General features: G+C 35.4%; 7 protein-coding genes across 12 annotated transcripts; 2 read left to right on the top strand and 5 right to left on the bottom strand.

Annotated features, from left to right (window-relative positions):
• Positions 1-337: 337 nt before the first annotated feature.
• On the bottom strand, positions 338-1,507 carry LOC136418106 (pyridoxal phosphate phosphatase PHOSPHO2-like). Its single transcript, XM_066404057.1, has 2 exons — positions 1,372-1,507; positions 338-1,308 (listed from the first exon to the last, which is right to left on the bottom strand). The coding sequence occupies exons 1-2, from the start codon at positions 1,429-1,431 to the stop codon at positions 550-552; spliced, it is 819 nt and encodes a 272-aa protein (XP_066260154.1). The 5' UTR covers positions 1,432-1,507; the 3' UTR covers positions 338-549.
• Positions 1,508-1,715: 208 nt separating this feature from the next.
• Ist1 (IST1-like protein) lies at positions 1,716-4,521 on the top strand. 4 transcript variants are annotated; one of them, XM_066404048.1, is made up of 7 exons: positions 1,716-2,010; positions 2,064-2,446; positions 2,502-2,650; positions 2,704-2,805; positions 2,937-2,981; positions 3,175-3,231; positions 4,285-4,521. In XM_066404048.1, the coding sequence occupies exons 1-7, from the start codon at positions 1,829-1,831 to the stop codon at positions 4,465-4,467; spliced, it is 1,101 nt and encodes a 366-aa protein (XP_066260145.1). In that variant the 5' UTR covers positions 1,716-1,828; the 3' UTR covers positions 4,468-4,521. The 4 variants fall into 4 exon arrangements, with proteins under 4 accessions (XP_066260145.1, XP_066260147.1, XP_066260148.1 ...); XM_066404050.1 differs by lacking the exon at positions 2,937-2,981; XM_066404051.1 differs by lacking the exon at positions 3,175-3,231.
• Positions 4,522-4,812: 291 nt separating this feature from the next.
• Positions 4,813-6,818, bottom strand: LOC136418102 (uncharacterized). The gene is made up of 5 exons (XM_066404053.1): positions 6,425-6,818; positions 5,669-5,964; positions 5,464-5,614; positions 5,252-5,390; positions 4,813-5,141 (listed from the first exon to the last, which is right to left on the bottom strand). Exons 1-5 carry the CDS (start codon positions 6,617-6,619, stop codon positions 4,843-4,845), a joined length of 1,080 nt encoding a protein of 359 aa, XP_066260150.1. The 5' UTR covers positions 6,620-6,818; the 3' UTR covers positions 4,813-4,842.
• Positions 6,819-9,264: 2,446 nt separating this feature from the next.
• LOC136418089 (uncharacterized) lies at positions 9,265-22,244 on the bottom strand. The gene is made up of 26 exons (XM_066404018.1): positions 22,095-22,244; positions 20,450-20,542; positions 19,376-19,590; positions 19,022-19,315; positions 18,777-18,966; positions 18,439-18,720; positions 18,074-18,379; positions 17,703-18,014; positions 16,232-16,561; positions 15,838-16,179; positions 15,443-15,784; positions 15,048-15,389; positions 14,656-14,994; positions 14,275-14,601; positions 13,600-14,217; positions 13,202-13,528; positions 12,848-13,150; positions 12,490-12,789; positions 12,109-12,435; positions 11,860-12,003; positions 11,616-11,804; positions 10,332-10,520; positions 10,150-10,276; positions 9,998-10,093; positions 9,773-9,952; positions 9,265-9,715 (listed from the first exon to the last, which is right to left on the bottom strand). Exons 1-26 carry the CDS (start codon positions 22,189-22,191, stop codon positions 9,373-9,375), a joined length of 6,954 nt encoding a protein of 2,317 aa, XP_066260115.1. The 5' UTR covers positions 22,192-22,244; the 3' UTR covers positions 9,265-9,372.
• Positions 22,245-32,583: 10,339 nt separating this feature from the next.
• Positions 32,584-34,639, bottom strand: LOC136418096 (carboxypeptidase N subunit 2-like). The gene is made up of 6 exons (XM_066404043.1): positions 34,385-34,639; positions 34,185-34,335; positions 33,530-34,133; positions 33,217-33,476; positions 33,032-33,157; positions 32,584-32,976 (listed from the first exon to the last, which is right to left on the bottom strand). Exons 1-6 carry the CDS (start codon positions 34,584-34,586, stop codon positions 32,787-32,789), a joined length of 1,533 nt encoding a protein of 510 aa, XP_066260140.1. The 5' UTR covers positions 34,587-34,639; the 3' UTR covers positions 32,584-32,786.
• Positions 34,640-41,468: 6,829 nt separating this feature from the next.
• LOC136418099 (plasminogen) lies at positions 41,469-53,593 on the top strand. 2 transcript variants are annotated; one of them, XM_066404045.1, is made up of 8 exons: positions 41,470-41,902; positions 50,484-50,762; positions 50,813-51,039; positions 51,795-51,963; positions 52,166-52,326; positions 52,371-52,551; positions 52,617-52,774; positions 52,827-53,593. In XM_066404045.1, the coding sequence occupies exons 1-8, from the start codon at positions 41,831-41,833 to the stop codon at positions 52,942-52,944; spliced, it is 1,365 nt and encodes a 454-aa protein (XP_066260142.1). In that variant the 5' UTR covers positions 41,470-41,830; the 3' UTR covers positions 52,945-53,593. The 2 variants fall into 2 exon arrangements, with proteins under 2 accessions (XP_066260143.1, XP_066260142.1); XM_066404046.1 differs by lacking the exon at positions 52,827-53,593 and having other exon boundaries at positions 41,469-41,902; positions 52,612-52,768.
• On the bottom strand, positions 53,547-66,656 carry mahj (LisH and WD40 domain-containing protein mahjong). Of its 2 annotated transcripts, none has more exons than XM_066404019.1 (14): positions 66,307-66,656; positions 63,368-63,518; positions 63,177-63,314; positions 62,824-63,124; positions 62,715-62,773; positions 62,585-62,656; positions 61,845-62,531; positions 61,572-61,787; positions 58,715-60,453; positions 58,318-58,402; positions 57,472-57,895; positions 57,259-57,419; positions 57,134-57,203; positions 53,547-57,018 (listed from the first exon to the last, which is right to left on the bottom strand). In XM_066404019.1, the coding sequence occupies exons 1-14, from the start codon at positions 66,414-66,416 to the stop codon at positions 56,876-56,878; spliced, it is 4,356 nt and encodes a 1,451-aa protein (XP_066260116.1). In that variant the 5' UTR covers positions 66,417-66,656; the 3' UTR covers positions 53,547-56,875. The 2 variants fall into 2 exon arrangements, with proteins under 2 accessions (XP_066260116.1, XP_066260117.1); XM_066404020.1 differs by lacking the exon at positions 66,307-66,656 and adding an exon at positions 65,768-65,927.
• Between the last annotated feature and the right edge of the window lie 2,882 nt (positions 66,657-69,538).

Below are 69,538 nucleotides of genomic sequence, written 5' to 3'. Positions count from 1 at the left end.
ACTGATTCAGACAAAAAATGATTCTGTTACTAACACAACTGATTTTGGGATAACAGAGTATACCTTGTTACTTGCAAGGCGCCGGGTAGCTTAATTGTTGTAGGTGTTGAAACACCTTTTCAGGATTAGAACTCTAATTACGTAACCATTTTATCAAGCAAGCTTACTTTCTTCAAGTACCTTAATACAGCTGTGTTGATTTATACCAATTTCAATATATTTTTATTGGCTTATACTGAAACAATCAAATTTACGTTTGCAAACATAAATACTTTTAATATATTATAACAATTTTTTTCAGCTCAACAGGGGATCCGATTATAAGGTCCTACAAAACTCTGCTTTTGAACCTCTACTTGTTCTATCTTACTATACTTAATTGTGTTAATAAAATCATGATGTTTGTGTTAGGGCATTGAGAATGTTTAAATGCAACAAATTTTATTGACTTGATTGAGTAAAAAATGAAAAGTTCATCTAAAAACAAACTTCAGTACATTATTTCATATAAATTATTCTATTATTTGAACCCTTTAACACACACAAGGATTAATTGCACAACCTTCCCACATACTCCAAAATATCATCACCACTTTCCCAAGCACACAGTTCAGCATTGATGAAATATATCGTCTGATCTTTATCATCAATACAGTTCCCATTTTTGACTCTCCTGACCATATCTACACATTTATATTTCTCTCTACAGCAAGCCAGTCCCTTGGAATTGAGCCTCAAAATTGGGCACAAGTCATTGTACCCATCTCCAACATATGCCACACTATTATAAACAATTCCCTTTCTGCTCTGTTCTTTGATAAAATCCTCCATAATCATTCCCTTGCACATATTTTTAGTACTCAGCTTGCAAGATTCTTGCAAGTGATACATCTCAATCTTTAAAAGACCGCTCTCATCAAACTCTGCAGGGTTTGAAAACACTTTAAGCACTTTTGAAGACAAATTATTGGCTCGCAGCCATAGATCTATGAAATATGTATTTGAATCACTAATAATTATCACATCATAACTAAGATCCTCATAAAGTTTGCTTATCAAACTTTTCATGCCCCTGACCTCAGGGATTTTCCTTACTAGTTCAGAAATTTCCACTTTAGTAATGCCATTCTCATGGAGGACTTGAAACACTCCTTGCATAAAAGCTGTCCAGCCTTCAGCTTTGCGTAGCTTTTGCAATTCAGGAGAGAATTTGCTTTTATCTATGAGTGTCATTACTGCAGTATCGGAATTATCGTCAATGACCGTGTGGTCAAAATCGAAAACTGCCAAATTTTTCATTATTTGAGACTGAAAGGGGTAGTTCTTACAGAAAAGGGGTAAATGCAATTGGTTTAAGGATTACTTCCTTACCTTTTTGGGGTGGAACATACTAAGAATTTTCTGAAAGAAGGGTTTAAAGGCGTTGTTCATTTAATTTTGTTGAGTGTTGTTTGTAATTTTTGGCGTAGTTTCGAAGGTATTTGTTAATTTATTGTGAATTTTCTTGCATATTTACATATTTTGGACCTGTTTTAAATACCTAACCTTAAATAAATAATAGTAGTCAGGAACATTAACGCCCACGATAATAGATGTCTCTGTTTACTAATTGTATTCATCTTTGTCTATGTGCATGCAACAGAAAGGATAGACCTGGTTTAGAGTCATAGCTAAAATTAGACTCAATCAACTACCTTGAAACCGATCAGCTGATTTTGACAATAATATAATTTTTATTAAACATGACTCATTTCTTGATAAACAAGTATTACTAATTTGCCCAATTATTCGTTATTTAGTGTTCAACAACGTCTGAAGCGCAAATAAAATGTTTTCCAGCGGGCCCAATTATACAAAACTGAAGACTAACCTTCGATTGGCCATTACCCGCCTTAAATTACTGGAAAAAAAGAAGTCGGAACTCACTGAGAAGTCTCGAAGAGAAATTGCGGAATATATCAGTGCTGGTAAAATTGAAAGAGGGAAAATTCGAGTCGAATTCATTATCAGGTAAGATTGTTATACCCTAGAGAATCTAAATTTTTAAAGTGTTAAATAATTAGGGAAGATTACTTTGTGGAGGCCCTGGAGATTGTTGAGATGTACTGCGATCTCCTATTGGCTCGTTTTGGCCTTATACAAAACATGAAAGAACTCGATGAAGGAATTGCAGAGGCAGTTTCTAGTATTATATGGGTGGCTCCTAGATTACAATCAGATATACAAGAAATCAAGGTTATAGCCGATTTCCTGACAGCCAAATATGGGCAGCCCTATGCAGAAGCTTGTCGCATTGAATCTGTTGACACTATAAGCCCCAAGTTAAAACATAAGCTTTCCATTCAAAGCCCACCTAAAATTTTGGTTGAAAAATATGTGATAGAAATTGCCAAGGTGTTTAATATCCCTTATGAGCCTGACCCACAGATTATGGCTATGGAAAAAGGTCTGATCAGATTTCTCTTCTGAAATTTTTTTATTTATGATAAAATATTTATTAGGAAGTGATGCCTTGTTGATAGATTTGTTTTCTGACAGAAACAATTTAGGTGGAGGGGGTGCTAATGGGGGATTGCCACAGCCTCCAGGTTTTGTTGGGTTCCCCCAACCCCCATATCCCCCAAATGTAGATTCCTCTGCATTTTACCCTGTAAGTTTAGTTGATTCATTTCAAAAGTAGTTGCTGGAAAGGGTTTTTCTTAGAATCTCGTTCCTGAAAAATCTGGAGGCCCATCTGCACCTCCACCATCATTCAACTACAACATCCCACCAGATGAGCATAAAGAATCCAATACGGACTATTTAGTAAGTGTAAAATTGAATTTCAAAGGTGTTTGGCTTCAAATGTGAATTTGGAATGCTACAGTGTTAATTAGCTATTTCAAAAGCACTTGTTTGTAGTGTTTAGTTTATTTAGTCTTTATTATTATTTCTAGGATAATTTGCCTACTTATAGCATGGTGTTTCCAGATGTTAACAAGGTAATTGCTTATTTTGCAGGATTTTTGTTTTTCTTAATTTGAGCATGTGTATGTTATGGATTTATTTCAATTCACTGGAGCATTCACATTTTTACTAAAATCGTGAATCGCAATAAAAAAATAGGAAATCTTTGTATTAATGACTTTTTATATTCATTATGATGCAATTTAACAACTTTTCTCTTGATCATAGGGTAACGGATCTAATTCTAGTTCTGGGGAAAGTGCAGTTGATGATAATATTGAGAAGGTACGAATGTACAATTTAGTGCTTTTAGGTCTGTTGTGTTGCAGGTTTACAGCAATAAATACGTCAATTTCCTTTGTTTACAATGTTTAAAGGTATTGCTGTGTATTGCTAAATATCATTATTTAACCATAAAATTGCTTTTATCATATTGAGATTTGTCTTTCGGAGACTTTATAGGATTGCTTTATTGTTTGTATTGTAAATAATACTTAAAAAATAACGATAATCTACTAATGGCACTGTCTAGAAAAAGTCTCATAGGCTACGCCACTGTGAGGAAAGTCGTAGTGGATAAGAAGGTTAATTGGTCTTTAAAAGCCTTACCTTTCTTCAAATCGCCGGGCAGAGATGGATTATACCCAATATAATCCCTCCTCATATTATACCGTCTCAGTTCTGCTTCAGCATGGCCGCAATATACCCGCACCCTACCTTTTAAGGATCTTGAATTTTGGCTGGCATAGAGCTACGTATATTTATTATGACAGGATGTAAAAGTAGTCTTTCTCCCAAATTGATTTATTCATATGCGTTCGGTGCTTGCTCTAAAATGTTCTTTTCCCATTCCTTTCCCTCTAATTCGACTGATACTCCCTACTGAGAGTTTAATTCTGATTTCATGTTTATGATGTTGCTAATAATGTATTTAGGTATATATCGCATTTAATGTTTCATTTCAGTATGTTTGCATTATATCTAGAAACTGAAGTATCTTTAAATCAATCAAAATTCACACACATCATTATCAGTAAGAGAAACATTGGATTTCTGATTGGTTCTAAGTAATTTTCTGGATTTATCCCATGACATTATAAAGTTATCTATTAAAATTTTAATTGTATTTCAAATTCTCATGTTCCATGCTTTCATTTATTCGTATTTTCGTGTATTAATCTGATTAACGGCCTCATACAACTTGGCTTTTAGCCTCTTGCTCTCTAACATCTTTTTTCTGGTATTCATTGAAATTAGCCTCCTACATGTATATTCAAATAATCTGCAGCATTTAGCGAACAGTCAATTAAACAGAATTCCTTATCTGGAACTTTCCAGAACACAGACCATAAGCCGAAACCCCAACCCAGAACAAAGTTAAACAACGATTTTAATTTACCGGATCTACCGTCTGTGCCTGATCTACCTCCTGCTGGATCCGCCAATGGAAATAAAGATGATGATGAGATCGATTTCGATGATCTTACGAAGAGATTCAACCAACTCAAAAAGAGGCATTAAGAAATTTGTTTCCATAAAAATGATATGATAATAAAGGTTGTAAACATTTTTTTTTGTTCATAAAGAATGTGGAAAATAATGATTAATTAAATTTCGATCCTTTTTTTGGCTTTGTTTTAAGTTCATAAAACGTTGAACATTGTTTCTCTATGAAGTGGAGATTATTGTTATCATAAGATGTTATAAGCTATATATTATTATGTATATAATAGATGTCCTTCATCTATGTGTATTTTAATCTTTGAATAATATTTCTATCTATAAACTAATAAAATATAATTTTTTAAAAATAAGCAATTTTATTACATATCTATAAACAGAGTTATTCTGAAATATCACTGTGAATGGCATCTTAACGAAGAATTCACTGAAAAATCACTCGAAATTTACCATTTTCGTCACTGGCACCCCGGGATGTGCCACAATTTCTTTCCAAAACGGCTCGTTCTTATCTATTTCGATTATCCCCAATAAAGTCTTTTTTCCTAATATGTTCTTAGCCATTAGTCGCACCACTATTTTAACATGATTCAACATGAAACTGTTTATTGTGGCCCTCAAAGTGGCCGAATTCGCTTCTAATTTGAGACTTATCGTGGGATCGAAACGATCGCTTTTTTTCTTTTGGATCACGTCGCTGCTCTCGAAAGCTTGGATTTTTATATAAAGTTGACCTAAAAAGCGAATATTGCTGGTACTGCGATGTATCGGTCAATAAGAAGCTCTCGTATTAGTAAATAAGAGAGTTGCAAGGATTTATTTAAAAAATATAAAATCTTTTTACCTCCAACTCTTTCGTGTTCTTGCATAGTCTGCAAACTACATCGAAACTTGGTTACAGTGACCTCGACTACGTCATTAGTGCCATCCTCGCTGAGGGCATACTGCAAGGTCAGTTCCACACTGCCCTTTTTGCCCTCTCTCTACATTAAGGAAAAAGTTCATAAAGCGTTATTTATTGGCTATTTATGCATGTAAATTGGATAATAGACTTACAGGCTGAGTCTGAATACCACTAGTAATTTCCTTGATACTCCTCCACACATCTGGGGTACTTATTACGCTATTGCTAATTTGTTGAACGAAATTTTTAGGATCCACATTATAGGTGACTGCGCCTATGGTTCTTGTGTCTTTCATCGAGTTTCTACATAAAATAATAATTTTTAACAGTGGATTTGTTTGGCTGTAAAGTACCGACCTAAGGCTTCTTCTACTAAAAGTCCTATGCGTATTCTTTCTTAAAAAATCACTATTCTCGTCGAAGGAGAAGAATCTTTTTATGACACTTTTTCTTGCAGTCTTGGAGCTCTTCTCCTCTTCTGATTGTTCATCTAAAGTGGCGTAAATTGTGAAGGAGACAAACAACCCCTTTAAGTGGGCTTCAGAGCTTTTGTCTGTCCCATTTAGGTTGAAAGCAAACTCCTCGTTAAATGTAGGCCAGCTATCTTTTACAATTTTAGTCTCGAATTTTTTTTTAATGGGAAATACCGTCACCTAAAACATATACGTAAAATAGCCATTTTTAGAACTCGGTCATTAATCTTTATGAGTATTCCATTTAACATAAACACTTAATGAGCAGGAATGTAAATTCAGAAATCGTAAAACCATATTGTGCATAAACATCGTGTTATTGGATGTTTGGCATACCCTGTACAAAGGTTGCTAGCACAGCAACTTGAGATTGCTCCACTTTATTCGTTGGTGCCTACTTTAGAAATTAAATAAACGCTTAATAATTGTTTGTAAACCAAAAGCTCATGATGTTGGTTAATTGAAGCACAATCGGCTTATTTAATCCCTTTTGTGCTATATGGAGACTATACTTGATCTCGTGACGTTTTCCTTTATCGTTATCTTCATCAGATAACACTTCCATGAAATTAATTAGGATGGTAAGGAATTTTTTCTAATCATCTGACTGAGAGGAAGCGTACCTGAAGTGGGATCTCACCTTAACAAGATATCCGCGAACTTTGGATAAACCGTAGTCGGCTGGCAAGTGCTTAGCTCCAATAACTTTAACATTTAAAATTCCCAATTTCTCACTAAAACTCAATTTAAACCCGATTTGAGGTTCGTTATTTCGCAACGAACTTCCGTTGGTCCTGTTGAGAAAATTCAGGAGTTGGCCGACTTTCTGCGCCATGGTTGATTCACAACTGCCGAAACTGGAAAAACGATGTTCTTAAACACATCGCGCACTAGTATAATTGAACAATTTAAATAAATTGAAAATGAAAAAGCCTCGAAGCAAAATTAGGTCGGTAATTGATCGGATGAACATCATCAGTAATTATTAATGGTTAAGAGTGGAATATCTTATCGTCTATCTGGTGCGATGGTTACTTGTGAACTGCGTAACGATACGTATTGGCAGCGTTGATTCAGCAATATGCATTAAACAGTTGCTTGTTTGGCAAATTTGTATTATTTAAGGATTTTGTTGCTTGAATCCTTACATCAGAGGCAATTCGATTTTTGGTGTTTGGAGTTTCATGTTAAGGGACAAGTGTTCAGCATACGTGCAGAAATGATGCAACTTTTAGTTTTAAAGTGTTATATTTGTTGTTTCAGTTCAGACAGGTTACGCAATTCAATTTACTAATGAAATTTAAGTTCCTAATTGTTTTAAAACGCGATCTGTCCATTACCTTCTTGTCACAAAGAAAATACCGGTAGAATAGACATGAAACGAAGTATGAAATATAATAATTTTAATTGTAACCGTCCTTAGTTGACGATAATTTATTACTTTCAACATCAACAATTTATATACTGAATTTGCCAATAGTCACAGCCACTTTTTATTACAATAGTTTGCTAACTAAATTACTAGTTAAGCACGCGTTCCTCTAGATGGTGGTCGAGTAGAAATTTGAAGAGTAATTGTATTGAAACCCCATAGGTGGCACTCTTGAAAAAGTAAAGTTTATTACCTTATTTCGGTTCTTTCGCCATTATCAAGAAAGAGTCTCGTTCTCAATAAATTACGCGTGTTAAGTATTCAATATACAACAGGATGTTAGAGAAATAACTTTCGAAAATGTGATTAAAAACATCATTTTGAACAAAAAAAGTTTCTTACAAGGGGGGTAAATACTTATATGCTTCCCCGGAAAATCAAAACATCTTGTGGAATTGGTAACGTGACGTCGTACTTATCTTATTTCCATACCCACCTAAGTAGCCCTATAAAGTGGGTTGCTTTGGGATGCTTTTTTATACGGTTTTTAGGTTCTGGTAGGTTTTGCAGTACAAATTAACAATGAACAAAATGCACTAAATTCATGAAATTTAAAAATTATGTCATTCTCATTTTATTATTTGGAAGAGTCATTTACCTTTAAATTATTGTTATTATATTTAATTAGCATATCATGTTACGTCACACATTTTATATTAGTCACATCAACAAACAAAAACAAAAATTTATGATTTTTTTGCTACATTATTGTTTGAAATGTTCACCATTTGAGTCCACGCATGCTGCACTTCGGGAGCTCCTTATTGAACTCTCTTGAACAAGGTTTCGAATTCGTTCTTTGGCTTCAGGACTGAGTTCTCACTGTCCACCTCGTCCTTGATATGGAGGAATAACGCTACCTGCATCCAGAAATTCTTGTCGAGCTGGAAGTTTTCTTTCTGGATAGCGATTACCGTAAATGCGCCCAGCTTCTTCAGGACTTTGTCTCCATAAACCAAAAACTCATGTACTGGTGAGGTACTAGGTTTACTTGTTTACTGCACATTCCAACGTCTTATCGCTTCACCTGCAAAGTGGGCGAGCAACACTGATAAGAACCATAAAAAACAATCAAAACAAAAACAAACTCCTCTTCCTCAGTCACGCTCAGTGCGGCGTTGCCGCTTACGTTCATTTTTCCCCTTAACTTATTAATTAAGTTTTCAATTGATTTTAGCAATATTATTGTCGAATAATTTAAAATTTTTTTGTCAAACAATCAACATTTGTCAAGTACGTTTTTCCACATTTTATTCAAATTTTAAAGCCTCTCATAGCTTTTCGGTTACCAACTTTAACATTTTTTTTTTTTTAAACAATTATTTTTTCGACCCCTGTTGTGAGGAATTTTTTTGTTCAAAATTATGTTCTGGTCATTGGTTACATTTACGAAAATTATTTTCCTAACACCCTGTATATTGTTTATCAGATTCTTACTTCTTATTAGAAAGCATACTCCCGATAGGCGCCACCTCATTGAAAATTAAGCTTAAAGCTAAACTACAAAACTCAACTTAAACTGTTCATTTGCCATTGGCAAGAGCGACACTCGAATTTTTCAGAAAATAATGGACAATTACAGTCAAATTAAGACGAAAAACTAAATTTTGCATCTCTGTATTTCAGTTTCCATAATGAACTCCTGTTTGATATTAATTGTTAAATTTGATTATATGATTGAAGAGTCATTAGTTGAGTATTTAATCTGCATGCAATGTGTGTTTTTACTACGTCGATGTGCAGTATTTGAAGGTTTTCACTAGAGATCATCTCGTATTCTTGTCTGCATTATTAACAGTTTGATTCAGGTTTCTCTTGCATTTCTATATCATAAAAGTGTATTCTATGCTCTTCTCATTTCTTAATTCATTTTTCATCTTGAATATGCTGCTTTTTTTTCATGTATATTGTGAGGATTTATCGTTATCGCAATTCCGGAGCATTGCCTCATATCCCGATGCTGTGCACATCTAATGCCTCATTTTTATCTCTTGTTATAATAAAATTGCTATAATGACGTAACTTTCCTCAGAATAAAACCTCAATAATTATTAATTTACATTTATTAATTTACAACCCAACAGGTGACATCAGACCTAAAATATGTATATACAAAATTTATTATGTACAACGTCCTATAGCACTAACAACTAATATCAGAATATCTCTTTAAATATTTGACTGGGCAGCTTCTCCTCATCTGTAACGTGCTGCTCAGCTTCGCTACTATGCTGCGTAGGTTCCTGGTCCTCCTCCCCTTCTTCCTCATCGTCGCTATCATCCTCTTCAACAGGGTCAATATCCATTCTTTCAATGTTCTCGTCAAAAGCGACGCTTTTCTTTTCGGGTAGATCTAGCGGTATTTTTTGTTCTTCTGGAATGTCGACGTTGTAGTCCGAAGATTCCCTTCTATCATCTGAAGTGTTGTTGAAAAGATCGGATTCTAGAGGGTAGCCAAAAACGAATTTTGTTGGGCGGCGATTCGCCACACTTTGAAATCTGCAGTAAAAGAAAGTGCTGCTGACTTATCCCGTGTTAAATCTAAAGGAATTTTACCCTTGAGCTTCGTCGTCAATATCGATTTTTTCAACGTTATCATCGAATGCCACTTTACGCTCTACTTCTAGAGAATCTTCTGGAGTTTCGTCTACCCCATCAGTTGAGGTGTCCTCAGATATTGAGTCTACTACCCCTATTCCTAGGCCTGTGGGTCTTCTTAATGATGCGCTGGAAAGGCTGCAAAAAGGTGTAACTTAATAATATGCGATATCATTGATTTACCTTCCATGAGACTTTTTTGTTTCGTTCTTCGTAAACAATGAGGTTTTGCTTGCTGGCTTAGGTTCTTCAACGATCGTTGCTGATTTATTAGCCTTCCTACATTATACCGAACATAAAATGGCATTCCTTTGTTGATATTGAAGTTACTTTACCTGATTTTGTAAAACCAGTAGATAAACGCAGCTACGAGCAACAAAACCAACAATCCAGCTAAAATTGATACTGCCACTATAAGTCCCAGATTAGGGTGGGTGTCAGTGGTGACACCTCCAGAATTTGCTGCAAATAAATCCGCTGAAGGCTTTCTTGAATTAAGCATGAAGAAAACATTTACAATTGGTAATTTTCACGTTCAGTACCGCGAAGATTGTGTCCTGCGTGCTTCTGTCGGTGATGGCCAATTTCAATGGAATTACCGAGATATCGGAGACTAAATCATCGGAGAGAGGGTCTATTTGGATGGTCAATAATTTCTTTGACGATGAATAGGAGGAGTGGAAATATTTGTTGTTAATACCGACATCTAGAATTGAATGTGTAGGTATTTTACCGAACGAATACATTACATTATAAATGAGCGAAACAAGGCATTATGAAGGTGAGGGTGCGAGTAACTTTCACTCGCAAGTGATCTCGGAATGTACCCCATTTGTATTTGACAAATTTTACGTAGCAAAATGTAATGTAAAAAAAGTGGATATGTATTATACCCGTGTATAGTCATATACAGGGTGTTTCTTCTTTTCAAATCTTTATTTTTAAATTTCTGAGAAGGAGCTTTAGATATTCCTTTTAATTTTGGTGCGAGTTAATAGAACATAACACCCCGTATTTTAAAAAGAAAAGTCATTCTATTGCTCGACCAGTGGCGTGCCTGCATATATGCCTTTCGATGTTATTTTCAAAACAAGTGGTACACTATTGACATTTTTTCACGGGAATCTCTTTTTTAATTACGTCGGCCAATTCTACATGAAGAAGATCTCTCACGCTTTTCTCGTTAGATGAGCTGTTGTCGATTAAAACAATAAAAAGCGCTTTAATTAATTTGTTTATTTTAAGAGTTTATTATAAGTTATTATTTTATATTAAACATTATATATTTTTAATTTATTATTAGAGACATTTTCATGTAGAATCGGCCAGCCTAATAAAAAAAAGTATTACCGCGAAAAAACGTCAGTGGCGTACCGCTTGCTTCGTAAATAATATCGGAAGACACGCGTATAGGCACGCCAGTGGTTGAGCAATAGAATACCTACCCCAATACCAAACAAATAGAATACCCTTTACTAAAATACAGGATTTCATTACCTGCCAACGTGTATCAAAACTGGAAGCAACGTCTAAAGTACTTTCTGAGAAATTTAAAAATAACGATTTTGAAAAGAAAAATTTCAACGCCCTGTAATTAAAAATTTGGGTCGCTGCGAGCACATGAACTTCTCTTCATAAAGTGACCTGAGGAATCACACCGTGAAATATTAGCACGACATTAAGAAACACCCTGTATATCCCTGCGTACTCGTTTACCGCACTAGTGAATTTATCATGCCTCATCTTTCATCCAGGCAACCGAAAATGAACGTATAAGCATGTAAGGACAAAATACTTATACCGTTTGTTATGGCCACTGCAACGTCACTATCTTTAGTGCTATTTGCAAACTCCAAGCTGATTTTAGGTGACGAAAAGTCCCCATCATCATACGTGCCGCTGAACAAAATCTCCTGATCCTCCACTTGGACTGAAGAATTTCTCACGCTCTTTGGGAGAACTATGACTAAGGCAGCATAATCCTGCGAGTCTAAGATAGCATTAACATTGTTTTACATAGCACTGAGAATCCTCTTTAAGCTTACTTTGAGTGGAGTTTGCCACCAACGTGAGAACCACAGTTGTTAATGTGTTCAAAGTCTTTTGAGCCAGAGGCTCTACGACCTCAACGATGTAGGTGTTATGGTCTTTCTTCTTGACCTCGAAGTTTGAGGCATAGTAGCCAGAAGCTGAAACATTATGTGATGTGGTTATATTTGTTTTCAGAGCACGAATCGAATGATTTAATGAGGTTGAACTGAGGATGATTCAAGTAAAACTCAAACGATATTTACAATTGTCGATTTTAACGGACTCGACGACCGCCTTGTTATCATAGGCCAACTCGATGGACTGCTCCAGCTCAACAGTTGGTGTATCAGAGTTTATGTATTCTCCATAGTAGGAAAAACTGGAGAATTTTGGAACGTCCGTAGATTCCGCATCTGGTAATGCAATTACGAGGGTGGAAGTGGCCAATGTTCTGCTATCTGATTTACGACTGGCTACCAAATTGGACACCAAAGTACCATATTTATGGGTTATTTCTGAAGGCAGGGGCTTAGCCAGGGATACCGTGCAAACACCCGATTTTAGGGTGATTTTAAAGTAGTCAGAATAATCTGAAATGTAATCGTATTTTGCTCTTCTAAATGCCGATTAAGACTGGATCTTACCTAACAAAGAAACTTCGACATAGTCCTCATCAACATCAACAATTTTAATTGACTCCACTTCAATATTCGCTACATCTTCATCGTCAACAACGTAACTGGCTGAATATATCTCTTTGGAAAAACTCAGTTCAGGCAGCCTTATTGTCAAAACAGCTCTCCCGTAAGATACCCCAACCTTCCTAATGCTCATGTCGGTGGTAAGTTCTGAGTATTGGCTCAGAATTGTACTATTTATCTTGGATTTGAGTTGGATTATCCAGCTGGTTTTCTTCTGTATCACTTCGAAAATCTCGGAGAAGGCTAAAGGAGAAATATATAACGATTTTGTCAATAATAATTGATAAAATTCGAGACCTACATTGCAAAGCTATCTGACTATTCTCAGGATCTGAGACGACGATATTGTCCTCCATAGTAACATTCGGAGAGTCTCCACTGATGTAGTCTCCGAAATATTGCAACTTATTGAAAGCTACCGATGTCTCATTTGGAAAATTAACGATAAAGGCTGCCTTCGCAAATGAAGTTGACTCAGAATTTGAGGCCGTGAGTGAGGTGATCAGTTGAGATTGTCCAGACAAAACTTTAGCCTCGATGTTCTTTTGAAGCTGCAATTCCCAGCCTGTTGCAGCGAGCTCAAATTTGAAGTATTCGAAATACTCTAGGAAAACTCACGGTCTAGAAAACTGATGTAGAAAATCTGGAGACTCACTATCACACACTATAGAGATGTCAGTAGCATAGGCTCCTTTTAAAGAAATGGCATCTACCAGCGATATGGTCCCTAACTCATCCTCTGAGCTTTGAATGTTATAATTGGCTTGGTAGAGTTGTTCCTCAAACTCAAAGCTAGAGTTCTTAACTGGGAGCTTCAGCAGAAGAATGGATCTCCCTGTGCTAAATTGATCTATTGTGGAGGCCACCAGAGTTAAGAAAAGCTCGTTTGCACTTAAAGAACTAGAGTTGAGGTTGCTTTTGAGACTAAGAGAGCACTCTAAAGTGGTAGAGTTGCAGGATGTCGAGAAGTTCTCCTCATATCCTACAGATGAAAGAAATTGAATTAAAATTTGAATTTATTTTCTAGTTGTTAACGAGATGTGTCAAACTTACCAAGAACACTCAACTGAGTAAAATCAGGGTTTACGATCTTAATCTTCTGATTCACGTTTACTTTATCTAAGTCAGAGGACTCATCTTTCAAATACTCAGCATCATAATGATCGACTTCGAAAACGTAGTTCAAGTACAAAGGCAGCTTAATGACCAAAACTGTTGAGGCCTCAAGTTTAGACTTACTATCAGTGGCTACGAGAACTACGTAAATCTCTGTAGCTTTCTCCAAGACGGATTGACTCAGTTGATCTTTCATCTTTACATTATATTGACCTTCTTTAGATAAGGGTTCAACCTCAAAGTTATCATCGTAGTCTTCAAACGAAAATTGCAAATTTGAGAAATCTTCGCTCTTTAGGACGATTGTGTCTGCGAGTTTTAGGGAGTTAGGGATATAATAAGCAGAGTAATAGCTTTCCTTGAAGGATATAGTGTTTTCCGTGATTGGGAGATCTAGTATGATAACTGTGTGAGCGGTTAATTGACCACTATTAGCGGTCGCTGTAATGGTCAAAATTAGCTGGGTCGAATTGATATCGGACAATTCCTTCATAACTTCTATATAATATGAAGAGGAATCTTTATCCAACTTCAGCTCAAAATTTTTGTTGTAATCTACAAAAATGATTCAAGAAGTCTTTTGTTGAAAATATATATAAGGACAGTTATTACCTTCAAGCTCTATGTCAACTTTTAAGTTATCTGTATTGTTGAGTTTTATATCTCCTTCAGTTAATTTCACAACATATTTGCCTGACTCCAAAACATACTGCGCAGCATAATGCGTCTTTTCAAACTCAATCTGCGCATCATCTGCGTCAGAAGCTGGCAAGTCCAAAATCAGCACCGTACGACTTGTTATTTGGCCTGCTGAAGCTGCAGCTGTTACTGTGATAATTAACTGACTAAAACTTGCCAGAGTGGCATTTTCTAGCTCCTTTGTAACGATTACATTACAAGTAGATTCGATGCAAGATAAATTGAAATTGTCACTGAAATCTGCAAAAACAACGAGTTTATGATGAAAATTATTGAACGATTGATGCCCAGCACCTTCAAATTCGTAATAAACATCTAGGTCTCCGACTACATTAAGCTTGATTGGATTTTCTGTTAAATTTACACTTGCTTTGTCAGTTTCCGGATCCACGATATACTGCGCAGCATAATGCATATTTTCGAACGTAAGCTGCGCATCAGGGTCATCAGTGGTAGGGAGATCCAGAATAAGGACAGTTTGGCTGGTCAGTGCGTTTGCCGAAGTTGAAGCTGTTATCGTTATTGTCAGTTGACTTTTTATGGCCAAAACTGAGCTTTCTAAATTTTTTATAACAGAAGGCGCACATTCTGAAGTTTCACTATTGCACGAAAGTTTAAAGTTGTCTTTGAAGTCTGGAATTGTTGATTTTTTTATTAATATTGCATTGAACTAATCAAATCATTACCTCCTTCAAAGTCGAAACTTACTGGTAAATCACCATTGTTTTCAAATTTAATCGGTCCGTCATTTAAAGCAACACTGTCTTTGCCCGTTTTTGAATCAACATTGTACTGCGCAGAATAATGAACGTTTTTGAACTCTATTTGCGCATCACTTCCATTTGTAACTGGCAAATCCAGAACCAGAACCGTTTGACTGGTCAATTTCTCTTGCGAAGCGGAAGCAGTTATTGTGATGATCAATGGACCAGATTTTGCTAATGTGAAATTATTCAGGTTCTTCGTAACAGAAATTTCGCACGAAGAAGTCTCAACATCACATATTAGATCGAAGTTGTCTTTGTAATCTAAAACCGGAGATTTCTTATTAAAGATCTCTTAAAATGGCACAAGAAATTACCTGCTTCAAAATCGAAAGTTACGGATAAATTATCGGCGTTGACAAATTCAACCGGTCCGTCATTTAAATCAACACTGTCTTTGCCCGTTTTGGAATCAACAATGTACTGCGCAGAATAATGGACATGTTTGAATTCAATTTGCGCATCAGTGTGTTCATCTGAAGGCAAATCCAAAACCAAAACCGTTTGACTGGTCAATTTTTCTTGCGAAGCGGAAGCAGTTATCGTGATGATCAATGGACCAGATTTTGCTAATGTGGAATTATCGAGTTTCTTTGTAACAGAAATTTCACATGAAGAAGTCTCAACACTGCATGTTAGATCAAAGTTGTCTTTGTAATCTAAAACCGGAGATTTCTTATTAAAAATCTCTTAAAATGGCATCAGCAATTACCTGCTCCAAAATCGAAAATTACGGATAAATTATCAACATTGTCAAATTCAATCGGTCCGTCATTTAAATCGACACTGTCTTTGCCCGTTTTGGAATCAACGACGTACTGCGCAGAATAATGGACGTTTTTGAACTCAATTTGCGCATCAGTGTGTTCATCCGAAGGCAAATCCAGAACCAGAACCGTTTGACTGGTCAATTTCTCTTGCGAAGTGGAAGCAGTTACCGTGATGATCAAGGGACCAGATTTTGCTAACGTGGAATTATCGAGTTTCTTTATAACAGAAATTTCGCACGACGAAGTCTTAACATTACATGTTAGATCAAAATTGTCTTTGTAGTCTAAAACCGGAGATACGTATTAAACATCCTTTAAAATGGCATGAGAAATTACCTGCTTCAAATTCGAAGGTTACGGATAACTTATCAGTGTTGACAAATTCAATCGGTCCGTCATTTAAGTCAACACTGTCTTTGCCCGTTTTAGAATCAACAATGTACTGCGCAGAATAGTGGACGTTTTTGAATTCAATTTGCGCATCACTTCCGTTCGTAACTGGCAAATCCAGAATTAAAACCGTCTGGCTCTTTAAGTCTTCATAAGTGGCTGTTATGGGTATAGTCAAGTGACTTGCATTGGTCAAAATGGAGTCATCGATCTTTTTTATTACGTCTATTTGGCAAGTGTCCGAGCTGCAGGACAAATTCAAATACTTCTCATAGCCTAGAAAGGAGATATATGAAGTTATACGAGTATTAGATCTTTTGGACTGATTTTTCAATAGGTTTTACCGCAACGGTTGAAAAACGAGTCTTTAACTGTGTGTAGTGATGAATTGTATTGTGTTCGACATGTAAAGCTGCCATGTTGTGATGTTTTTGTTTGCCAATGATCATGAGTGTACACAGTGATTTTATCATGTCAAGTGAGTTTTCTGTGAAGTATTTCATTTCAGGTTGTGTATTTTCTCTTTCTAGAGGTGTTGCAAAAAACTGCTACTTTGGTCTAGAAACGAGAGATTTCTTTAAATAGTATCGTAACTTATTTTTGAAGAAGCCTCGTATAGTTTTACACCCTAACTTAAATTTAAGATTTGACGTATGGTTCATGTCACCTGTCAAAATCTCCAGTTAAACCGCACATGAAATTTAACCTGAAGTGTTGCAATTGGGCATAAGTATGTCAGCTCGGAAAATCCAGGTTTGGCTGCATAATTTACGCGTTTCTAAGTTTTTCAATTTGACGTTTTCCATGGAAAGTCGAAAGAGTTAACAGATTTTTTAGGAAAATTTAACAATTTTCGAAAAGAAAATTCACAATGAAAGCAGAGGCGTAGATGCTATCATGTGCTCATCAGTACGGTGCTTTTCCACCATTTAATACGGTGCTTTTCGGAAATTTATAACAATAGTTAGAATAAAACTTCGCCACTGATATTTCACGGGGTTCATGGGTTGTTTTTTTATAAAGAAGGTTCTCTTACATTCCCTCAAATTGCCATATTGGTTGAAGATTAGGAGCGTGCTGTGATTGAGTTTTTGTAAAGGAGTATAAACCATGTAAGCGACTCCTTAACAGTGTTAGAATACAATATTATCATTTTGTTGTTTATTTTAATCCAATTTTTGAATTTCAAAGTATTTTTAAATTCACCTCGTTCAGAATCTAGATTGATTTGATTTCAAGTCAAATAAACTCACATTGAAAATAGAGTCGGACCGTGGCCCCCCGGACGTTGACCCAAAGTATTATTTTTCTTCCATTAAAAACCACTTGACACATCCTTGTGAACAACTTTTTGAAATAATGATGATGTGTTGGTGTTTAAATGTAATAGTGTCTCAGTTTGAAAATGATCACTTACCCTCTACAATGAAAACGACATCTTCTCCATCAGCCCCAGTGATCTCAATTGCTGTATCTAAATGCACAGAATCCTTTTTATCGTCTTGCAGATAGGTTCCAGTGTAGTACAACTCAGAAAATTGAATCAGCACCTTTTCAGGCAAATCCAGCAATAAAACTGTCTTTGCTGACCCATCCAATCCACTCTTGGTAGCAGTAATCGGAACCAATAACTGAGTGTTATCGTTCAAGACATCCTTACTTAACTCCCCAACAACTTTTACTGTCCACTTATTATCCTTCAACTCGATACTGAAGTTGTCGTTATAAGCTTAATTGGGGATATTGCTAATTAGCAGTAAATCATAGTTGATTAGGTATTAAACTTACGTGCGTCTACAGAGATTTTAATACCAGTAAAGTTAGTCAAATCCTTGAATTTAAATTGTGAATTTAAAGTCACTTTTGAGTTTGCATCATATGAAGCTTCGTAGTAGGAATCTTCGAATTGCAGCTGAGCTTCGGCGGTGCTTTGCAGGGAAATAACCACCACAGCTTCAGCTTCGTTGTCGGTGGAAGAAAGGGCTGTTAGGGTGAAAATTATGTTCCCATTGTCGTCAAAGTTGTCTGCAGTCAATTTGCTTGAAGGGGTGATCGTGTAGTCGGTTTGGTCGATTGTGAAGAGGGTTTTTACACCTGGAAAAAAAAACTTCTTTTTCTATAATTAATTCAACATTCGGACTATAATTGCATACTCTCATCTATGGTGAGGCTAACAGCTTCAGAAACATTTGGGTTGGCATCCCATTCTATGGTATTTGAGTCTGGGTTGTAAGTTCCTTCGTAGTAGCCGCTGGAGAACGTTGGTACCACTTCTGCAATGTTAATCAGCAGCACAGTACTGGTTGATGCGTCTGTGGTATACTTTAAGTCGAGCACAATTCGGCCTTTCAAAGTTGAAGGTAAGGAGTTCGCCAAATTCAGAGTAAATTCCCCAGTACTACCGTTGAAAGTCAAGTTGAAGTTTTCTTTGTTGCCTATCAAAATAATCTCACACTAAGCTCAATTGGAGGAAGCATCACAATCATATTACCTCCTTCGACGTCATAGTTTGATTCATTCAATTTGATAGAATTGACTTTAATCACTCCGTCTTTGGGCTTTAAAGCTCCGTCTGAGTACTCAAACGAGTAATGAGCTTTTTGGAAGAGAGGACTGTCTAAACCAGAATCTTCATCCGCATAAATGGTTAAAGTAACTGAAGAAGAGTTTCCTGCGGAGTTCTGCAATAATCGACGATTAGAGCTAATGGATCTGATGGAGTGCGGGTATTCTTACGGTTGCTGTTAAGGTGTAAGCTTGACTGTCAGTGAACTGCAGTACCTTATTGGCGCTGAAGGATGCCTTAAAAACTTTATCCTTTACTTCGGCAGAGTCGATTGTAAAATCATCTGGATCAATTGAAAATGTCATGTCTTTGTTTGAAAAATTGTCCTCGGAAACTTCGATTTTAGTCCCGTAGTAGGTGATATCAAGGGAGGGCATAATGGGCATTGCCACCGTATAGTTATAAGAACTTTGGTCAAATTCCGGTAGATGCGAAAGGGAGTCGGCTATTATAATCGACATGAACTAAATATGGAATAAAAAAAGCATTATTCATACATAAAAAACATTAAATCCAAAGCTGACCTCATCATTAGAGTGTCCATTACAACTTAAAACAATCGTAAGTGATATTACAGCTACATCTTCATTAGCGTAGGCCAATTTTGCAAAATTTTTGTAGGAATCCGTTGTTGACATGACAAGGGAATTATTTGCTACAGTAAAATTGAAATAGGACATCAGTTCCGTATCATCGAATCCGGCAGTGTTTTTAGTGATGTTGAAATTTTTGAATTCGGCTGAAAGAGAATATTGATAATTGATTCCTCCTAGACCGGATCACTGTGGTTCGCGGGCCAAGTCCGGCCCTGGACACTGGTCCAAGCGGCCCGCGAGCAAATTGATTATGAAAAAATTCACAATTATTCATTATATTAAATATTAATGCCGTAAAAAATCATATCGTAAATGTTCAATTAACAGGCTTTATGTGGAAAAATATTCAATTTAATGCACCTGATGTTTATGCTCGTTTCTTTGGTAAATTTTATAAGAATAGCTGGACTCGATCATAGACAGTTTTTTTGTACATTTTGTACCTGTATATGACGATTTATTGGACCATGCTGAAATGCGATAGTTGAGCGGCAGAATAAAACAATTTTTTAAGTTACGAAGTGAAATTAGAAAAATTAAGGCCAGTTCCAGAACTTTCAAGTCCCATATGGTTGTGGGATCCGGCATTTTTAATTGACATAACTGAACACCTTAATTTCCTTAACGTATTATATACCTATAAAGATATACATATATAATAAACTTACAAAGAAAAGAAAAACTTGTAAAAATCGTTGCCACAACAACTGAGTTACCATTTTTAAAATACATTCAGTAGGTAAAAAAGTGTGGAAGGCGAAGCGACGAAGGTCCAATCCGCTACAAGTTTTATGATTTAAATCTTCGTTTTATTAATGTCTAATAAAATTTCATTTTAGGAACTTAAAGCAAAATATTCTTCTTCTTTTCCCCCATTTCCAATATTACAATCTTTTTCATCATCTCTCTTCTAAATGTGGCCAAACATTAATAACTTGGTCCGTAACATCTCTCTCAAGTATATCTATGTTTTGAGAACAATAAAAATCAGTTACTACTTACTTCCATTCTGTACTGCCTGATTGAATATATCTCCCTGAAATACGTCTGTGGAGTAAAAAGTCTTTTGGCTGTCTACAAAACACGTGTCCAAACCTAAAATAAATAAATATTATCTTTCAATATTATATAACATAATTATAAATACCGGCTCGAACACCTAAATGGAATAAATGGAATACCTGTACATTTCAATCAATTTTAGATTCTGAAATTACATCCTGTTAGATAAAAATTTTATCCCTAAATGTGTAACAATTGCAACCTCCAAATTTTTAGATTGAAAGTGTGGGTTTGCGATGCCTCATTTGAAAGGTCTTTTCATTCTCTATTCAAAATTGCTACGGTTTTATACTTTATTTAAAAGAATAATAGGAAAAAAATAAATTCATACTATTGACGAAATTCCCTACAACGACCGGAATCCTTATTAATTAGTACCACTTACACCTACTCGTTATTGATAGTCTAATAAAATAACAAAGCAAATCAATCTCAATGTACCTCGACTCAACTTTTTCAAATGGATGGATAGGGAAGCAAGGATCGCTAAAATGGCCAGCACGCTCACGTGATCTTAGTCCATTAGACTTTTTATTATGGGGATACGTGAAGAGAATGGTGTGCAAAACTAAACCACGCGATTTAGCTGACTTAAAAAGAGAAATCATGTTTGCGATTAAATCAATTACCCCTCAGATGTTGATTAATGTTAGAAGACGTTTTTATTTACGATTAGGATACTGCCAAGAGGTTCGGGGCGTGTAGTTTAAAAAGCTCATGGAAGATTGAGATTTATTTGTTTTATTATTTTATTACATTATCAGTAACGAAATGATATTAGTTATTAAGTTTTAAGTTTATTGTATAGACGGTCGTCACTTACATGAATTTCTATTTTTTCTATTATTCTTTGCAATAACGTTTAAAACCATAGCAGTTTTAAATAGAGAATGAAAACAATATTAACTGAGGTATAACAAATCGACACTTCCAAATTAAAAATTTGAGGGTTGCAATTGTCACGCAAAGGGGGTTAAATTTAGGGATGAAATTTTTACGTTACAGGATGTAATTTCAGAATCTAAAATTAACGTGTTTCAAAATTTTTTTCACATATGTCGAAGTTTGTAGATATTGAATTTATTCCATTTGGCTGTTCCACCCTGTATTATAAATATTATAAAATAAACAAATACTTCTTTAACACATTAAGAGTGTTCTGTTCATGAACGTCTGAACATCAGAGAATTATTCAATTGCCGAAGAATTGTAGATAAGCAGAGATTGATGGCAAAAATGAGAGGGCAAATTTCCAGATAAAGTTTCCTGGAAATATATTTTTGTCGTGGAATGTCGAAGAGACCAGCTTAAAGCAGTGAGAAAGGTTTAGTCCAAAGGGAGGTTGTTCGCAGGCTAGGTGTAATATCAAATAGCTAATAGTAAGTTAATGTAAATCGATCAAGATTGATAAATATAACTTTTTTTGCATTCCGGGTTTTTTATTATTTAACGGCTATAGGATCGCAAAAGAAGTCATCTCAAATATTGGACAAATAAAGCGAAAGAAAAATTGCAGGACGGACAGCATTAGTTTCAAATCCCATATGTATTCTTAGGAACTCACATATTTCAGCTGGAAACTCACCTTTACTTAAGTCTATCATCGGTCCTAAAACCGCGAAAATCGATAGAAAAACTTTCATTTTCACACATGTCACCAGATAAATCAAGAACAAAACCATTTCTGATATAAACCACGTAAAAACCGCAGTATCTAATCGAAACTGAATTGGCATCTACATATTTATTATTTCGCTAACACTCTGGCCAATTACAATTATCTATATTAAATGATTGAGTACTTCGCTGGCTTATTCAAATAATTCCTTTTAGAACAAAATCAATGTACAACTTAAGTACTTGAAAGGGAAGTGAGATCACTTGGTGATAAATCGGGATGCTTTCATCGACTGTTTTAGTTACTTTAAAGATTAGAAAAAATTTAAATATGCCTGGAAAAATTTTAAGAAAATAAAAGAAAAAAGTATCTAGTCCTAGTAAAATGAAATCAAGGTCTTTTAAGCTTGAAGAGATCCTCACTTGTTGTTTTAAATACCGATTTATTATCGTAATTTTAATCTTATCTAAACTTATTATCTGGGATTTAGGAGCAACATATCGATTTTCAACCTGGCACTAGAAAATTAACGAAGATAATGATTTGAAATTCGAATCTAAATCCTCATATGACATTACAAAAGATGAATCACAATTTTTCCCCCTTATCTTTTTCTTGAAGTGTCGATTCAAGAAAAGTATTTTTGGTGCTTGTGAATCTAAAGAACAATTAGCAGACATTTTTTAATAATATGAAAGTAGTTCCGGTTTCTATGGCATTTAATCAAAACTATGTAATAACACAACTTCAAAGTAGCGTGGACCAACTTTAATGAGGAAAGATCATAAAATTTTATTTTCAATTTTAATGTTTTTCCTTATTTTGACGAATAAACTCGCAATTTTTAGAACCGAAATCTGTAACGAAAATGGGTTTCATTTCGTAATTAGTTATGAATAAAAGCCGGTGTCTTCGTTTCGTAACTCGGTTAACAAACAATAGAATCAGTAACGGTAATGTACAGGATGTTCCATTTTCGTTGTCATTGTGGGATATCTCGGTTATTAGCAAAGATAGAGAGATCGCGAACCTGTGTCACTTTTTAGTGAAACTAATGATGACGTTCACAAAACTAATCCAGCTATCTTAGTTTTTGCACTACAGGGCGTTTTTGAAAGTATTTTATTTGGAACTCTCTCTATAATTTGAATATACGTAAAAATTATTAAAAATGTAAAAACGATGTCGGCTAGAGAATTCAGTGGCGTATTCAGATTTTATTTATAATTCATATTTTTCGAGATGGAGTCCAAACTTATGTTTTTTTGAATAAGACACCCTGTATATTTTTACCTATTCTGATTCCCCTAATTTTCCTAAAAATACAAAACTCGATATGGTTATTTCAAATAATAATGTCACCGCTGTACAGTGGGGTTCATTTAGCATGCAATAATTTTAATTGGCGATAACTATGTTATCTTTAAAAAGATTAATCTCACAACAAAAACCATATTTTAAGGCAGCATAACAAGTTATTGTTGATCAAAGTTGACTAATGAAGTTGAACACAAAATGTGGCGTACCACGCAAATTAGAAAAAAAATCTTTATATAATTAGCTAAAAATATATAGGGTGCCCAATTAAAAAAATTATGTGAAACACGCGTATATCTAACAATTAATAATACGTCATGGAAAACTTGCTAACATTCTCTACATGTTTTTTAAATCTCATTAATATCTTTGAAGATGAGAAAGTAATAGCTAGCTATACGAAGTGGTTGCAGTCTACATGGATCGCCCTGTAGAGGGTCACTCAAATGCAATGGTTTTACAGGGCATCTCAGTTATTCCAGAAGTTAGAGACATACTGTTTTCGCAATCTTAGCCTTGCTTTTAAGTAGCGAAAATTGGGAGTGAAGAAAGGCTGTCGCTTTATTGGTTTTGCAGATACAGGATGTTTTTAAAAACTTTGGATTTTGAAACCATCTCTGTATCTTATTTCTCCGATACGATATTGGGAAAGTAAAAAATTTATTCTGATAGAATTTCGCCGTAGAATCCAGGGCGTAGTTTATTTTATATTACTCCACATGATTTAGCCGCAATCCATTTTAATTGCAATCTTTTAACTAAACACCCTATATATTATTAAATATTTTAAATAATCTCGTCAGCTGCGTCAAAAAAAAGCGAATACAATTTGCCACCAACAGCATCTAATAAAACTCATTATATTTTTTAAATAAATGTTTTATCACTTTCTATTCGTCTTAAATTCTCATTTTCAACCCATTTACTTGACGACTCTTTACGCTTGTGGATCTGAAAATGTTTATTGTTTTAAGTCAGTTATTTTACAAATAACTATTAAACAACGAACTAACTCATTTATTTGTGAGAAGAACACTTATGTTCACAAGCGTTAGCGAGTTCTTCGAGTAAATAAACAGGCTGAAGTGACGAGTTTTACATAAAATTTTCTTAAATTTCGAACATGTTGTGTACATACTGTCAGTTATGTCAGTGGATTCATTCTCCTTAAATGATCACGGAATAAATACCTATTAACGTTACAATAATCAGTAACTGTTATAAAATGTACAGGGTTGGAGTTTATAATCAACCGAAGTACGTTATGCACGTATCGGCCGAGTGTCGTTTAACACTTTTCGCTACATCACCGCACCGTTTTATAATTGTAAATAAAAAATATTTACTAAATTATACACCACATTTCATCAACCTACGTGAAAAGTGTGTATTTAAGAAATAAATTGTAAACGCAGCAGTACGAAGTTCAGTAAATAAAACAGAGAATTTGGAAATTCCAAAGGAAATACTAAGAGAGATGTCACAAAATCAAATTGAATTTTATGTACACATCAAGTGATAAATATACATATTTGCGGGGTGCTTTTATCCTTAATGGCCACAACAGTCGGCGGCCGTTAAAGATGCTTAACGACCGCCATCTATTAAGAACCGCTTATTATGTCTATTTTGAGGTGTGTTAAATGTAAATAACAGAATATGGTGTAACGAAAACGCTATTTGGAGTGTTGCTTCGTGACTCCTATAATGTACCAAAATTGAATAAAAATTATAATGCATGGAAGGCTGCCAAAATGTTCTGAGGAATGAGAGCACTATATTTATTGGACAATATTTCGGATCCGACTTAAACAAATGCCTGAAACTCCGGCTTTAGACACAGGGTTATTGGAGCCTCCTTTCTCCTCCAGAAGGAATGTCGGGGAGGAACAGAAAAAGGCTGCTCTATTACTGCTACCTACTACGAATAAGAATGGCTGGCATAGTTCTACAGATAAGAGGTGCAACTTGAATATATCCAGCTGTAACCTATTTTCTTGAGATTTCTTTATCGTACAGTAAAATTAGAGCATATATTTAACTCATTAGGAAATGCTATTTTCTGTAACTGACTTCATATTGAATCGTATCATACAGAATCCCACTCGTTATACAAAACGATGCTTTCCCTAACTTATCAGCTAAAAAAAATCGCCATTCTTTAAAATATAGTCTGAATACTAAATGACCTTTGTACATAAAACGATCCTCCAGATATTTACGAATCATCTCCCAAATTTTAAATTTCAAATTATTTTTAAAAATGATAATATTTGATTATTAGTGGAGAATTCATATATTGATAACATTATCTTCTTACTTTTGCATGTTCTAGTGATGAGTAGCACAAGTTTATTTCTGATCTCTGGTGTTTTTAGTGGCCCTATAATATTATCACAAATAACTCTCACAAGTATGCTATTATTTAAACGTAAAAAAATCGCAGCTTTAGTCTTAAAAATTGTTAATTGCTGTAAAACTCCTAAATTAGAAGAATCTTCATGTAATTGGTTGTTAAATCTGCAAATTTTGTCCCAAAGAAAAATTTAATTGCTCCTGAAAATGCCCATAAAATATATTTATTTCTTAAAAAATCTAATTGCTGCCAAATAAAGGACCTTTCCATTACTTTAAATGTATAGCAGTGACTTATTGTTAGAACCTGGATGTAACCGAAAATTTGGCAGTTCGTAGTGGATCTTGGTATTTTCAAAGCGCCCCTCGTAGCGCTGTAGCCACCACTAATACCCTACTTGTGCTTTTTGTCACATTTATGAGCAATGGCACTACATATAGTGTGGGTTTTTCTTTTATTCGGTTGTCTAGGGTTTATGTATAATTGGGATAGGGTACAATACGAAGCTTAAATGGTAACTTAATTAGTAAAAACTCGCGTCACTTAGTTCGTCGTTCACTCCGGATATCAAAGAGAGCGATTCTCCTTGTCACAAATCTTAAATATTAAACCTGGGGGTAATAAACCAGTGTCGTACCTCGAGTAGAGGCCAGCGACCGTTACAACATCTGGCTGCTGCGAGCCAGCACCACGAACCATCCTTTGTTTGAGCCCTTAGCAACCATCCTCAGGCCCTTCTTCCTTGGTTCAAACAAAGAGATGTTCGCTTTTTGGGTTTTTTCCGTGACACAGATTCTAGGAGGTTACTGGGAGAACCCAGCAACAGCCGAGAATCACTCGAACTCAGGTACGATACGCATGGGCGTAACATCGAGGTACCTCACTTTTTAATCCCCCTCGGTTCCTCAACCCTAATTTAACTAATACTATCTAACAAATATTCGGACTTTCCCGTTGGTGTCTCGATTTGGTCAGACAGTAATAATTACATTTAGAAGAGTTAGAGCGATCTGACGAGCGGATCCTACATTCGGCCATTCTGACTAGCAATCCGCCTCGGATTCGCTATCATTATCGACCCATGGCTTCATGTATTCGGCACAGGTAGAGGTGCGTCCCGGTCCTTCGTGGGTGCCCACCTTAATGACCTCGTATCGCTCATTGGGCAGAACCTCGATGACCTCATAAGGACCAAGAAATTTCTTACACAGTTTCAGCCCGCCCCCGAACTGCGTTCTTTTTATGGCCACTAAATCCCCCCGTTTATACTTTGTCGCTTTCTTCCGCCTTAAATTATATTGCCTCCTGTTTTCTTCTTGCGCCTTCAAAATTTGCTTTTTGCTATCTTCACGTAGTCTTTCCCTTTTTGCGTCGAAATTCTTGATTATCTCCTTTTCCAGCATTTCCTTAATGCGAATCTCCTCATTATGCCTCATCCGGACACCAAACAATACCTCGAACGGTGTAGCATCGATACTCCTTTGCAGTGTGGAATTCAAAGCAGTTTGCACCTTATCTACTTTGTCATACCACCTACTAGGATTTTCCATGCTCAGTTTCGTAAGGACAGGGATAATCGTGCGATTAACCCGTTCCACTTGACCGTTCCCTCGAGGTACTCCGGTGGTGACAGTGACGTGTTGGATCCCCTCATGTTCACAATAATCGCTGAATTCCTTCGACGTGAACGCAGTACCTTTGTCTGTAATTATTCTTGACGGATTTCCAAAATTTTTCTGTTGCGTTCTTAATTTGTCGATGGTTTCCCGCGACGTCGTCGACTTGGTAGTGTACAGCCAAACGAATTTCGAGAAGTCATCTACTACGGCCAATATATGCTGGTAATTTTTATTTGTTGAAGGCAGAGGTCCTAAATGGTCAATATGGTAAGTGTATAGCGGTCCTTCGTCCTTGGCTATCGGGTGCAGCATTCCCTCTTTCTTTCCTTCTTTTCTGTTTCCCAGAATGCAGGCCACACAATTCTTAATAACAGTATGAATCTTTTCTTTCAACTTCGGTATATGGAATTCTCTTTTGACGATTTCCTCCACTTTTGCAATGCCAAAATGGCCTATTTCGTGCGTTTTCTTTATGACCTCGGACTGCATCGACTTCGGTACGACTATTAATTCCAACCCATTGTCGTATTTGTACAAAATACCGTTCTTTACTAAATAGCCTTGGTAATCTTCAGTGCTGGCAATTTTCTTGACAGCCTGGACGAACTCATCTCCTTCTTGCGCCGCTTTTAATCGCCGCAGAGTCCCTTCTTCGTCATTAATTTCAGTTAGAGTCATTACGGCTGGATATCGACTCAGAGCGTCCACATGGGCCATTCGACGGCCACTTCGGTGCTCTATAACGTATGAATATTCTTCCAACAGTAATGCCCATCGTGCTACTCTCGTAGTCAAGTCTTTCTTATCCATAGTCTTCTGGAAAGCGGAACAATCCGTGACTATCTTGAAATTACTGCCTAAGAGGTAGACTCTAAATTTCTTGACAGCTTGTATCACAGCCAGAACCTCCAGTTCGTAGCTGTGGTATCGTTCTTCAGCTGGTGTCGTTTTCTTACTCATATAATATACAGGGTGGAATTTATTGTCGTCGTTGGATTTCTGCATCAAGCAAGCGCCGTAACCATACTTACTTGCATCAGTATGTAATTGGGTTTCACCATCTTGCCTGTAAATATACAGGACTGGTTCACTAGTTAGTAATTCCTTCAACGTCTCATATGCCCGTCTTTGTTCATCGCCTAACACAAATTCCTTGTTGTTCCTCAACAGATCGCTTAAAGGTTTTGCGATTATGGCATATGAAGCGACGAATTTTCGGAAATACCCCGTCAAACCGAGAAAGGATTGGATCTGCTTGGGCGTTTTTGGTTCCGGAAATCTTCTGATCGCCAATGCCTTTTCCTCAGAGGGCTGTACTTTACCATCCTCGATGATATAGCCTAGGAATTCTACTCGTCTTCTTAAGAATTGGCATTTACTCTTCTTTATTTCCAGCCCATAGTCTCTCGCTACTTGTAAGACCATCGCCAGACGCTCTACCCCTTCCTCGAGAGTGCTACTCAAAATTATTACATCGTCCATATAATACAACACAATGTTCATAGAGGTTAACTCCCGAAAAATATGGCATATAAACCTCTGAAAAACTGCTGGGCTGTTACATAGGCCAAAAGGACATTTTAGGAATTCGAACTGTCCGTTATGAGTGACGAACGAGGTATATTTTCGACTGTCTTCGTCTACAGGAACGTGGAAAAATCCATTTCGCAGATCTATCGTGCTGAAGTATTTGGCTCCTTGCAACCTATCTAGCACGTCCTCAATCAATGGTAACGGAAAACGGTCCTTGACTATTTTCCTATTGATTCTGCGATAGTCGCAACAAAGTCTCATACTGCCATCTCGTTTCTTTACCAACACTATCGGACTTGCGAAATCAGAATAACTGGGTCTTATGATTTCTTCATCTAACCACTCCTGTACTTGTCTTTCTACCTCTACTCTCTCAACGGGTGAGAGTCTCCTTGGGTTCTGATATACTGGCTCTTCATCCCTCAGGACAATCTTCATCCTAATGTCGACATCCTTTACTTTCTCCGGCGAGTAATTTTCTATCAAGTCCTTAACTTTGTTTTTGCACTCTACATTCGGTATATGGTCAATTTGCGGGTTCTCTTGATCCAGACCGTCGGCAATCTTCATCTCCATCAAGAAATTTTCCTCCCTCCTCTTGTGTATGACCACGCCTCCTTCTGTGAAACTTACATCCGCCCATTTTAATAGGTCATTACCCACAATGGCCTTAAAGTTTGAGGCATTTGTTGGTATCACGTGGAACGTTAACAATATGTCTTCGTCGTTGATCCTTGCTTCCTTTTGGAAAAATCCTTTGGTCCTCACTCTATTGGAACCTATTCCTTTTATAATTATCTCATTCCCCGTTAAAGGGATATGTCCTAGATAGTCATCGTAAGCATCGCTCCTTATCGCACTTATGTCGCTACCCGTATCTAACAGTGCGGTCAGTTGTACATTGTCGATTTGTACCTTAACGGCATTATTCGGTACGACTTCCATAAGGCGAACATTGGCACACGGGCTATTTTTACCTGCGTCGTTTGTCTTCGTTGGGCATTTGGTTGATATATGTCCAAAACTATTACAATTATAACATTTGACCCCTTTGGCTCTGTCTGGGCACGCGTTGGATTTATGTCCTTTGAGCCCGCAATTGAAACAATTGGTAGTTCTCCCCTTTCTATCGTGCTCTTCCTTCTTGATTTCCTTTTTCTCATACTTCTTCTCTGAGCTGAACGTCGGCCTTTTTGTTCTGATCTGCTCATACAATCTGACCTTATCCTTAAACTCAGCGAAGTTTTTCGCTCCATAAAGCACACATTTGCTTGATGGATCATCCTGTATCCCGTCAATAATGTATTGTATCACGACCTCGGCCTCTAACGTCGCTCGGCTTCCGATCTCACGCATGACCAATACATATTCCTGTACTGTCTCAGCAGGACTTTTCTTTCGAGACATTAGCAACTTATGAATCTGAGCACTGCTGACCTTCACTTCAAACTCAGCGGTAAGTCTTTTCTTAAGAGTAGTCCAGGATTTAATACCCTTTTCTGATTGCACATATAGTTTCGCTAAACCCGTCAACGACTTTTTCGCGAATATTAATTTCTGTAAGTCGTTCCATCGTGCGACCTCTGCTATTTCCTCAAAATCTCGGATCCACTTTTCTATCGGGTAATCATCCTTGCCATCAAATGGTCTAATGCTGTCTTCTACGTCACGAAAGGTTAACGCAAAAGGATTATTTTTTCTCGTCTTCGTTTTGGTACGGGCTTGTGGCTGAGCTAAATTTCCCTCGTCAATTTCGTCCTCATGTCCGGATTCGTCGCTACTTTCCTGACCTCCGGCATCCTCATCTTCGGTCTCCCCGTCTTCTTGTCCCTCAGTAATATCGTCGTTGACTGACAAGTCATTCAGGAAAGAGCATACCCGATTCGCGATGTCCTCGTGTTGTCCCGAATAGTCCAAGTTCAGAATGTGACAGATCGCCATCAAATCGCTTAAGTTCAACTGATCTTCGGTTTCTGTTAATTTGGTCTGATATTCCCTTGATTCCTTGTCCAGGTTAAAACCAGGGAATTTCCTCACATTTTTTCTAGTTTGCCGACCTTGACCTTCTTTGCCGTAAACAGCAACATGCAGCGCTTGAACCGCCCTCAGTTTAGAATTTGTGATATTTTGCGCAATTTTTTCAATATCCCCCAAAGTAGTCATAATTGGGTATGGAATTGATACTAGGCCAATATTCCAAGAAAATAAAAAATGAGATACGATGCGTTTTGCTGTTTACGTAGAATCGACTTGAAAAGACCAGTCAATAGAGGAAATCGAGACACAATCGGGATTACAAAGCAATAAATCTACTAATACAGTAAAATTAGACTAACTTCTGTATCCTACCTTAACTGCTTTTATCTGTCGGTTGCGTACACCTTTTCCGCACTCCACTTCACTTCGCGGAATTAATCACTATTATCACCCTAATCTCGCACTGTTTCGTCGTTATCGCCGTCGTCGTCGTTACCCGTCTGGTATTAGTGATTTCGTCGTTATCACCGTCGCCGTTGCTCTCAATCCTGAAGTGCAGAGCTTGGTCGTCCTAACTCGTTTCCCAAATTTCGGCTGAGTCTTCTAAACTATTACCCCAAATCTCGTAAAAGTCTCCAAAATCGTTACCCCAAATCTCGGACGAGCCCCCAAAGTTGTGGGTTTTTCTTTTATTCGGTTGTCTAGGGTTTATGTATAATTGGGATAGGGTACAATACGAAGCTTAAATGGTAACTTAATTAGTAAAAACTCGCGTCACTTAGTTCGTCGTTCACTCCGGATATCAAAGAGAGCGATTCTCCTTGTCACAAATCTTAAATATTAAACCTGGGGGTAATAAACCAGTGTCGTACCTCGAGTAGAGGCCAGCGACCGTTACAACATCTGGCTGCTGCGAGCCAGCACCACGAACCATCCTTTGTTTGAGCCCTTAGCAACCATCCTCAGGCCCTTCTTCCTTGGTTCAAACAAAGAGATGTTCGCTTTTTGGGTTTTTTCCGTGACACAGATTCTAGGAGGTTACTGGGAGAACCCAGCAACAGCCGAGAATCACTCGAACTCAGGTACGATACGCATGGGCGTAACATCGAGGTACCTCACTTTTTAATCCCCCTCGGTTCCTCAACCCTAATTTAACTAATACTATCTAACAAATATTCGGACTTTCCCGTTGGTGTCTCGATTTGGTCAGACAGTAATAATTACATTTAGAAGAGTTAGAGCGATCTGACGAGCGGATCCTACATATAGTTATCTTTGTTCTAGACCCACGCTAAGCGCGAAACTCGCAACGTAGAATATATTATACCGGGGGCATTTGATGAATATATAAAGAGAAGCCCCATTTGTTGAAAATACGGGACACTCTTTCTTGCCAAAGAGCAAAATTCGCTTCCTCCCCCTAAGTCTAAGCCACTGATGATATTATAGGCTTTCCGATGCCGATGAAGTTTCTTGAAATTTTCGATGCAAAGCATCGCCGTTTTTTTTGGTCAAAATTCAGGTCCTTAGTGGGGTTCCTTGAAACCAAAAACACTTTTAATCTTTGAGTCCCTGTTTAATTGGCAAGAATTCGATTGGTTAACCTTTAAAATACGTCCCTGGTTTTTTTTATTCTGAAATCAAAAGAGATATTAGATGTTCTGAAAAATATTATCGTTTTTTAGATAGAAAATCAACAAGAGCAAGCACACTTATTTTTAAAACTGATAAGTGTCAATAATGTATGGTCGAGTAGTTACACTCTGCCATCTATGAGAGTCCTAATGATGTTTTGTCGTATTCTAGGCAAAGAATTATTATAAAATACTACAAATACAATATAATCCTAAAAAGCAGTCAAGTATTGCTTTCGTTTGTCCCAGATTGTTTTACAGGAATTCTAACTGCAAAGTTGGTCATGCTGGCCCATTGCCCTTCACAAAGCTTATCAAAAGTCATGTCTTTCAGGAGCAATCCGCCCAAATCTCCTGGACCTCTGCAAGACAAGTCTGGATCCAGCAACCTGTCCTGATTTGCACTGATCCAGCTAAAAGTTATTATGAACAAATATTTAAGAATTCTGAGTATAATTCGAAACACACAGAGACAAATATAGGATGTTGCAGTCGCAATGCCATGGATTTTTAGCCAGTTTCATTGCGGATAACTGAGTGAGGGGTTCGAAGATTTTTGTAGGTAAAAACTGGAATTTGTTGCTATCCAGCTGCCTGAAATTTATTCCAAATTTTGAACGCATATTCGACAACAATTGGAAGCTCATACATACAGCTTCTGCAAACTGGGCGTGTAAGAAAATAACCTGGCACTAATGTCCTTCAGGATGTTGTTGTTCAAGAGCAAAGATGTGAGGCTGATAAGCCCATTAAAAGTCTTCTCTTTGAGCTCTTCTAAGTTATTTGAAAACAAAAACAGCTTTTCCAAGTCTTGATTCCGAATCAGGGCGTTCTCTGGAAGGCTGCTTATGAGGTTTTGTTCCAGGTGAAGCTCTATCAGACTGGTCAGTCCGATGAAGTCTTTGGTGGTTATCTGCAATGAAATGTTTTGACTGAAAATAATTGTTATTAAATCTGAGGAGTTACCTGAGTGATTTGATTTCCGCTGAGCTGCAAACTAGTCAGTCCCACCAGATTATTAAACAACTTCTCCGACAAATGAGTAATCCTGTTTTTCCTCAAGTTCAACAACTCCAAATTCGAGATCTTATCAAATATCCCAGTTGGCAGCAAACTGATGTTATTTTCAGCCAAATGCAAACGTCTTAGAGCTTTTAAATCGGCAAAAACAAACTTGGGCAACACCTCCAGGTGATTGTTGCTCAAATCCAAGTCTTCCAGGAACTCCAACTTATCAAATAAAGTTTCGGAAATGACACGCAGCTGGTTTCTGGATAGGTGCAGTAAAATCAAATTGTTGGAATCTCGGAATAGGTTTGAGGGGAGGGATTTAAGGGAATTTCCAGAAGCATCAAAGGTCTTCAGACTAGTCAAGCCTTCTAGAAGATTTTCGGGCAGCTCTTCCAATTTGTTTTGATGCAGGCGCAGATAGATCAGATTGGATACTTTAGTGAAAATGTTCGGAGGTAGATAGTCAATGCTGTTGTCGAACAAATCTAATTCCATTAGATATGTTAGTCCGCTGAAAGCTGCTTTGTTTAATGTGGTCAGAGAGTTAATGCCCAAATCTCTAAAGTAGTCATTGTTTTTTAGCTGAAGTTGCGGAGTTAGCAAAACTTACATGACTCTGACGTCATAGGGAAGTACCTGCTCCGAGGGCAGGTGCAGAATTCCCTGCTGCCAGCAGCTTATAGACTTCGTCTCAGGTTTACACACGCAGGGCCCTTTTGAACACTCGATCCATTTCCCATCCTCCTTGACAATTTGCCACACTGAAACCCTTAATAACAACCGAATCTCCCCATCCAGAACCATAATTACCTGGCTGTTCTAACGATCTGAGCCTCTTCTCCAACTTCACCAAATTATCGTTCGTCCTGTTTCTCTCCTCGATTTTGTCTGCGAACTCGGTCAGCTGTATCAAGCTTTCTTCGAGGGCTTGACATGCGGATATCTCGCAAACCGGAAGAGTATCGTCATTTGCACTGGCAAAAATTGCCAGAAGTAATAATAGGAGGCACATTTGCACTATCAAACTTGGCAATGGAGTGTGCGTTGAGGCGACTTCCTTGTGCGTAAATGATGGTTCTTTTTAACTACATAAGTGTGTGATGTTATTGAATAATGCGGTTTTATTTTATTAGGTTTGATTGATGTGAAATTCGGCGTGAAATGTGAGATTCCTGTTCGGGACAAGGCTGAAGTCATTTGAATCTCTATAATGGTTTTCCTTAGCCTATGTAGTCTTGCCTTATCAAAGCAGTTAAATATCTCTTTATGGCTCTCATTTCTCGCAGAGGCTCATCCAATCTTCTCGTATATGTCATAAACGAAATCCTGACATAAATAACGATGCATTAAGGAAAGATAATCCGCCATGAAAGTATAATTGACGCGATAATAATTTTCTTCTATATTTAGCCTTCTAACTGCCTTTGGCTGCATTACAAGGCAGGTGCCTGTCTTACAACAGAGTGGGTATCCTGGGACATGAAATTGTTCTTGAACGCAATTCGTTTCTGGACTAAATGCGTCGACGTGTTTATTAAACAGTACAACAGGAAGTATTATTGATTTTAATGGATTTTTTGACAGATTGGGGGTAGGAGATTCCATCCAGGCGGCAATAGGATGTTTTTAGCGCAAATAAGTCAACGGCATAAGAACACGAAGATAGAGAAACCCAGGGAAGTTTCGAGACGAAATTGAGACAATTGAGAATACTAGAAAAGAATTTCTGGAAAGTCGTTTACAAGTTCTGATCAGATTTTGCAAACTTTGGAACTCTCAGGTGAATTTGCGATTTTTGAAAAAATCATGGAAAAATTCTGAAATCGTAGAAACTAAGTTTAATTATTTATATACAGGGTGTCTGGAAATAATGTCGAAACATTTTTGAAGGTGATTCTGGAGATTAAAATAATAAAAAATGTTCTTATAAACATATCCCAAAATGGTACCATTATTATTTGAAAATATACTCTTGGAAGACAGGATTGGTCGTTGTGGTGGCAGCAAAATGGTGCACCTGCCCACAATTCTAGGAGTTTCACAGAACTTTTAGAAGTAACTTATGAAAATAAGTTAATAGCGACCAGAAGACCCATTAAGTGGCCAGCCTGTAGCCCAGATTTAACGTCACTTAACTTTTTTTTGTGGGGCTATCTAAAAGGTACTGTCTATTTTTCCTAATCTCAAAATTTAGAAGGTTTAAAAACAAGCATAAGAACAGCTTGTACACCCATTACCCCTGCTATGGTTAAGGCCGTTTGCTCAAAGACGAATGGAGAAATATCTTATTCGTAATGAAGAACATTTTGAACCATATTTATAAATAGGCACTTACTTCATTTGGCCAATGTTTTTTATAATAAACTTCTAAATAAACTCATAAATTTGTTGAAACGTTGTTATAATTGGTGAATTGTTGATTGCGGATCACGTGTACCTTGTATGAAAAATCTCTAGAATTGAAAAGGAAATCGGAAAATTGACAAATATTCAGGGAATGCCATTTAAAAAAAGAAAAAATGTACCCGTAAGTTATTTGGACGCACCCTGTATACAAAAATTATTACGCTTCATACAGCTTTAAATATACCCTACAACTTTTGTACGAATAATTTCTTTCTATTTACAGGGGTTGTCAAAATAATAGCAATGTTGACTTTAGAACATCCTGTATAGTCTGTGTTTCAGAGATATAATTTTCGTCGGAAAAATTAGTTAATGTCAGTAGCACAGCTTGTTTCAGTCATTTCCACGAATTTTTTAAATCTCTCCCCATTCTTACTCGGTTTTTATGGGTACTTATTCAAAATTATTCCAGTACGATCTTGTGTTTTTTTGGTTAAAATCCATATAACTGAAGTCAGTGATAAAGGACCTATTCCATTAATCTGTTCAATGTACAGCTACACGCGTTTCTCCATTCGTCACATGGCCAATATACCTCCTGTTCCTTATTTCTTGGTCAGACAATTTCCTTTGTTTTCTGTCGTATTGCATTCATTATTAGGTACGTCTAAATGACTTCTTCAATGAGAATTGATGAAAATTCGCAATTTTTATTTTTCCTGCAATAGAGATCCTTTTCGAATGATAATGAAGATTATTGCTCTTTACTCTTACTTTATATCCAAATCGCTTATTTTCTCGTGGATACATATTTAAAAAATAACATTATTTCCTTTGCTTTGTTCATATTTGCGTCAATGCACGTTTTCCAGAATTTCACGATGCAATTTCTTTTTAACAGACAAGGGTAAATAATGTGGAGGCCACTATTCATCATCGAAACATCTTAATGAAATAAACACTCATCTATCATCATCAGTACTTACTTAAAACCAGTTAGAATTCCCTTCAATTTTCTTTTGAAACCCCATGAAAGGAACGTCAGTTTAGTCAATTATCTCAGGCAAAAACCAAGGCCCGAGCACATCTTAATAATTAATATAAAATACCTCTTCTTGACCATCTTCATACTAGACCGGCCCTTGTGCATTTTTTGAAAATGTAGCTAAAGGTAGCCACACAAAGAATGAACTATCCTACAGAGTCTACGCCTGCGTGAACAGTTAAAACAAATTATAAAAATTACTTGGAAAGTTCCTAGAAAGTTTGGCAAGTTTGGAGAACCTTGATGCTTCTGGAAATTCACTCAAGTTCCTCTCCTCCACTTTATTCTAATTTGGTTTTGCTTAACGAATCCAGAAAACAGTTACGCAGTGTACCAGACGCTTTCAAGCTTCATCAAAACCCATTTTTTTCTTTGGATAGATTTCGAAGCTTTGTCCCGGAAGTGTCCCGGAATCGAGTGGACATCTTTAAGATTTTTCAAACTCGTAGGTCTAAATGCGCTACTATTATTGTTTTTAGTTTATTGAAATTTGAAAACGATTATCATCAATAGAATTGTCTACCATAATACTTTAATTATACAGGATATAACAAATTCGAGTCTATGTATGGGGATCCCAAAAACGGTAAGAGATATAAAGTAGGTTAAATAAAGGCAAAGTTGCGTATTTTGACGGTCAACAATAATTCATGTGCGAATTTTAAAACATCCGAATACTTTTGGAAATACCCGATAAAAACCGAAAATTTGGATTTTCGTTTTTGTCAAAAAACTCGAAAACTATTATTCAGAGAAAGCTAATAATTAAACGTTATTAAAACACGTTTTGACTGGCTTTCTACTGATGTGATCGGTATTTTTATTCGGCAATTGGTTTTTGAGATATCATGGACTACTTTAGATTTTTTTTATGAACGCCATTTTTACAAAATTGAAATCTACATGAAATTTCCTTTTTAGTTATGTATTATGTTCCAATATTTTAGTAGATTTTATATGAAAAAAACAAATTTTCGTGTAATTTTTAAAGAGAAAAGTGTCTTCTCTGAGTTTTTAATGAAGTTTCAATTTAATAAATTCTTAATATTTTTTAAAGTTCTCGAAATCAATTCTCTTTTTCAGGCTTAATTGACCGAAAATGCAGCGAAACTTAAAATATGCTCAAAAAATCTCTTAAAATTTCAGTTTAATTGTTAAAAAATGAGAGATTACTCAAAAAAAACTGTTGATACCAGAAAGATCTTTGATCAAATTTTGATATTCTGTTCTCTAAAATTATTTTTACAGTTTATTTTCCTTTTGGTTCTACGAGTATGACCATAAGATTGTATCTGGCGGGTCACTTCTTTTACTGCAATTCAATGCAAATTTTTTTCAGTTGTAGAGAGCTTTTACAAGACATAGCAGGAATACACTGAAATAAATCATGGGTGTGTCAAAACCTTTAAATATCAATTTTCTAGATCAATGTATATATTTTTTTAAATTGTTGCTTAGACTATACTAGAGAATTGTATTCTGTGCGCCTCTGTTTTTATGGGTTCATAATACACGTTTTTCAGATTACAGAGAGATCTTATTGTGCCCAATATCTAATAAGTTCATCACAAGTATTAAAGAATTTTTGAATCCAACCAATTTTTAGAAAAGATTATTTCTTCAGTTTCTCGGGTGTTGATCCTACTTCTCGTTTCAAAGTAGAATCTATTCAATAATATCTCTGTTTCTCCTGGATAATTATTCAACTTATAGAAGTCTTTTTCAACACTTCGTACAAGCTAAATCATTGGCGTAGCACAATTTATATCTTTTAAATGATTTCTTGTTTGTTGGTAGTTTTTACTTAAAAATTCTGGTGTCCACGTCTCTGTTTTTACTTGCGTCAAACTCACAGTTTTTGTTTTTTTATCAAAAAAACCTCTTATAACACACAATATATGCCATGTCTTTTCATATTTCTAACGTAAGTAAGAAAAAGTAGATTTTGTACAACATTTAATTCCTCGGAGTTATCATTAATTTTTGAAATTTATAATGAGCAACATCAATTTTCTCTTTGGCATTTTGTTGATTTTGATTTCCGTATAGCCGCGTCTTTCGTACGACCTTTGACCAGTGACGTACATGGTTTTTCACAACTTACCACAAAAAATGTACATTTTTTAAAGTTGAATTATAAGTGATTTTCCCATAGCAGTAATACTAAATTAGGATTTATGATCTATTAAGATTTTACAATTAGTAGTGCATTGCATTTTTTACAGCTTTTACGGATTTTGAGTGGTAAACGACTATTTTTTGTATGACATTTTTTACTTTTTTACGCTTTCTGATACGACCCTGATTGTTTTCATTTAAAATTAATACATGAATAAGAGATTTCAATATTCATGAATACCATCAGCGTATTTACTTCGTCTCTCGGAATTTCTAAGAAGTTTTAAATTATTCAGATATAATCCGTGACTTTTTTTCTTTTATATTATTTCTTCTTTCGGTACAATAATACTGATTTTGTATTATTTCTTATATTATTAATATTATCAGTATACATGTATATTATGAAAATGATCAATTTTCGATATCTACGAAAATCAATAGTGTACCTACTTTGCACTATCATTATAAGTGTAAAAAAATTTCAAATGACCTTTTTTAATAAAAGGACATCATTGAATTATAACTGCCAAAAAAATTAATTGTGTAAATAAGCAGTTACATTGTCAATACTAGAAATTGACACAGAACATTCTGAATTATACCAGGTATTTCCGAAAATTTTGGCAATATCTCAGAAATGTAAAATTCTTGTCAAAAGATTGTAATTACGCTTATAAATTGTGTCCCAAAAACTTCCTCTTACGCGAATAAAGGTCTTTAAAATTTTATAGCGAAAATGGTATTTTCTAAATAACTTTTCTTCCAATTGATGAAATTTAATGAATTTTGAATCAATCGTGTATCATACCAAAGTTAATAAGACTGGACATAACTTCTTCCTACATATTCAGCGAGGCTGAGCAGAGGCTACCTTCAACTTCTTTATCTCTAAACTTTTAAGGTCTTAGGTTTTTTAACCCTTATGTGATTTATTAGATTTTTCGCGTACCTAAGAAAAAAATTGTAGTTGATATACGTAAGCTGAACCGTTTTCCAAAAAAACACCATTTTGTCGAAGGACGTATTTTACAAAAGGAACGAAATTTTGCGTGTACTTTTTATTCTATCACCTATAATAGATACCGACATAATCAATATTTTTGTGTTAAAATTGTTTATTACGTTTATTAAAGAAATTTATTACTTTGAAGTAAAATCATTACATTTTATCAGCTTGAAGAAAAATTATTTAGAAAATACAATTTTCGCTACAAAATTTTAAAGAGCTGTATTTGCGTACGGATAAGATTTTGGAAAACAATTTATAAGTGTAATTACAATGTTTTAACGATAAATTTTCTTTCCGGGCTATTGCCTACATTAAAAAAAACTCTGTATAGAGTTAAAATCACATCTCAAAGGTTAAAAGGGCAAAAAGCTCTAGAAAATTTAAGATCTTAATGGAAATCAAATTTACCGATCCGCTGGTATTAGGAATAATTTTAAGTCTAAGTGGCAACATTGGGCCTTTAAAGTATCTCCGTGTATTGTGGGTTGTCTACCACTTTACTGTGGGACAGTCCCTAAAACTTCAAAACAGCATTGCCACGTTTACATATTTTTCGACCATTTGTCATAAAAGTAAAAGGTTTGACCCTTTAAATCATTCTTCCGTTGATAATTAATATATTTATTAAATATACAGGCTATCCCAGGTTTGAAATTTATGCCAAAAGTTTATATAGGGTGTCCAATTCTATATGGACTATTTATTGTTAATTGAGTTAATGAAAAAACTGTTATAAAACAAGTTATAACCGAAGCACGCAAAAATAAAATGTTAAGATTAATAAAAAAAATATTTGAGATGTGTCAAAAATCACACATTTTTCTTCCATATTTTCACAAATAACCTAAAAATGAGAAAAGATATCGAAAAAATTGTGAGAAAGAAAACCACTAGATTCATTTAAGAATGAATAACTCAAATTTGGGTACAATATGAATAGCCAGTGGTGCTCCACAAGAGTTGTCGTAGAGAGCAGAAAGAATAGTGTAAGCAGAAAATTGAAATTTAATATCTCAAAAAATGACACAAAACGACTTTGAAACGAAGTCTCGAAAAAGCTAGAGTTTTACTGAACTCTGTATTTGAGCACGCTTTATTTGATTGTAGAAATTTAAATATTTTCATAGCTACTTGTGATATTACGTGATATTTTAATTAGATTTCGCTTATCTAATCGTCTGCAGAGAGTGTCCCTTATTTCGGAAACATTACATAAACAAAGTCCAAATTTACCGTTATCTATTCAATAATTATCAAGATCTTCAAGCTTGTAGTTGAGATCATAGACAATAAATCACCACTCGGTACTATTATTAGTTCTGATTAACTTAACCACGACTTTTGCACTATTCGCCTTAAATTCTCCTTTCTCGTTATGTGGGACGCATTCGCTTTTATCATTATGATTAATTACGCCAATCTAATATCACTTTTCCACAATGCAATCAATAAGTGTGTGGAACCCTTTAACAAGTAGCAGAGCGGTCGTACCGCATCCGAGATCAGGTTTTATTTCTAGTCAAGTTCAGTTGGGATATTCAACTCAAGTCGGTGCATACTGTTCTCGTCCCCCGACCGAAAACACACGTGTGTCTCATTTACGAAAGGTACTTTTATTATGATAAGATAAATGTGTCAATTTGTAATGGTTCCGTGAATTTTTGGGACGGGCCTAGTGCGCGGGGGGTGGTACTAGGGTGAGGTACCACAGGTGGACAGTTGTACCTGCCGAACTATGCGTAACGGGGGTTGGCGGTACGTGTTGGTGCTTTTCGTTGTTTTCCACTCGAAATTTGCCCAGTCCAAGGTAGGTTTATGCAAGTCATATAAACGAACGTTTTGTGCAAAGTACAAGGTGGTTGCGTTGTAGATTTTGTAATTTTCAGACAAAAATTTTATTAGAATTGGCGTAGATTGTAATAAGGAATGTAGAGAGGGTTTACAGTTAAAAACATTTCTGTAAAATTTTCAGGTTTGAGATTTTCAAATCTTTGAAGCGACTCTAAACACATTTCAAGGATGTAAACATAAATACGACGCAACTTAAATGGCATCAAAAATCCTCTCAAAACAGATCAGAACTGAAAACTCTCCCCTAAAACCTAATGAAATTCTTTCTTCGTGCTTTCAAAAATATTTTTAAATTCGGCAACAAACCCCCTGGAATTTAACTATAGTTATTTGTTAAGGTTTTTAAAAATTTTTATTAAAAAATGTTAAATAAAGCTCTGGGAAATTCCAACCATTTCCCAGGAAGGATCACGTATATTTTCAATTTTAAGACTTGCGGACTTTGTAAACATCCCTTTAAATTCAAAAGAAATGTTTCTCCGTATTTAACAGGTGTTTTGAAAAAAAATCTTGGGAATCCCCAAAAAGTTATATATTTACAAATATTTATTAGATTTATGGAGATGCAGTCCTATCTCCATTAATACACAAATATCTCAAAAACTGAAAGACAATGGAATAATAGAGAACAGTGGTAAGCTGTTGCTCTGCAACAGGACAATCTTAGGGCATATACAGGGTCTTTCGTCTCAAAAAATCGAGAATGTCATCTTTGAACTAGAGGAAACCCATTCTCAAGGGAAGAGGTTGAGGATACATTCAAAAATTCCTTAATATGCCTGTATTGTAGTATGTTTGAATTTGAGAAAATGGGAGCAAAGCATTGCTACATTCCTGAAATTTTCAGGTATTTCACACTTTTATCAAAATTCCAAAACTTTGCTCACGTTCTGGCAACACTGCAAATATATTCAAATAATCATACATGTCAAAGACTGCCGGCTACCTTCGCGTCTTCGCAATTATAGCCGCCAAACAAAAGCCAAGTGCGGCGTTGCCATTTCCACTGTTCCCATCCTACAACTTCCTGAATTGGGAAATTTACTTAGTTCTACTTTGATATTTAACCCTTGGAGACTTCAAAGAGCTTCAGAGATTCCAAAAAAACACGCGTCACCTTCAACATTGTAAATGTGTCTGTTTCTTCTTAGAATTCAACCCAAGAAATACGATATTTCCATAGAAAAACTGTTGTACTTACAAGTTTTTACTGTGTAATACGAACTGCCTGTTAACGAACATGAATTCCTAAATGGATTGAGCCTGAACTTATATGTCACTTTGCATCAATCTTTACGTTTTATCTTGAAACGCGGTTAGCCCAAATAAGCAGCATCATTAGTCAATTCTTGGCATTTACAATATGTATATTTCGTTCAGTAGTTAATGCCCGAACAATGGGCCATAAAAGTCACTCCATAGGCGTATTGCTTCTTTTTGATACAATGGACTGGCTTCTGAGTTTTGGGTTGGCTACCTGTCCAATTATCCCCAAAAGAACCGATTTAAAATCTCATCCACCTAACAAAATTTCATCACTAGTAATTGATTTATGAATCCAGTGGCGTGGTACACAGGGGATTTGCCACTTCACTGGCCAAAGTATTGTGTTTGGAACTATGCTGTTTGTTTGTGTCAATTAATCTCGTCTCAATTAATAATGTCGCTCTTCTTTGGTAGATTAGTGGTTGAACATGCAGCTTTGTGCATTCGTCAACAGCCATGTTTTTAGATTTATTTTCCGCAGGATCATTAAGGAATGTAGTCCAGATGCATTAAAAAATACATTGCAGAATGCCTGAAATTGAATACCGAAGGTAGCAATTCAAGTGCCGCATGCGGAATCTCGGTATATTTAACTTTATGCCCAGGCAAAATACTGTAATCAAAATTCCTCGTTCCACCAAGAAAATCGTTTATTTTTTCATTAGTTCCTTGGAAATTTTGGTTTTTTTCAAACCTATCTGCATTGTTTGGTATTTTTAGTTCATCGCGAGAATTCCACAGACAAGAAAAAAGTTCCGCCGGACCACAGTAATTGTACCACTGGGAGGGCTCTTGTAAACAAGAAATTTTTGACGTAAACGCAACTTTTATGGTCATTATGTGGAGAATATCCAAGCCCCTTACACCAAAAAGACATATAAGAGCAATTAAAACCATTTACGACGAGGCAATAAAGCCTTTCCAGTAAATTAGACTGGCTTAAAATAAATGCAGATGCATACAGTCAAAAAGTGTTTTGATTTTCCAGTTTGAGTATTTATGTCTGAATAGACTAGAATATTCATCAGGAGTTGAGCATAATCAGATTCATCGGTACTTTAATGTATCATGCTAATATTGGAGCCACAAACAATAATTAAAAAAAAAAACAAAACAATAAAATGCCTATAAAACCAGCTTTCTCATTTCGGTTTTAAGTCTATAAAATTTAAAATATCTCGAGGATTAAAAGAGATGTAGATAGGATTATACATATAGATACATATGCTATAATTTGTTTTATAGGACAATCTAAAGTTATAATAATATACAAAGTCGTTCTTTTGGCAAACTCCAGTTTCCGATATCTGAAAGGAATGAATCCATTTTCAAGCTTTTTCCAGTCCTCGCCATTAACACTGAAACAAGTATCTCGCAAACCGAAAGAGACTGTAAATTAGGAGTAAGAAAAGGCGGCTAATCTAAATACAATAACATACGGGGTCGTTCATTTGAAAAATATCAAAAGTATTAAAAAGAAACCTCTGAATGGGACTCTATTTTCAAACTTATTCCAAACCCATCTCCAGTAACCCTGAAATATCTCCAAAAGTGAAGGAGATTGGTGTAGATTGGCATATTGATAAATTCTTCTTGTAACTCAGTCATTTTAAAGACTTAATCATATACAGGGTATATCCTTCACCCAAAAATATTTTTCAGTATTTGAATTGCAGAGAATCCGGTTTTAAATTTATTCCAGTCGTCTTCCCAATAATAATCAAATATTTCGAAAACCGAAGAATGTCGGTACCCGGCTGTACGTTTTTAAATTATTCTTCTAAAGTTAGGCAATCTAAAGATATAACAATATACAGAGTCGTTCATTTGGAAAAATCGAGTTTCTAACTTCTGAATTAGAAAAAACTGTTTCTTGTGCCTATTCTAGTCTTATCTCCATTAATATTAAATATAAATATCTCAAAAGACGAAGGAGATTGATATAGGACTATATATTGGTAAATACTTCCTTTAAAGTCTAACAATCTAAAGACATAATAATATATGTACATTGTCCCTCGTTTTTTCTCGTTTTTTTCCATCATTAAATTCCATGACCTTTGCGAGATCCCGCCATGTAGGAGCCAATCTTTGGCAATGACCTTATTCTTTTACAGTGATTAGTTCGCGTTAGTTCGAGTTAGTTAGTTAAGTAAGTTAATAACTACTCTATTTGTAAAAATAACCTCATAGACATGATACTAATTTTCAGTTAATTCTTTTCGAAAAAAGGCGAAGAGCGTTTTCAGTTTTCCCCGATTTGCTTATTGTAGAATTTCATCTCTTTTAATCGATCATTAATCTGTGTATAACCAAGTTTTACGCAAGAATTCCATCAATGTGATATTTATTTGTAACCAACATTTTCCAGAAAAAAATGCTGTATCCAGGTTTGATGTACCATGCAAGAAACCCATCAATATGGTACTCATTTTCAATTCACTTTTTTCAGAAAAGAGAATGCCATACTTAGTTTTGAAGTACTTTTTAGCCAATGCGAGAAAATTTCTAACTTTTTTATTTGTGAAGATAACCCCATCGACATTATACTCATTTTCAGTTAATTTTTTCCAGAAAAGACAATACCATAGTCAGTTTTCATGTACCTTTCACGCAGTTCGAGAAAATTGCGAACTTCCTTATTCGTGAAGATATCCCTATCGACATGGTACTCATTTTCAGCTAATTTTTTCCAGAAAAGAAAATATCATACTCAGTTTTGACCTACCTCTCACCCAATTCGAGAAAATTCCTAACTTCCTTATTCGTGAAAGTAATCCTATCGACATGGTACTCATTTTCAGGTAATTTTTTACAGAAAAGAACGTGCTATACTCAGTTTTGACGTTCCTTTCACCCAGTTCGAAAAAATTGCTAATTCATTAAAGTAAACCAATCAACATGGTACTCATTTTCTGTTAACTTTTTCCATAAAAAGAAATGCCGAGATTCGTGGGACATAGCACTTGGATTTACCTTTCTGCATGTTTTTATTAAAGTTGGAATTGTTTAGTTCTTTGAAGAATTATGGTCTTCGAGGGTTATATGGTTACAACTAAGACCAGAGTGAATTCATTTTAAAACTTATTTTAGTTTTGTGTCCGTTAACTTTCAAATATCTCGAAAATTGGAAAATACTACTATAAGTGTGTATATTATTTTAAAATCAGACGATCTAAAGGCATAATAATATACAGGGTCGTTTGTTTGAAAAATCGAGTTTATGGTTTCTCAATGGAAGAAAACCCTTTTAAAGCTCTTTCAAGTCAGGTTTCTATTTACTAATAAATATTTGGAAGACCAGAAGACATTGCCGTAGAGCTCCACACGTGGTAAAATGCAGGTCATTCAATTTAAATCAATTTTAAGCAAATTGATTACCTAATAGATTAGTCGGGCTTAAAATAAGTTAATGTCTGTGCAGTCAAAAACTGTTTTGATTTTCTAGTTTCAATGGTTAATCCTGGACAGAATATTCATAAACAATTACTGCAATGATTAAGCGCTAATCAGGCTTATTGATACATATTTTATTCGTGCCAATATTGAGGTCACAGACAGTACCTTAATCAGCTTATAAACCCATTGCTATCAGCGGATAATAAAAACAGTTCTACATTGATTAAAAAAAGAAACGTTATCGGGCGAATCAAAAACAGGAGATAATCTTCCAAACTGTTGATGCGAAATATGCCGATGCCGTGATGAATTTGGCCCAACCTCGAGCAACACCCCGTATGCATAATGCGATTGCATCAAAGACAAAAGCAAATTATTTTCGGTTTGGTCGTGTGCCTTTAGTACCTTGAACTTGAATGAACTCACGACTGAGTCAGTGGCGGGACATCCGCAGTTGGGAAACGAGCAAACAGTAAACCACCCACTTCAAAATAGAAACATTTAGTTATTTACCTGAAGGTTTGCGGTCTCGGGTTAATTCTTCAACAGAACAAAGGCTTTTTAATACCATAAACGTATGCTAATTTTAATTTAAATGTGCTGACGCAAGCTTAATTATCAGAAGCTATGCATCAAACCAAATCCCACTCGGGCACTTTAAACCAAACTCCAAAAGTAATTAAAAATGCAGTGTAAACACATATTTGTAATGTCGCATGCCACTCTACGGTTATAAATTGTTCTGCACCTAACAACGAGGTTGTTGAATTAGCGAGAGACATTCGCATTTGCAAGTAAATGGACCTAATTGGTAATAGGACATTTCTGGGCTTGGACTCAAAGCGAAGGTTCAGGTATGTAGTTTTCAAATTTGGAATGTTGGTAACCTGAATTTGAAAATTTAAAAAACGGACGCGGCTCTGCGTCTCGGAAACTGCCGGAGGTCGGACGGCTCGTTTAAGAATCCCTGAAATGTTTTGTAAGATTTAAAACTGTTGCATTTAAAACGAATTTGAAATCGAGAACCTGATCCATACTTCAATCTGCTGATTTAAATCGATACTTCGTTTAGTATTTTTTAGCCCCGAAGCCATGCCAGAAGACGAATATCAGGGCTGAAGAGGGGAGGTGGTTTTAGCGGGTAGGTGGGTGCAAACTCAAATCCCGCACTACCTGGCTAATCACATCGGGGCAGCAAAGATCCCCAGCCTGGTGCCCTTGGGAAGGTTTCCACCTCCTCGCAAAAAAAAGTATTTTTTAGCAGGCAATTGTTCTTGGGATTCCAGAGGTATGGACCACGAAAATTATCCTGCATTTCAGAAGCTGAAGGAGATATTACAACCATCCAAAAACATATTTTTCCTTCATAAATTTCTAACAATAATGGCGTTTAAACTAGAGGTTCTCCGCCACTGATTTTCACTTCACGTCAGTAGAGAATTAGTCTGAAGATGACTTCTTGAAAGCCACAGCCGTATTTGCCGGTATTTTTAACAGCCAAAATTCGTTTTTAATTTACAAATTTTTCCATTTTTCCCCACTGCTTGGCAACTAAATTTAAATGAAAAACGATTGGTTGCGATTATAAGAATTTTTGGAGGTTTCAGAAAATTAATACACCAATGATTTTATGTGATTTTTACTTAAAAAACTGAGCACATTCTCTACTAAAAATGAACCTAAACTAGCCTGCTCCTCCACTGAGTTTCGAAGGAAAAGTAATGGCCTCGGACTTCAATTAAATCTAAAAAAGATCTTTGCTGATTACTATAAAGTCAAAATCTCGTCAAAATTTTATTCAGAAAATATCAAAATTCAAAATTAGATTTTTTTAATTAGCTGATACGAAAAGTTTTTAAAAGTTACTATAACGAGGTACGCAACTGGTTTGCTTGAAAAACAAATAATTTTCGAACGCATACATGCAAAAAAATATTGATTATTTGCTTACTCAAAAACCAGTGGTGTATCAACTGGAACGTCCGGAGATTTCTTTTAGAAAAGAAATTAACCTGCTTCGCTATTGAATTATCAGAAAATATTGTTTTAACAAAATTTTTGTTTGTTATTATGAAGAATATCACAATTGGGTTCTTTAACAATTCATTTAAAAAAAAGGATATCAACAGTTGAATCTGTGGCGAAAAACTGGAAATTGATTGAATACGATAAGTTATACATATAACTCAAATTAGAAATTTCTGAAATTTATTATTTGCGCAAAAGACATATTACGTCATTAATTTTCGCAAAAAAAACTGTTATCACATTTAACTATAGAAAATTGATAGTTTGATCACTCAAAAATCAGTAGCGGGTGAATTTGAGTTCAGGAAATTCGGAACTCTTTTTAAGTAAAGGAAATCAATTGTTACATCCTAACTCACATACTCCGATACTGACTTTCATCCAAACTAAGTAATTTCTTTTATATTTCCAAAAAACGTTGACTGTGATAGTAATCAAAAACCAAGGGCTTAGTAGCCCTAATTTTCAAAATGCCAAGATTAAATCTGATAATTCGAATCAGATATTTGTGTGATTAAGGCTTGCTCATAGGTATACTTAGTGACTGATTTTTTTATTAAATAGAGTTTGAAATCAATAATAAACGCCAGTAATGTGTTAACCTAGGACCTTGGAACGTTCTGAAAACTCTTATACTTAAAACTTACGTTTTCCGTCACTGCTTTTTAAACTAAAAAACTGCTCTACACTTCTATTGCATCCAAATGCACGAAATGGTCATTGGCGCATCAGTACTAATTTGCAAAGTCAATTTAAAGTGCGAATTGCAATTGTCAAGATTGAATTTTTGGTCTACTCAAAGTTCAGTTTTTCTCTGAAGTTAACTTTCGACATGGCAGTTCCCAATATCAATAAGCTTACATTTATCTTGCGATTTCACTTAGATATGCAAATCCCCTTTAACACCATCTCTACCATCACGAAAGATAAATCTCCATCTTCGACCATCGACGCCTCCACAGAGGCCCGTAAGAACTTTCTCTAGGCAATACTTGCTGACGCACTTATGTTTGAAAATAATTTGTATGAGCTGCGTGTTAAAGCAACTTCTACATACTTCACTCCTGTTTACAAAGCTTTATCTATAGCTTTTAAGCCATAAAACCAAGCATTGTGCATTACCTAATCCTATTAATCATAATTCTTTATAAGTACTGGAATGTGCATAATAAAAATGCGACGAACTTGAACTTTAACACTAAACTGATGTTAAAGTGTAATAAATGAATGCAAATAGGTAGATACTCGAATGAGAATAAGCACTTCTTGTTACCTCTATTACCAAGAGTTTAATTTTGTTCGTATCAAAAGAACAGGAGCGGAGTTGGAGTTACGCATTGTTGCGATGGTAGGTATGTGAGAAAATCATAGTACGGTCCTGTTCTCGTGTAATGCATAAGTAAACATGTATGAGGTGTAGGCAGGTAATGAACTTTGCATATTGAAAAGGTGTCAGATATTCAGAATTCAGAACGTCTTTTCATCGATATTGACAGGCTCGTTGCGCAATAATGCAGAAAGGTAATTAAATTAATACTGATCCTCACTTTAAATGGTAATGAGAAAGTACTGATCGAAAGGTGTTGAGATGCTAATCTTGGTACTTAGTGTTTGATTTGATTTTGCAATTGACTTGATTCAACACCATTTCGCTTTTTCCATGTTCATCGATTAATGTCTCTTCAAGTCCAATTCCATTAGGCATAATTTGTTGACCTTTGCCCTAAATAATCGGGCCTAATAATAGAATGCGATCACCGGAAAACCAATTAGAGACCAATCCTCTTTTCATTCACTTAGAGATATTGCTGCCCATTTAAAGAATGATTTACATAAATTTTCAGCTGAAAAATCCCCGCTCAGAATCCTTCAACGCCTCCATTGGGATTGACGCCACCACCTTGGAGACCCTACGCTTCACCAACATGACTGATAAGCCTCCATCATACAGTGAATGGACCAAATGGAGCAGATGCCAGGACTGTCTCCAAAGAAGAATGAAGATTTGCCTCAATACCCATTGCGAATCTCGCATGTACGAGGAACGAGAGTGTCACAAGAAGCGATGTAGAAGAAAGCGTAGAAAAACAATCTCTTCTTTCAACGTTGTACATTTGAACACGGTAAGTGCAGGTGAGAAAGGGACGAAATGCTTTCAAGTAAGCTGTTTCAGAGCAGAAGCTACTTAACCAAACAGGGCCCTTCGGATGTCTGGAGCAAATGGACCAGATGGGCGGAGTGTTCCCCTAATTGTCGAACCTACAGGTTGAGGAACTGTAAGAAGCCGGGAAGGTGTAAAAAGCAGGTGCAAACTCAGGCTGCTTATTGTTACTACGAGAGAACTAAGTGTCAGAGCTATGTGCTAAGTTTAATTGATGAAAAGCAGCAGCAAGAGGGTAAGTAAATTATACCGGAAGTTTTGATGCAATATGGCCTTTTTGAAGAATTTGTAAATTTATCATAGACAAAGATGCATACTTTTCGGATCAGGGGAAACAAGAGAAAATGTATCATTTCTCAGCAACTATCATAACCAATTAGTTTTTATAGATATGATAAGCTTTTTGGAGTATTAGGAACAGATTGAGATATATTATTTATTGATTTGTAGTAAAATCCCACCTCTAACGGTTTTTGCGATTTTTACAATTCTAATTTGAACCAATGTTTTTAAGACAACCTGCATAAAAAAATTAGACGCTTATATCCCCTCAGGAAAGAGTCAGAGAAAGAAACGATATCATTGAAGTCACAAAAAGCACTTAAAAAGACCTCTTATTAATTAAACGTAATTACCTATAACCACTACTGAGATTCAGAACTGTCGCCAACGCACACCAGCTCTGGAAAATATAATTAAAAAGTCACATCGGCAGCGCCGCTTCTTTTCTTTCATGACAAGACTAAGAGAAAAGGGCAGACAACTCACCATACACTATCATGTCTTCTATTATGCGTTGTTATCACTTTCCCTGTAGCTTATTTCCTAGCTTCACATAAAGGCAGTCTCACTTATTACACCGTACAAAAATGAGTTATTACTATAAAAATTCTTTATTTGACCCTTTCAACTATTCTCAAGCGACTAATTAGTTTAGCCAAAAAAAACTCAAATGCGGTGCAAATTTAAAGTACTAAAATACATTTCCAGAAAGCAAACTCTACCAGTACACGTACCACAACAATCAGTATATTGCAAGACAATCCCGAACCAAGCAATGCGGAGTCTCCTTCAGCAAACCTCAAATGCTGAAGATAATCGGAGGAGAGGAAGCTCAAAGGTACAAGTGGCCCTGGCACGCAGCTATACTTAACCAATTCGATGTAAGTATCCTATATTCTCACATTAGAGAAATGCAAAACATAAATGTTTAATAGTCAACTTCAACAGTACTAATTATTGCTCTTTTCGAGATAAACTTTATTGCCCCACATCAAACGGTGCCATTCGAAATAGGCCACGGCGATAAAACTTAAGCGGTTTTGGTAGATAAGTTGGTTCTTGAGTAGACACCGAATTTCGCAGGAAGTGTTCTGTGGGGGTACCTTGATAGCTGCCCGATGGGTGCTGACTGCAAGCCACTGCATTAGGAAGCAGCTGAGGGTGCGATTACTGGCCCATGATCTGCGATCCAGACATGGAAACGACATTGTTTTGAGTGTCTATAAAATGTTCCAGCATCCACGGTACGTGAGAAACATTAAGAAAATGTTTAATATTGTTTTAACAGCTTCGAAATCAAAACTGTGGACAACGACATTGCCCTCTTGTTGTTACCGAGGTCCGTAAGAGTGCCAATGGCTTGCCTGCCCAACAAGAAGCCCAAAGCAGGGCAATTGTGCTCGGTTATGGGTTGGGGAAAAGTGCGGACAAGTGACTTTTATGGGGTCCCCCTGCTGCATGAAGCGAAGGTAAAAAAATTACCAACTGGTCCTTCTAAGTAGTAAAAAATTGAATTAACGTTAACGAAGTTTAGCTGCCCCTGGTGACGCACAAACGCTGTAGAAAGGCCTACAAAGAGTTTCTCATCAGTTCTAATATGATGTGCGCAGGCTGGAAGTCCGGAAAAGCGGACACATGTTCCGGAGACAGTGGCGGCGGCCTAATGTGTCCTAGTCGAAAGATGGTTTACAGGTATAAAATGCCCAACTATGCTGATGTATCCAGTTAAAATCGATTCTTGCAGTATTCAAGGGATCACCAGTTTTGGAGATGGTTGCGGAGAGAAGAACAAGTTTGGCATCTACACTGCAGTTTATAATTACATTAACTGGATACAATATGTCATGAACCATTATTCTTAGTTATAAAAGTCAAGAAGACTGTATGTACAAGCATAGAAATTTTGAGGTTTAAAAGAATCAAAAAAGGATATTTTCAAGAATAATCAAAGTAAGAAGTATGCCTCTCGGCTTCAGCATTAGTTTGAAAGACCTCCTATTAAGAAAAATTTGAGAAACTGTTGGCTTTGCTGGCAATTACCTGAAAAATTAGAAAAGATATCTGGCAGCGTCGTTGTGTACTACCCCAAGGACGTGTTTTACTGGTTGCCTGACTTACAAGGACTGTGCAATGTCTCCCTGTTGCCAATTTTCCTTCTTAAACATTACATTTAGGAGTAATTCGTATTTTGTATATACATTGTCTTTTGTCTGCCTCATCTCCTTTTCCTATATAACTGTAGTTTTTAATTTAACACAATATACTTACCACAGATCTGTTAAACCACCACTGCCAGCTACAATTTCAAGCTTCTACTTATATATACTTGTGTTAAGGCAAACTACAATAATCCTTAGTGTTTAAATCAACTAGCAAAACTGTGATATATTCAGCATGAGTGCCTGCTTTAAGCTATAGTGTCTTTTTTGTGTCCTTCATGTGTAATAATAATAAAACTAAATAATTCATTAAAATCGTAATATTTAATAAAAGCAATTTCAATGTATCATACTTATATAATGATTTCACTTATGCCTTATTTACATCATACATGTCAGTTTTCTTGTATGAACCTCAATCAACAATTAAATATTAATACTATAAAACAATGAACCGTATAGAGTTTATGAACTCTAATTGATTTAAACTGTTTAACCGATTTATATAGTAAAGCAGTTACTTCAGTTTCGAATTCTAGAAACTTGTATCACAAACCTGTTATTGGTTGGAAATAAAAACCTTTGTTCAACATTTTCAATTTTTAAGCAAAGAACTTCTGTGTTTTGGGCTCTTAAAACGAAAGCTGAATCGCATAAAATTACCCTAAAAAAATTATAGCTTTTTTATTAGCAATAAGAAATATGGAACAGTCAAGTCGATTTCTAATTAGTTCAATGCGCATACACCAGATGACCAAACCAAAGAAGTGAATTACTTGTTTGGGCTGATGCCAGGTAGTTTAACATTTACAACGTCACTCACCAAACTGTCAATAAATAGAATGGAGGTCGGCCACACATTTAAACATTTTAGTCCGAGCAAACAAAAGGAACAATTATATTTCGCATAATACAGACGTTTCACCAAACCGAACAAAATGAACCAAACTGACTAAATCAAAGGAGTTAGGTGTTAGACGAATTTGAAATTATGCGTATGTGATTCATCATTCGACGCATCGTCTCGTGCATGTGTATGATCAATTTGTTTTTGCTTGCAAAATGGATTGAAGCCGCCAAGGAAAATGTCTGTAATTAATATATATTTATAAAAATGTATCCTGTTCCATATAAAAAATTAGGTGTTCCACCGAAGAGGTGAAAAACAAAATGGATGAATTATACATTGACAGAGACAAACAGAAAAAAACGAATAGTACTCACTAAAGTAAGTACTTATTAGTTTTACTACAAAAGATTATTTTTGTGATAAACACTAAGTGTGCATCTTCAATTGATTTGTTTTTTAATGATTGTCATTTTTGTTAAATCGAGATGAGCCTCGATCAACACAGGTTCTTTGCAGGTCAGAACACATTTTATTAACAGATATACTATTTCTTTCCAAGTGGCGGATTTAAAGAATATTTACTTTTCCTAAGAAAATTATGTAAAGTTGCTGCCGTTACTACATTATCTGCTTTGGGTTCTAAAATTTTCACTACAATTACTGTTGCTTAGCTACATTAATTGTAAGAGTTTATCTTGTAAAGTTTAAAAATGAAAACGGTGATCGTTAAAAAAAAATTTCAAGTACAACATATGATAAAATCCTTTAATATTTCCCTCAAGAAAACGAGACTATTTGTGTTTGTACAAATCTGGAATCCCTTAATTGAAAACAAACAGTAGTGGACGAAAAAAAAGTAGAAGCAGAAAACACGTCAGCTGCGTGCTTTGTAGCATACAAAAACCAAATTTTTAAGACTTGGGGTTTGTTTTATGATATACATTAATTTTGAATAATTTTTTTTATTTTTCACTGTTGTGTTGATGGTTTTTGTACATCATTAAAAAAATTAAATAAAAATAAGTAAAAACCTTTTTAGTAGTAAACATACATTATTTGGATATTTTAAAGAGTTATTGAAGGTTGTAGTAAAGTAAGTACTTGAAGCCAAAAAAGTATTTATTTTCTAAATTTTGAATAATTTCTCTCAATTAAAGGTCCCACTAAATTTATTATCCATTCAAAATCCGTTGCAGTCATTCGTTTAAAATTTAATATTTTCCATAAATAAATGCCTATTCACCAGCTGTAAATAAATCACCCAAGAAAACGAGAATTTCGTTGTTAGGTTAATGTGAGTTGTCTTATAAGAATAAATAAAATGGGTTAATTAAATGTACATTCGCCATATATTAAGAAATCAATCGAGAAAATTGGAAATTCTCTTGTCAGGCTAATTCGAGACATTGTAAATAAGTATTTGCACATTTATAAGAATATCCAGAAAAAAAAAGAAAGTAATTTGCTCATCAGATTAATTCGAGTTAGTTTATAGATTAACTAAAAAATTCGCCAAATTGACATTAAAACATGGAACTTTTAAACTTTTCAGCAACTGGATGTTCAATAAACATCCTGTATGACATACCAGATAATGTTGTAACTAGAGAATACACTATTTTTTTTAAGGTTTAACCATAATTTTTGACACTTTCTGTAATTCTTCAGGTTTAGTCTATCTATTATACCCTTAGATTTGGAATTTTTAGCGTTTCAGCAGAATATATAAATGAATATGAAATAATAAAATTACAAAATAAATCTTTGCAAGTAAATTTACTTTACAGGTATTCCATTCCATTGCAAGTGATTATTAGAAGTTGATAGAGAAATAAATTGAGCTTTAATAGTTACAAAATGAAGCAAAAAATTAAAAAATTAATCAAAAAATTAGACTTGCTTTTCAAATGCCAATCATCAATGCCAACATATGGAACAAATAAATAAAATTCCTACTTTATTACATAAAAATGTACATCACAGTCGATAGAATGCTAGCAAAGCAAGTCTTGCAAATCTCTACTTTGCAACTTTTACTTCCTATCATATTCATTTCTGCCTTATTTTTTTGTAACATTTTTTCTATGACAAATTTAATAGACCTGAAAGGTGAATCAAAGTTGAACATATTTAACTTTTCTATCCATTTGTTCCATACGTTAGCATTGACTTATATTTTAAAACAAAATGTTAATTTTTTTGCTTAAAATTACAAGTATCTGCTTTTTTTTGTAGCTATTGATGCTCAATTTCGTTACCTACCTATTTATAATAATAAATTGTAATTCATGAAATAGCCGCAAAAAAGATTTGCTTGCAAAATATAATTTTGAAATTTTATTATTTATTTCATGTTCATCATTTTGTTTAGATTCATATATACAAAATTATGTAAATCATACATACTTCTACGTAAACGTTCAAAATTCTAAACTATTTCTGGCAATCAATAAATCTTCCATTCATTTATAATGCGTTCTTTTCTTTCAATATGTCAACGATCTTAAAACCATAACTCAGATTTCAGTTGCTTAAAAACTGAACTTACGATAGTTTGCACCCATATATCTTATCAAAAACCCGCATTTATTATACAACTTAGAAAAACAATTTTCACTCATAATTTCACCATTGGTCACAAATATTAATTATTCATTACATAAAATAACCTCACTTTTCATATACCAACTTTCAATCTTTCAATAGTTCAAGACTCAACAAACCTTTTTTCACACTCTCATTCGCACCAGACGAACTGAAAATATCCACTTTCACTTATAGGCATTAGTACTCAAACAAAATATCTCCGATATCCCCTGAGGTGTCCGATCCGGATGACGTTGTGGTCCACGACGAATCGTCACTGTCGCCATTATCGTTATTGTCGTCGTTGTTGTCGCTGGCGCCCAAATTTATGATAACACGGCCTAGAATTAATTGCATACTACTGGTTTAACAGTATGAAAGCGATGGCGATGAATAATAATTATTTTACTAAAAGAAATCACACCAATACCACAAAAATCAAGAAAAAGCTCTTACCACCACCATCAGAACCATCATCGTCGCTATTGTCGTTATCCATGTCGTCATCTTCATCTTCCTCATCATCCTAAAAGACAAACATTTATAAATCGTTTTATAACATTAAAGTAAACCATTATTACTTGCTCATCCTCATCATCCTTCCTCCTGCCCACATCATAAAATCTAACCACAGACTCTTGCATTGTGTTATACATAACTCCGTGATTCTCCACCAAGACAATCTGGCTATCGTAGCAATTTATTGACAAATCATAAATATTCTTCTTAACCTCGATTGTGGCTGAAATCAAGACAATCAAAACTTAACCAAAACTATCCTCAATCAAACATACCAATGCTGGAATAATCAGTAGAATCGATAGTCTTGAAACTAGTAGCATAACTCGAATCACTAGCGTCCAAATCCTGCTCCACGGCTACTGCATACAAGACATTGTTAATTGGAGAAAAAATTATTGCACATTGGTCCAATGCAGGGACTGTTTTTAAGAGATGTAAAGTCTTCGTTTCCGTTCTCATATCCCAAACTTCGGTATTGGAAATGATCTCCATTCCGTTGGGATGGAACACCCCATTCTGGGTTTGGTTCAGCTTATCAAGACGATTGATGACTTTGCCTGAATTGACATCAAAAAGGACGCCATCTGTTAAAACCAGCTCGTCATTCCAACTAAATGTGGCTTTGTTTTTGGTATATAGGTTGCTAAGTTGAGGGGCGAGTCTTAGGATATTTTGGCCTGTGTTTACATCGTAGATCTGTAATTTATTTACATGTATAGATTGAAGATAGTTGTGTGTGAGAAATCTCATTTGCTACAGTACTACGAAATTTTTAAGGTGACAGTTAAATCATATTAGGAACATTAGAAAACAACTCTTAAGAATTTCTTAAGTATTCAAAAGGGTAGGAGATGACAATTATCTGATTAAACATTGTAGTATTAAAATTTCTCTTAGAACAGAAAACTTTTGCTGAGTGCGGAAAGTATTAATTCAGGTTTTCGAAATAGAAAATTTGAGTGATTACACGCATTTAAAATCGCTTGAAGCTCACATTATTTTTAATAATTATGTCCACATGACGCGATACTGTGGGAGATGGGCATTTTTTTGCTTATTTAAAATAGAAAGATACCAAGTTCTCGTATGCAGTGGGTTCATATCAAATATATATTTACCATTGCCACTTCTCCTTTAGTTGCAATGACTTTGTCCTGGGATAGTTTACTAAATTCTACCATATCCTCGTCGTGGAATGGAAGCCTAATTAAAAAACAAAAATGTAATTTCGTCAATATTGTAAGATGAGTAGCAGGGTAAAAACAATGAAACTCTATCTTCCCACGAGAACATTTGAATCGTACTGGTCAATATGATTACCGTTCATTCTACCAGCATGTGGAAATTTTTATAAGCGTTGCATGTTTCAACTTTGAAAAATAGAATCAAAATGTTGACATTTTTCTTTGGAAGAAAAAAAATTTATTCTCCTCAACCTGCTAACCATCCTTCTAATAAATCAACCATTATTCAACTTCAGCCGTTTTTTAGTGTAACCACTTTTCGTTTACTGACTTTATTTCAAAATCCTTAAGACTCCACAGCGCCGAAATAGGCTCTCCCCACGTGGAACACGTCAGCACCAAATCTCCTCTCCTATTTGGCTCTACATATGATATGAAATTATCATGTGCACTAAATGTATGCTCCTCATTCCCACTGACTCTGTCAAAAATCCTTATATCCCCACAGGAATCTCCTACTATAACTGAGTTTGTTCCAGGCAAATACTTTGCCTGAGTGAAAAACACTTCCTCAGTGGAGGGTCTAATCATCTGCACTGGACAAAACCTTGAATGAACTAAACGCATGTCCATGGTCTTAGATTGGTATCCAAATTGCCTACGCGCGTTTCTCATTACGAAATTGTTCACTGTCATTAACTTGGGCTTGGGATCTGGACACTTGTGACGGACGAATAAATTAAACTGAGGACACGTTGTTATTGGATTTTTACACACTGCATGTTGGTTTGTTAAGTACTCGGTTACTATGGAATCTAAAGTCACAGGAGGTTGATCGTGACTTTCATCAGGAGGCAACAGCTGTCTCACCACAGGCATTTCATTACTCCAAGGCTTTTGAAGGCGGGAGTTCATTGATGGAGAACTTTGACCAATCGAAGAAGATCTTTTTATAATCCTAATAGTTGCAGGACTAGTACTAGTGCTAGGCACCGTATCTGATGAATTTAGAATAGACCTTGTGGGGGTTGGAGGGTTCCAATGAGGGGTTCTCACAGGGGTTAAATTCGATATGTAGCGGAATTTGTTCGGATGTTGCGCAGAAAGAGGCATTATAGAATTTCCCAAGCATGCCTCTTTGACTAGAACACTAGCAGTATTAATAAATCCTTTACTGATTAAATGTTGGTGCATTAACTGAAGTAGCTGCCGGTCGCTGAACTGGATCTTTGTTTGGGCTACCACATTCGCTTTGTGAATTCTATGTATATTGGCAGGAGATAATTCTAGGCCATTTGCTCTATGCCCAGAAAGTCTGCCTAACAACTCCAAAGCGTATTTCTGGAAAGCAACATGCTCCTGTCGCTTCTCTTGCAAAATCGGATCCCTCATGAGATTTTGTAACTCACCGCTAGTAAATAATGGAAGCTTTGACACTATTTGTCTCACAGTTTCGCACCTGGCCAGTCCCGCTAAACTTTCACACGCTAACGTTCTTATAGAATCTGCGTCTGTAATGGGAGTTTTGCAATTCATCAATTGGATCAGAACCAATATTCCGCTATTGGATCTCACGCAGTCCCACACTTTTTGAATCAAATCTTCAGAACTTTTAAATTTAATTTTTCTGCTTGGAGAATTTACATTTCCTTGAGAGAACCTAGAAACGCTGCCTCCCACTCGGTTAATTGGGGCACACACTGAATTTACTATCACCCTTAAAGCCGCTTTTTGCACATCCGGGTCATATACTACTTCTCCTTCAGCAGCACCTAGTATGATGCTAAATCCGACTGTTAAACGTTCTTCGGGAAGGTCTACTTTTTCGCACAACAACAACACTACTTTGGGCATTATACAGGCAATTGCCAAAACTTCCAAAGCGGAACGAATGGTTTCTCCACGACCACCATAGTTCCATTCAAATGCTAAAGCGATTATTTTCAAAATTAAGGTAATGTCTCCAAGCTTGAGAAGTTGGTCTACGGGTACCCAGTGACTCCTAAACGGCATGTTTTGGAGGAGAAGCTCGATGTTTTGTTGGATTTCTTCAGGGGAGAGCTTGCAAGCCTAAAAAAATAACATACTGCTAGATAATCAAAAGCCATCAATGATTTTTACTTATAGTTAACATTATTCATACAGTTTACTTTATAATACAAGGGCTGTTTTTTTCATACCTATGAATGTGTTTTAAAGTAAACACGAGATACACCGGAGTCAGGTCTGCGCGTTGTGCAATTGCAGTCATTTAAGTACAGCAATTCATGTGCATGACTTTGCTACTTATTTAATACTACTCGTTCTTCGCTAGTTCTAAGAGTTGTCATTTTTTGCAATAAGTTTAGGAAATCTTGTTTAAGTGTGTAATACATAAATACAATAACATCAATAAGAGTAACAGATGAACTATTTGTTTCCTCACCAAACAATACAAAACTAAAAAAGCAGCAAAAAATTGGAAAACGTTGCGATACCTTGATCTCAGGCAATTATTTAAAAAATCCTTTGAAAAACTGAGTTTAATACTTTATATCTTGGTAACTAAGCACTTTTGGTATATTGTTTATACAATACATGATATTATAACTAATATTATTTTACGATGTAGAATAAAGATATATAAAATTTTCTAAAAGTTCTTATGAAGTGAAAAGAAAAGTAATTATGTATTGTTTTTTGATAAAACTTGTAGTCTTAAAAGTTATTTAAAGCTATTTCTTAGTTAGCTATTTGAAGTTCACCTATGATATTAGCCTTATTTAATACCAACTTTTCTCTCCGGCATTTCCGTAATTAAATTTTAACTAGAACATATGCATTTATCTAAAAATACATACCTTTGAAGCTTAACACCTCTCAATTTCACGGCATATATTATCTTTGTTCTTATTGAAGCAGTTTGTAATCATAAATGTATTAACTGGCACGTTATTTGAGTTTCGTTTAAAAAAAAATAGCCCCGGTACAGTTTTACTATTTTGTTAAATTTATTTATTGATTTTTACCAAATTTCAATACCCTATATTTCCTTAACGAAGTATTTCCAAAATATAGTTAATATAACAAACTAAAGTTAATTTCGGGCGTAGAATACCTATGTATATAATTCAAGTTTGTATAGTAAATAAAACCTGAAACATTCGATTATTTCCAGAACTATTTTTGACACGTGATATAACTCTTACCTTATAAGCTGGCAAAGCAGGCAACACAGGAGCACTAGGCCGCTCATTAGGTCTGATGAGGTTTCTCTTAATCATCTCCGCCTTATGGTAAAGATGAGCTTCCAAATATCGCCTGTAAGCCACGCACACATGTCGCACAATTTGACGCGAAGCGCACTCTTGGTCTTCATTCAAATGCATTTCGTGGTCAGTTTGCAAAATTGGCAATGTTGATATCTTTCAAAAAAATCATAAAATACATCTTCTCTTCATAAAAACAAAAAGAAAACTCACAACATTGTGAAGCTTCCTCAAACCGTCCTGTGCATCAAACTCATCCAAGATGATTTTGAATTGGAATGTAAGTCCAAAGAACATGATCGCCTGGCACTTTCCAGAATCATGCGAACACTCCAACAACCATAAGGCATACTTAACCAAATTGGTGATAATGTACTTGGGCAGCAAACAAACCCTTTCCATAGCCTCCTCACAATATCCCAAATAATATAAACATATGGAAACTCCAGTGGCTGCAATGGACGGTCTAGGCACTTCTAACAAAGCCTCCAATCCCCTTCTTTGTAGGAACTCAATGGAAAACTTCTTGTGGCACAATAAGGCGGCCAGATACTTTAAGGCCTCAAAGGCGAGACGGGCTTCTTTGGTTACTCGTATGTTCACGTAAGTGAGAATCAAATCTAGGGCGGTGTTTTCGTGAAAAACATGGCTTAGGAACTCTTGGTATTCTCCAATTGGGGTTAAATAGCGTAGAATGAGGATTTGCCTGGTAGCAATTGTGGGCGGAAACATCTGGATGCTGCCTATCATGAAGGTTTCAAGTTCGGCCCAATTGGAATTGCTGGTCTCTGAGAAAACTTGGCAGTTGCGGTGGGGGCTGGAGGCTGGGGAAGGGATGTTTACCAGGGAATCTGTGTCCAAGCGAATACATTTTGACTTGTTCTGTTCACTGCCTGGGGACTGGAGAATACTTACCTTTAGTACAAATTGCAATAATGAATAAGAAAACTTACCTGAGGACTTGCAAAATTGTGATCTGAACTAGGGTTTCTTCTTTTGCGTGTATTCGCACTCTCCTCAGTTTGCTTCAATCAGAAAACAATCATTAACTTATAGCAATAAATTACAGAACCCTCAACACACCTCAGTACTTCGTTCACCAGAATCATTTTCATTAGTTTCCACACTTGCAACACCATTATCTATAATCACAGAATTACAATAAATCGATAATCATAGTGCTGGAACTTACTTAGATGATGTAAGTTTATTCTGATCACCCCATCACCTCGGTAAGGAGGAGAAGTCATTGAAGCAAAATGTGCAAATGGTCTATGTGACACTGCAGAATTTTTAGCAAATTCAGAAGAGTTTTTAAGTCGCTTTAATCTCTGCAAAAGTAGGGGTACTAAACGACTATTTTCCTCTCTAAACTTAGCTGCAATTTCGGGAATATCCATTGCGGCAGCTAAAATCCCTGTTGCATAGCTTTGCAAAGGTTCTACAGAGTTTGTCACCCATTTTATTAACCTATGTATCAAGTTTCCTACATCCTGTAAGGAATTTTGATATTTTCCCTCTGATGAATCAAGATATTTCTCCTACCTGAAATACCACAGAAGTTTCTAATCCAGGCATAAGGTCTAACAATAAACGGCATGCAGCTATGTTAAGCTGATCAATATCTCTGTCAGTGATGTTGTTTCGGCTGTAGAAAGTATCCCTCATATAGTCATTTAAAAGCTGGAAAAAAAATTGTTCATATGATAGTTTAAATTATTGAGTTAGCATTATACTTTGCTCATAAAATTATCTTTACGGAATATGATTTTTAAAATTTGGCCTAGTTTGCAATCTGGATCAGTTCTAGAGGGATGTCTTTCATCAAATGGGTCTGGGTCCATTTTTAAGTAGTTTTCAGTTTCCACTTCCAATATCTCAGCCAATCTAAACAGAAAGAAAACATTATATTTGAGGGCAAATGTATTTTTTTGAAGCAATCAACATAAGCAAGCATTTTTTCTGAGTCTGCTACTGATTAGTATTTTCTAGATATAGATTTATAAACATTTTTGCCTCCTACCATTTTTTTAATATTTTTTGCTGTTTATAAATGATTTGTGAAAGTTTTGAGGAATACACATGATACTATAAAAAGTGTGTGTATGTAACAAACTATGGTGTGTAAATAATATTTCTTAATATTAAACACAAAAAATTGTATGTTTCACTATTTAACACCCTATTTCTATAATTTGTTATGTATTTGGAAATTCACATAAGGTTAGACATGTTTTTAATGGGAAAATGATATAAATTTCTAGTTTCATTTGTAAATAATTAGAAGATAACAATCAGAAAAAATTGCAGATGGCTAAAAAAGTTTGTAAATTCATTATATAATTCAAATTATGGGAGAGGAATAATCAGTGTTGTACCCTAAATAAGTTAAAATTGGGAAAAGAAAACCTGACCCCAGAGAAACTATGAGAAAAACTAATACTCTGGAGAGTTTAAAAATTATTTGACAACTTCAACTATATGGACTATAAACCTTAATATACGAGGTCTGACAATGAAATTCCCAGAAAAACACAATTGCCTCTTACATCAACTAATTTAACTCGAACTATCGCACTTGCCATGAACTTATATGTCTCTACTATTGGTCTGATTAATGAAAACAAAATCAAGTTATTAGCTGTCAAACTATAGCATTAGTTGCACAAGACCATTTTTTCTGTCGGTCGCAAAAATGTTCGAACAGCGCGTTAATATCAAATTCTGTGTTAAATTAGGCAAAAGTGCAACTGAGACTTTAGAAATGCTAAGAGTAGCATATGGCGAGGCTGCTATGAAGAAATCTGCAGTGTTTGAATGGCATAAGAGATTCAAAGAAGGACGGGAAAACGTGAAAGATGATGGAAGGTCCGGGCGTCCGAAAAACTCATTGAACGTGTGAAAATATGGAAAAGGTACAACAACTAGTGAGATCTGATAGACGGCTGAGTACACGGGTTATTGCAGAGGAATTAAATTTAGATAGGGAAACAGTAAGAAAGATTTTGACCGAAGATTTAGAAATGAGAAAAGTGTCAGCGAAGATGATTCCAAGAATTTTGTCTGACGAACAAAAGTAGCGGCGATTTGACATTTCATCCGAACTTTTTTCTCATTTGGAAGTTTTTAACAAAGTGATTACTGGAGATGAAACTTGGTGCTTCCAATACGACCCAGAAACAAAACGACAGAGCATGCAATGGAAAACAAAAGGATCCCCAAGACCGAAAAAAGCGCGAATGTCACGATCCCGAATCAAAATCATGCTGATTTGTTTTTTTGGTCACAAGGGCATTGTTTACTTTGAGTTTATTAAACAAAGGCAAACAGTAAATCAACATTATTACTTAGAGGTTCTGACAAGATTACGCAATGCTATTCGTAAAAAACGCCCCCAACTTTGGCCAAACAATTGGCTCCTTCATCATGACAACGCTCCAGCACATGATGCCCTAACCATTCGCTCCTTTTTGACTAAGAAACAAATCACAAAGTTGGACCATCCGCCTTATTCGCCAGATTTGGTGCCTTCCGACTTCTGGCTTTTCTCAAAAATGAAAAACACAATAAAAGGACGCCGATTTTCTGATGTGTCTGACATCCAAAGACATGTGGCCAGAATACTGAAGAGCATTCCGGAAGATGAGTTCCAAAAATGTTTTGAACAGTGGCAGCAACATTTAACAAAGTGTATCGCTGCCCAAGGGGAGTACTTTGAAGGCAATCATAGAAATTAATTTGTATAGATGCAAATAAAGTGTTTATGAGTTCATTCCAGGAATTTTATTGTCAGACCTCATATACTCCCAATTTTAACTAAATACCTCAAAACATATAAGTTATTAAAAAAAATTATAAACCTGAAATATTGACATTCTAATTTATTTCAAAGCATTTGTCAACCTATATTGATATAACATTTGTTACATTTTTTTATAACTGTGGAATCTACCACTGAAACTAGAGCATTGAAAACTGGACCAACCCAGATAAACATAAGGAACTAATTGATTTTTAGCAATGTCCATTAGAACTTACATGCAAATAATAAGTTAATATACTGAATGTCTTCATAGGTGATAAGATCCATAAACCTACATCTAAAGACAGGTCATTTATGGGGGTACAACACTTACCGAGTAAGAACAGGCACTGCACTATAATCAGACTGAGAATGCTGTTCATCCCAAGTTTTAATTAAGTTAGATGCTTCAGTTACGGCGTTTTGAGCGTTTAAATCTTCCATTGTTTAATTATTAACGATTAAGAAACAGAAAGATGCAAAATGTGTTAAATATTTTAGGGTTAAGATTGCTATTGTAACCTAACTTTACGTTTTACTGGAGTGAGCGTAATGAACTAAAAAGCATTGAGTGTGAGAGGGATAGAGTTGATAAGAAAAATTTGCCCTATCTAACTATTTCTCTCTTCCACGTATGGTTTTCCTATTTCCAAGCTCTCTCTCGCTTCTTCACTACAATGCCATATTACAACTGTTATGATTTTAAAGAGAACAAATCAAGTATTTTAGCATTTAGAAGTTATTACTTAGAGATTAATTAACTCTAATCGTTTTCACGTCATATATAGGCAATAATTATAATTATCTTCCATTAATCAGTCTCATGCAGCTGATATGAGCAAGTAAAACTTCTTGAAAGATACCTTAACTTACTTGGTAAGTGTGGAGACAGGATCGTAACTCAGCTGCGAATATTCCTCCTCCCATGTCTTTATTAAGGTAGTCACCTCGTTTGTAACATTCTGGTTGCTGTTATCACCCATTTCTTGTTAAAATTCCTTAAAAACTATGGAAATATTTGTTGCAAGGTCATAACCTAACTTGTGAATAAACTGAGTTCATTGATCGACACTTTCCAAAGGCGCACTGCAGAGCGTAACAGAATATTGTCTTAAACTAAACTTAATACAAGAAACAAAGAATTGTCAGCTACTTTATTCGTAAAAACGCATTTAAAATTTGGTTAAAACTAAACTTGTTTGATTTGACTTGTTTTGTTTTTGTTTGTGATTGACATGACAATTGGCAGTGTTGTATAATTGTCCAACGTTGTGAAATTTTTGGCAATAACATTCTTTTGAAATTATTTGCACTTTCTAGAATGAAGCAAAAGTAGTAATCGGACGAATAAAATTCCGAATGTAAAACATGTATTCGTATAAAGTAACGTGCATTCATAGCCGATGTAGTAAAATTTTAGTTATTATGATACGGTTTAAAAAAAGTAATATAAAGGGTGATCATTAAGGATATCTCAAGTAGATGTAAACATCAGGAGTACCTGTATCTGAGAAATTTGACAGGTCACCGGCTACATGAGGTTTCTTTAATGATTAATCACCCGCCATTATTCGTAGATTATAGGTTTTTTTGACGACTTGGCAATACCGATTTTCGGTTGGGAGTAAAACTACACAACACCGATTACACCGATGCATTTCGGATAAGTCTATCAACTGCTTGTTGTAGGTTCCTGTAATCTAAATAAGAAAAAGAGTTGAGACGAACATGGGCCCGTTTTCGTTTCCTACTTGAAATACAGGGTGATAAAAAATTATTATTTTTTTAGTTTTTCCCTAATAAATCCGTTGCGGCATCAGATATTTTTATGAAAATTGGAAAGCTTGAAATAGGCGTAGAGACATATCTTTTAAGAAAACAAAAGTTTTTAATTTCACCAGTGGGGTCCCCATTGATACGACCCTGGACATTTTGAACTACAAATATGATACGCCACTGGTTTAAAAAAAGTAAAAATAATGTTAATGTTCCATATTTCTGTAAAAAAATAGGTCCTTTGAATATTTTCTTGAATATTAATTATTTTCATGGAAAAAACAGAACGCAACAATCTGCAACTGAAAAATCGCATAATCCATTCGTTTAACCCCATAAAAATACAGCAGGCATTTTTCAAATAGTTGGCGATAATATACGATAACCAGCCGAGACATGCATTCTTACGGGTGAAGGGCATTTTCAACACCTTATTTAATTGTTCTTTTATAAGTAACTTAATGTACCTACTTTAGTTTTGTAGTTTTAACATTAGTTACCAGATCATGTTTTTTTTTCATAAAAACGGTTAATATCATGAAAAATATTCAAGAGACCTTTTTTCGCAGCAACATGAAGTATTCAGCAAATAATTTTTTTTAACCATTATAATGTTTTGTATGTAATGTATAATGTTTTTCGTTTAAAACGTTGAGGGTCACATCAATGGGGACGCCACTGGTGAAATAAAAAAACATTTTCTCCTTAAAATATGTGTCTTTATACCTATTTTTCTTAAAATTTGTGTCTCTTCTCCCATTTTTCATAAAAATGTTTAATGCCGGAACAGACTTATTAGGAGAAAACAAAAAAAAATTTTTTTAATCACCCTGTATTCCAGGTAGGAAACGAAAACGGACTTATGTTTGTATGAACTTTTTGGATGTCAGACTCGATCAAAATTTGTCCTTTGAGGATTATATTGCGGGTCTGGGGTCTTCTAACGTTAAAGTCCTTTTATTTTTCTTGAGCGAAATCAACTATATCCCATGGCATAGTTTTTTGAGGTTTGTCTACTGGTGCTTTAAAGGTCTTTCGGATGCCGAAGAGAATACTTAGATGTCTTCTCTGTTTTGTGTCCTGGGGTGTCTCGCAAACCACATTTCGGGTAATTGAATATATTTACAATTGCTATTATTATATTTTCAATCATTAGTTATGCTTGTTAAACACTTATAACTTGCTAGTCAGTGAGTATAGTTAGATAGGCTGCTCAAGAGACATTTAGAAAAGCTCGATTATTAGACAAATAATTTTATTAGTATATTTTTAGTGCTTAGACAATCAATATTATTAAATTCAATCACATCGTTATTGACTTTGTTTGGTACCTATGTGAGATTACCGACATTAAAGGTATATTTTTTTTACTTAACACTATGATGGAATGTGACTATTTTACATCCACCAAAAAGTCAAGAAAATTGATATTGAAATGGATATATCCATTAAGGAGTATGGATATTGGCAAGCAGCAAATGAAAGTTCTTGATCGTTTTCAACACATAACAGCGAATACTTATTGCATTAGTTCATCATAAAAGTGAATTAGTCATTAAATGAAAAATCCGTGGGAGAGCAATTTCAAAGAAATTTCGAGAGGCACATTTGCGGCTCAATGAACTTTTACCTTCCACCTACAAAGAGAAAATTCTTGTACTCTGCAGTAACAAGAATTTCCTTCAAATAAAAACTTTTAACTTTCAGTAAAGCCCACGGTTTGATTGCTTTGTATAACGATGTTCAAAGAAGGAGACGGGAAAACACAATTTTACCGAGGGAATATTATTAATGCACCTTGTTAACGTTCTTTCCATTATCAACTTGCGTCTCCGCTGTTTTATCAAGTTAAGACGCACTCGGCAAGCGATGTGGAATATATTATTACGAAGTATTGAGGCTTAATAGAGAGCGACTTATACCGGGAGAATCTTCAGCAATGTCACTCACAGTAGCGGCTGATTCTTCATATGAAAATAGTGCGATGGATTTTGGATTAAGGCGAATGTGGCCCACCACATAAGCTTTAGTCCAAAAGTTAATTTGGGAAAATTCTTGGGAAAAGTTAAAAGGGAAAAACCAAAACGAACTTTCAAGTTTTAGTCCCTGCAAATTCGTCAATACTAATATTTGGATCAAGGTGAATGAGACTCAATCGAACTACCTTAATATGGCGAACCTGTCTCTGCTCTGTGTTCCATTAGTTAAAACTTACCCATTATTAAGACGCGCACTCCTGACATCTAATATCATTAATGCTTATTTTAATGTGATAAAGTTTCCTTTAAAACGCTTTAAAAAGAAGCGTAATCAAAAGTTCTTGTATAGA

This window comes from Euwallacea similis, chromosome 32, assembly GCF_039881205.1.
Source record: "Euwallacea similis isolate ESF13 chromosome 32, ESF131.1, whole genome shotgun sequence".
NCBI lineage: Eukaryota > Metazoa > Arthropoda > Insecta > Coleoptera > Curculionidae > Euwallacea > Euwallacea similis.
This window is presented reverse-complemented; position numbering and strand designations above follow the sequence as displayed.

What these genes read in the sequence shown, in the direction of transcription:
- LOC136418099 (XM_066404045.1), top strand. Translation starts at nt 41,831, where the DNA reads ATGCGTAACGGGGGTTGGCGGTACGTGTTGGTGCTTTTCGTTGTTTTC. An exon ending in CCCTGCTGCATGAAGCGAAG is followed by an intron (nt 52,552 to 52,616) that starts GTAAAAAAATTA and finishes AACGAAGTTTAG; the next exon opens with CTGCCCCTGGTGACGCACAA. An exon ending in AGTCGAAAGATGGTTTACAG is followed by an intron (nt 52,775 to 52,826) that starts GTATAAAATGCC and finishes CGATTCTTGCAG; the next exon opens with TATTCAAGGGATCACCAGTT.
- Ist1 (XM_066404048.1), top strand. Translation starts at nt 1,829, where the DNA reads ATGTTTTCCAGCGGGCCCAATTATACAAAACTGAAGACTAACCTTCGA. An exon ending in ATTCCTCTGCATTTTACCCT is followed by an intron (nt 2,651 to 2,703) that starts GTAAGTTTAGTT and finishes GGTTTTTCTTAG; the next exon opens with AATCTCGTTCCTGAAAAATC. An exon ending in AATCCAATACGGACTATTTA is followed by an intron (nt 2,806 to 2,936) that starts GTAAGTGTAAAA and finishes TATTATTTCTAG; the next exon opens with GATAATTTGCCTACTTATAG.
- mahj (XM_066404019.1), bottom strand. Translation starts at nt 66,416, where the DNA reads ATGGGTGATAACAGCAACCAGAATGTTACAAACGAGGTGACTACCTTA. An exon ending in CCTGTCTCCACACTTACCAA is followed by an intron (nt 63,519 to 66,306) that starts GTAAGTTAAGGT and finishes CTTTCTGTTTAG; the next exon opens with ATTGGCTGAGATATTGGAAG. An exon ending in CTGGTGAACGAAGTACTGAG is followed by an intron (nt 62,657 to 62,714) that starts GTGTGTTGAGGG and finishes TTCTGATTGAAG; the next exon opens with CAAACTGAGGAGAGTGCGAA.
- LOC136418106 (XM_066404057.1), bottom strand. Translation starts at nt 1,431, where the DNA reads ATGAACAACGCCTTTAAACCCTTCTTTCAGAAAATTCTTAGTATGTTC. An exon ending in GTATGTTCCACCCCAAAAAG is followed by an intron (nt 1,309 to 1,371) that starts GTAAGGAAGTAA and finishes TACCCCTTTCAG; the next exon opens with TCTCAAATAATGAAAAATTT.
- LOC136418096 (XM_066404043.1), bottom strand. Translation starts at nt 34,586, where the DNA reads ATGTGCCTCCTATTATTACTTCTGGCAATTTTTGCCAGTGCAAATGAC. An exon ending in CAGATCGTTAGAACAGCCAG is followed by an intron (nt 34,336 to 34,384) that starts GTAATTATGGTT and finishes TAAGGGTTTCAG; the next exon opens with TGTGGCAAATTGTCAAGGAG. An exon ending in CCCTATGACGTCAGAGTCAT is followed by an intron (nt 34,134 to 34,184) that starts GTAAGTTTTGCT and finishes TGACTACTTTAG; the next exon opens with AGATTTGGGCATTAACTCTC.
- LOC136418102 (XM_066404053.1), bottom strand. Translation starts at nt 6,619, where the DNA reads ATGGCGCAGAAAGTCGGCCAACTCCTGAATTTTCTCAACAGGACCAAC. An exon ending in TTTAGTAGAAGAAGCCTTAG is followed by an intron (nt 5,615 to 5,668) that starts GTCGGTACTTTA and finishes TATTTTATGTAG; the next exon opens with AAACTCGATGAAAGACACAA. An exon ending in GTGGTATTCAGACTCAGCCT is followed by an intron (nt 5,391 to 5,463) that starts GTAAGTCTATTA and finishes TCCTTAATGTAG; the next exon opens with AGAGAGGGCAAAAAGGGCAG.
- LOC136418089 (XM_066404018.1), bottom strand. Translation starts at nt 22,191, where the DNA reads ATGGTTTTGTTCTTGATTTATCTGGTGACATGTGTGAAAATGAAAGTT. An exon ending in GGTGGCAAACTCCACTCAAA is followed by an intron (nt 11,805 to 11,859) that starts GTAAGCTTAAAG and finishes ATGCTATCTTAG; the next exon opens with ACTCGCAGGATTATGCTGCC. An exon ending in ACAAAAAAGTCTCATGGAAG is followed by an intron (nt 9,953 to 9,997) that starts GTAAATCAATGA and finishes ACCTTTTTGCAG; the next exon opens with CCTTTCCAGCGCATCATTAA.